The 72,089-nt window shown below is 32.8% G+C and overlaps 8 protein-coding genes across 8 annotated transcripts; 5 read left to right on the top strand and 3 right to left on the bottom strand.

Annotated features, from left to right (window-relative positions):
- Window positions 1-8,962: 8,962 nt before the first annotated feature.
- LOTGIDRAFT_238037 (hypothetical protein) lies at window positions 8,963-25,633 on the top strand (the record flags this gene model as incomplete). Its single annotated transcript, XM_009048770.1, has 13 exons — window positions 8,963-9,160; window positions 12,679-12,851; window positions 15,219-15,255; window positions 15,434-15,612; window positions 16,393-16,470; window positions 17,722-17,879; window positions 18,269-18,306; window positions 19,979-20,093; window positions 22,332-22,487; window positions 24,077-24,215; window positions 24,603-24,725; window positions 25,027-25,273; window positions 25,518-25,633. Exons 1-13 carry the CDS (start codon window positions 9,097-9,099, stop codon window positions 25,631-25,633), a joined length of 1,623 nt encoding a protein of 540 aa, XP_009047018.1. The 5' UTR covers window positions 8,963-9,096.
- Window positions 25,634-27,716: 2,083 nt separating this feature from the next.
- On the bottom strand, window positions 27,717-33,195 carry LOTGIDRAFT_138628 (hypothetical protein; the record flags this gene model as incomplete). The annotated part of the gene is made up of 14 exons (XM_009048769.1): window positions 27,717-27,966; window positions 28,502-28,600; window positions 28,922-29,046; window positions 29,362-29,433; window positions 29,697-29,773; window positions 29,979-30,061; window positions 30,334-30,419; window positions 30,702-30,795; window positions 31,127-31,283; window positions 31,669-31,747; window positions 32,049-32,163; window positions 32,459-32,521; window positions 32,669-32,754; window positions 33,148-33,195. Coding segments are annotated over 14 exons (1,434 nt in total), but the record flags the coding sequence as incomplete, so codon positions are not given.
- Window positions 33,196-37,262: 4,067 nt separating this feature from the next.
- LOTGIDRAFT_238035 (hypothetical protein) lies at window positions 37,263-40,447 on the top strand. The gene is made up of 6 exons (XM_009048768.1): window positions 37,263-37,307; window positions 37,737-37,867; window positions 38,130-38,213; window positions 38,837-38,886; window positions 39,188-39,586; window positions 39,889-40,447. The coding sequence occupies exons 2-6, from the start codon at window positions 37,745-37,747 to the stop codon at window positions 40,025-40,027; spliced, it is 795 nt and encodes a 264-aa protein (XP_009047016.1). The 5' UTR covers window positions 37,263-37,307; window positions 37,737-37,744; the 3' UTR covers window positions 40,028-40,447.
- An 814-nt stretch (window positions 40,448-41,261) lies between these two features.
- On the top strand, window positions 41,262-44,024 carry LOTGIDRAFT_172187 (hypothetical protein; the record flags this gene model as incomplete). The annotated part of the gene is made up of 6 exons (XM_009048767.1): window positions 41,262-41,450; window positions 42,101-42,154; window positions 42,429-42,674; window positions 43,042-43,161; window positions 43,590-43,676; window positions 44,019-44,024. 6 exons carry the CDS (start codon window positions 41,262-41,264, stop codon window positions 44,022-44,024), a joined length of 702 nt encoding a protein of 233 aa, XP_009047015.1.
- Window positions 44,025-47,803: 3,779 nt separating this feature from the next.
- Window positions 47,804-50,753, top strand: LOTGIDRAFT_172186 (hypothetical protein; the record flags this gene model as incomplete). Its single annotated transcript, XM_009048766.1, has 8 exons — window positions 47,804-47,882; window positions 48,104-48,246; window positions 48,513-48,609; window positions 48,927-49,007; window positions 49,255-49,374; window positions 49,789-49,853; window positions 50,128-50,218; window positions 50,620-50,753. The coding sequence occupies 8 exons, from the start codon at window positions 47,804-47,806 to the stop codon at window positions 50,751-50,753; spliced, it is 810 nt and encodes a 269-aa protein (XP_009047014.1).
- Window positions 50,754-52,478: 1,725 nt separating this feature from the next.
- Window positions 52,479-58,450, bottom strand: LOTGIDRAFT_138642 (hypothetical protein; the record flags this gene model as incomplete). Its single annotated transcript, XM_009048765.1, has 11 exons — window positions 52,479-52,679; window positions 53,017-53,127; window positions 54,769-54,929; window positions 55,095-55,263; window positions 56,256-56,384; window positions 56,736-56,858; window positions 57,092-57,199; window positions 57,405-57,560; window positions 57,741-57,853; window positions 57,990-58,089; window positions 58,313-58,450. Coding segments are annotated over 11 exons (1,509 nt in total), but the record flags the coding sequence as incomplete, so codon positions are not given.
- Window positions 58,451-60,921: 2,471 nt separating this feature from the next.
- LOTGIDRAFT_199842 (hypothetical protein) lies at window positions 60,922-64,486 on the top strand. Its single transcript, XM_009048764.1, has 6 exons — window positions 60,922-60,974; window positions 61,717-61,801; window positions 62,056-62,128; window positions 62,411-62,490; window positions 62,827-62,936; window positions 63,657-64,486. Exons 1-6 carry the CDS (start codon window positions 60,938-60,940, stop codon window positions 63,770-63,772), a joined length of 501 nt encoding a protein of 166 aa, XP_009047012.1. The 5' UTR covers window positions 60,922-60,937; the 3' UTR covers window positions 63,773-64,486.
- LOTGIDRAFT_238030 (hypothetical protein) lies at window positions 63,283-67,580 on the bottom strand (the record flags this gene model as incomplete). The annotated part of the gene is made up of 4 exons (XM_009048763.1): window positions 63,283-63,313; window positions 64,711-65,045; window positions 65,213-65,271; window positions 67,430-67,580. The coding sequence occupies 4 exons, from the start codon at window positions 67,578-67,580 to the stop codon at window positions 63,283-63,285; spliced, it is 576 nt and encodes a 191-aa protein (XP_009047011.1).
- Between the last annotated feature and the right edge of the window lie 4,509 nt (window positions 67,581-72,089).

Below are 72,089 nucleotides of genomic sequence, written 5' to 3'. Positions count from 1 at the left end.
CCATGTTGTAGCGTAAATCTAAAGTCTAATGAAAGTTAGTGTAATGAACTAATAGTTTAGTCTACCATGGATAACTACTATTATCTATATACAATATTACACCAATTCAATTTCAAATCCCTTTGATCTTGGACATCAACATTCCAAATATTTCACTGAAAATCAAAGAGAATGCAAATGGTACTGGTGTGCTTTGTTTAGTTATTACAAATCAATCTCAATCTCCAGATGCTGGTTATGCGTCTAGTGTTATAGGTAAATTATCTTTTGTGTGAACAACCCCAAGAGTTTCTGCCTTCAAAGCCAATATATATTTCGGAAAAGTCTCAGAGCTGTTCTGACTAATACCCCAGAGCTTTGCTTACTAATACACCTGAACTTTGCTTACTAATACACCTGAACTTTGCTTACTAATACACCGGGGCTGTGCTTACCAATACACCTGAGCTGTGCTTACCAATACACCTGAGCTGTGCCTAGCAATACACCTGAACTGTGCCTACCAATACATCTGAACTGTGCCTACCAATACACCTGAACTGTGCCTACTAATACACCTGGGCTGTGCCTACCAATACACCTGAGCTGTGCCTACTAATACACCTTAACTGTGCCTACTAATACACCTGAACTGTGCCTACTAATACACCTGAACAGTGCCTACTAATCCTATGATTTTGGTTATCAAGATGTACCAAAGAACGTACCTTTCAAATGTTCTTAGTGTACCAGAAATATACTTGAAATGACAGAAAAATCATGGTATTACTTCAGATTGTCTAGGGTTATTTTCTGCAACAGGTAAAGGTATCTTATACCTAAAAGACGATTCCTTTTGTTGTCGGTACTGATAAAACTATAGTTACATCATAGTTCAAAGAGTGTAGACCTCGTATTCTAGCTATCTTGAATCCAGTTAAAAGGTAAAATGTCACAACTTGTGCCAAGAGAGAGTTTGAAAACATCGCACCTGTAAATTGAAGTAGTTATCTCGTGTTTCATATTGTAATTTAACTTTCAATTACGAATGCTACCAGATTTCCAGACACTGCTAACATACCAGACATTGTTCTTGTCAAATTATCTCCCTTTGACATAATAACCTTCATAAAAATGTGCAAGATAGACATATTATAAACATAAATTAATCATACAGATAGGCAGGTATCAAACACTAATGACTAATTGTCATTTATGCATTGGGAATAATCTCTTTAATTTAACCACTACCCCTACCCACTTGTGAATAGGGCAGCTGGTTACACGTTTAGACATGGCTACAAAGTGTGGAGAAGGATTCTATGATTCTATTCTATTCTTGAACCGACGGCTTGTATTTTTACTTTTAGAGAAACTAAAAACAACGGTAAGGAGGAAATGACGAATTATGCATTAGTAAACCTTTAGATCAAGGAACGTAGTGGGGTAGTATACGTCTTGAAGGTGGAAGGTATATGAATGATGGTCTGAAAAGGTGCTGAAAAGGATTATTAGAAGAAAATAATATCAAAATGCTACCATAGATGTATTTCACTGTCTTTTACAACTTAAGAAGTTTATGTAGTTACCTGAACCTCCGGGATCGTAACTAGTGTCTTTTTTCTATGGGGCTAATAGTGACCACTTTTACTGTAGACATCCAATAATCAATATATTAAGCCGATATCATTTTTGTATTTTTAATTTTCTAAACAAAATATATTGTTTGTCAAATTCTGCATGAGGCATTTGCCTCATTTTCCTTGATGTAGTAACGGCTCTGACCTTACATAAATAATCATTACTTTTAGTTAATTGGTAGCCTCGATAACACTGGTCTCAAGTTAGAAGTCGAGTGAGTGAGGAAAGCCGATGAAAGTCCGATTGAAAGAGACTATTAAATTAGTCCACTTAATTAAAAAGGTTTGAGATAGTACAGACTCATTGTAAATTCGATGACAACTCAGTATTTTATTTGATAATATGCCAAATGTTCTGAACACAATCTGTTCTCACCGATAAAAGAAGCCATGTTGAATTTGGTGCGAGACTGTTACCAGGAAGCTGTGCTGCTGATTACCAGTTGGTAGCGGACATCAGTAAGTGGCAGCAAATGATATATTCTGCATTCATTACATAAATCCACTGGAAGTCTTAATAATCACTGCACAGGAATTAATTCAACATCGAGAAAGTCGTACTTAAAGTAATATCTAAGTAACAAAGTTTGTACATGGATGACTTACACGGTACTCCTTATAGTATTAAATACAGATATTTAATTCCTGTACGGTATAAGAATACCTTTAAATATATGTTAACTCCAACCTCTTCTGCAGGAAACATTTTATATTATTATGTCTAAAGCAAGGAGAACTATGTCTTATCAGCTCTCAACGGAAGGTGTCTGGAAATTACACACCAGACATGTACCAGATAGAACATGTATACTTGAAATAATTAAACTTTATTCAATAAAATGGTTTGTTTGGGTTACCTACATCGAAACTTCGTCTTAATCTAAAGCATGTTTTGGCTTTTTGTACTTATCAATCTTAAACTATATGTGAGACTAGTATTGGCTTGATTCAACTTGGTCATATTTTCTGACGATTATTCTTCAATTGATACAGCTTGGCATTGTTTTTCTGATGATTATTCATCAATTAATACAGCTTGGATTCGTTTTCTAACGACATTTTTCAATTGATACAGCTTGGTCTTGTTTTCTGACGATGTTCTTCAATTGATACAGCTTGGTCTCGTTTTCTGACGATGTTCTTTAATTGATACAGCTTGGTCTCGTTTTCTGACGATGTTCTTCAACTGATACAGCTTGGCCTCGTTGTCTGACGATGTTCTTCAACTGATACAGCTTGGCCTTGTTTTCTGACGATGTTCTTCAACTGATACAGCTTGGCCTTGTTTTCTGACGATGTTCTTCAACTGATACAGCTTGGTCTCGTTTTCTGACGATGTTCTTCAACTGATACAGCTTGGTCTTGTTTTCTGACGATATTCTTCAGTTGATACAGCTTGGTCTCGTTTTCTGACGATGTTCTTCAACTGATGTTACTGATACAGCTTGGCCTTGTTTTCTGACGATATTCTTCAATTGGCTTTAGGAATATAGTGTCCATTTCATGAAGTGCTGTCATTGTCACCTGTGATACTTGGCTTGGAACAAACAGTCCATGTCCAAAGTAAAGGACCTTCGACCTGATTAATGAGAGAATGTCAAATCATTACATGGATCAGCTGTCGGGAAAAAAAATGCGGCTGGTTACTTTCGATTGACAAGGGTATATACACTGTCAAGACAAATGATAGGACAATCACACTATCAAACAAACATTTTCATAGTCATCAAATAAGTCATATATTGTATAAGGAAGCAATTATGAACAAACATGAAATTCAAAAGGATGTCAGTAGGGCTTATTTAGTGGGTCAGTTCCATTGACATATTTTTATATGATCGATTATCACTTATATTGGTGACCAATATTCAATATTAATAGGTGCTTTAATCAGTAAAACATAAAACAACAGTTGTATCTACTTCAAAATACATACACGATAAAAACATCAAATAAACCGAGTCAATAACCTCCTCTTCATTATGTCCAATATCATAAAATATGTGTTATTTCTTTGTAGTTGTAGGTTTGGAGTTAATATTACTGGTTCTTAGTGATTTGAATGACAGAACGAAACAGCGAAGTTGATTTATAGATATCATAATTTATAGTATATTATCTCTACAACTGTTAATATATACAACGCCCTCTATCATCTGATAAAAATTGAACTATTTTTAAAAAAAATCGACACATTTTTATGAATGAAATGCTTTTAAACTGACATTTATAAAAGTACATTTAATGATTTATTATACAACTTTTGAACGTTGAAACACATCTATATGTTGTCTGGCATTCTGACCAAAATAGACTACTCAAGTTCAAGTTTTGAAAATCAATTGCATGTTATTCAGTTGTAAATTAATCTATTTCATTCAACTGGCTAAAATAATATTACAACAAGAGTACTTTCAGTAAACCTTGCATGAGTGCATGAAAACGACATAATCATTTGTTCATTACTACATGCGAGATCAATGGTGACTCGCTGCCATCGTGTTACATTCTGCTTACGAGTTGGATACGACTCTCTTGATGTTTGTCTAGTTTGTAAGATAAAGACATATCTCATGGGCATATATATACACCTTTCAATAACAGATCACTTACTTTAAATATCTGAAAATAGTTGTATAAAGTCATTCAGGAAAGGTTTGTAAAGTCTGTTTTCATTGGTCACTACAAGTTTGACGAAGAATGAGTTTAAAATCGACACAAAGGGTGATTGTGTTTCTTAGATTTGGGACATCGATGGGGAAGTCTCAGATTTGATCGCCAGGAAAATAAACATTGAAAACACAATGTTATGATTAACATAAATTTAAGTCAAGAGACCCAAAGTCTGGTCTGTGGTTAGAGGAATGATTAATATTCTGTGATACTTCATAATATCATAAAGCCCCAGTGAGAAGGGGAGCGTAGTGGTCGGGCTATGACTAAGATGATTATCATAATGTGCGGAAGTGGTATTCTGGTTTGAGTATTATACTCTGTTAAGACTATCCCTGATTCATTTTCTTCAAAGCAACATTTATATTGATATGATGTACTTAATGATAAGATCATAAAAACTACAATTTATACAACTTTGGAAAACTTCAAAAGCTCCACATTCGTTATTTTAGGGTAAAAACATTGTCAACAAGCCCTCTTAATCTAAAAAGCATATCCTATAGACTTCTTGGTCTTGTAAAATTTTGAGCTGTATTTGATCTTTGTCTCTGGGCTTTATTTGATCTAATATTGACCTTTTTCTTTGAGCTCTATTTGGTCTTGTATTGACCTTTTTCTCTGAGCTCTATTTGGTCTTGTATTGACCTTTTTCTCTGAGCTCTATTTGGTCTTGTATTGACCTTTTTCTCTGAGCTCTATTTGGTCTTGTATTGACCTTTTTCTCTGAGCTCTGTTAGCTCTTGTATTTTACATCAGTGCTCTTTTGATTCTTGCATTGGTTTTAATAGAATTCTAAATGTTTGAATACTTGTTACATCTTATCATTCAAATAATTTCATAAGACAACTTTTCAGTTGGTATTTTCTGTAGTATCGAGTGAGACTCGGTAAGGTTGAACTCTAATTGCACGCAGTAATTATGTATGAAAGATGAGCTTATATCGGGTACAAGTGTATTAATCAGGAATGTTGCATGGTTTATATCATTATTCAATAAAAAAAATATAATCTCCAGGAATTTAGGTCAACAAACAAACATTCAAACTAAAAACATGTTTTGAGTCAAGGCAAATAAAAGAACAGTAATATTTTAATTATATCGAACCGGATATACGTCTCATATAATGGCGGATCCTTAACACGGTTACTACTGGATGCTCAGTGCTTTAAAATCAGTACTGAACCTCTACTGTAGTAAATAAATGGATATATACTAATAAATTTACTTTAAATTGTTGAAAAAGGATACATTTAGAATGCTTTTTTGCCCTATCCATGTCTGTAAATGCACAACACGGCAGAATCATGAACTTAGATTTGAAGATCCGCCTCATTTTGGAGGTACAGACGTTTGTAGATTAATTGATGTAATTGAAAAGAATTACTACACTAATTGATGTATTCTCAAGGTCAAGCTTACGTCAATTTACTTTTCTTTAAAAAAAAGTACTTAGAAACAAAATTACACTGATTTACTTCAATTTGTAAATCCGAAATGTGTTTCATAATTAACTTTGATATAAAGTTAGTTGCAATTATCTCTTTCCTTATACCTTTGTTGCGAGTCCTACCAAACTTTCAAACTAGGATACTCAGCGTGGCACTCATTACCCTATGTCGGTTGGTACTTTCCACTATCCTTCCACACTATCTTTCGTTTGAACACATTGTGGTACCCGCTTTATTATATTTGTTGGTACTTACTCATCGTGGTACAGTACTTATTTTCTTAAAACGATACTTACCATGGTATTCACTCTTTTAAGTGCCTTATCCAGAAACCTTACCCAGGTACTTAACTTACTGTCTTTCCCAGGTACTCACCTTACTCTTTTACCCAGATACCTTACCCAGGTACTTACATAACTGTCTTACCCAGAAACACTACTTACTTACTGCTTTATCCAGGTATACATCTGTATAGCTATCAGAGGTTGTACTGGGTTACCAAAATATCTGTCTCTATTAGAGCCTCTGATAGCTACTTGGACAGATGTCTTGCTGGTGAAGAGGCCCTGTAAAATGGGGACTTTCCGCATCTCCGCCGGTGTAGGAGTTTTAAATCTATTTTAGATATCTCGGATCTGCAAAACCCAGATATAATTGGAGAGATGAATATTTTTGTAGTTCATCATTTTCTCCCTTATGTCACGTCTCTGGTTCCACTAAAGTTTTTTCTACAACCTTCGTAAGTAAAGGTAATTTAATATTATGTTTAACATATATTATATATTTAACAGGGTATATTTATTCCAATTGAGGCTGGAATAAAGTCAGACTATCTTACCCAGATACCTTACCCAAATACTCGCCTTACTGTCTTACCTACCTGTCTTACCTACCTATAATACAATACTTTTTCGATTATAAATTTGAAACTGGGGGTTGGGCAAAGCCGGGGCCAGCTTCATTTCTCTTCTCGCGAAAAGCAACTGTAACTTTCATACGCCATTCATCCCCCCTCAAGTACTTTCGAAAATCAGCATTCGCACCTTACTAATTTCCCTTCTCTTACTTTTTGTTATTAGGGCTGGGGGTAGTATTTCTTTCTTTCATTAGGAATATTCAAGAAGTTCGTGATAAATAATGTTGGAAACAAAATGCGCACCACACAAAATGTCTGATCCTGTTGAAACATGGTTTTGTGCAGTTGTATAGAATTGTGTTACATGTTACAAATCACGATTTCTTCATAAACCTGAATCAATCTGATAGCTATAAGATATTACCATTCACACTATCTCATCCGGTCTGAATTACCAAGGTCTGGGGTTCGAAATGAGGTCGGTGTGTTAGATTTGTCACTCTGGCTGATTTGTGCTAACTTGATGAAAGCAGGCCATTTCGTTTTCTGGCGTGTAGGTACTGTGATAATAAAATCGAACTGAGCACTTTTCGAAAATTACCCGTGTGGTCCACTTGTGATTGCTTCCCACAAAATGCTATCTTTAAGCATGCTTGGTGATGATCTAGCTGTGACGTGATCAATATATGACATTTTAATTTCTGTTAGGCGAGTGTGTAGTTTGATAATAAGACCAACCTGAGTGCTTCATTTTACCTGTATGGTCCACTCAGTGCTATCAATCCTTTAAGCATGCTTGTTGATGATCTGGCATTGACGTGTCGAGTTTAAACTCCAAAACCCCTTCATTTACATCGGACTTAAATTTATTTCATACGTGTCTTACAAGATGTAGACATAATAGCACGGATGGCAAAACAACCTCCAAGACAGAAGAGCTCAACACCTTGTTGAAACAGCAAAGTATTGCATTATCTACGTTAACATGTTAATGATGCATATTAAAACAGGTATGTTACATTCTACACCTGAAATCGTTGAAATATTTCACTGGGGTTGATTAATTCATGCAGGCATTTGGAAGTTATCTTGATTAAAACCAGATCAAATATCTAATTGGAAATAGACTGGAACGTATGTTGATAAAGTAGTGAAAATGAAGGAGTAGACTCGGACATGATGTTATGAGAATTGTGGGGGAGGGGTATTAATTTATGTAGATTGACCATAAAATATTTATGCAAATTGTCCAAGATCACGAAGTGAGATGGTGTAAAGAGAATAAACGATATCAAAGTGAAAGTTATTTGGAATGTTTGACTTTGAGACCCTACTTTGCAGTTTTAGACGACAATTAATTTCATATTCAAAGAACTTAGACTATCAGCGTACCTTACTTAAATCCGTGACACAATCCAATACTATGTCATAGGTCAGGTGAAGTTAATCAAAAAATTCCAAAGAAACTCATAACTGAAACCCTTTAGTCCCCGACGCTAGATCATTGTCACTTAAATGATGAGTAACTTCCTGTAGGAGCATTATAGAGAATTAAATCGTATATAATGACAAGAACAGTGGGTTAACACACTTTGGAAGTGGATATTTAGCGTCCTTGGATAAAGATGGCCCGTAAATAATTATAAGGGAGGTGTCTATTAGTTGTCATTGCATTTGAAAAAAGGGGCAATGTATTTTCTCACCCACGAAGAATGTAGAATTCTCCCTTAGTAGTAACAAGTTATTTCCTCAGTTTATATTAAATATATATCGTCTCAGATATCAAACAGTTTAATTACTCCTAGTTAAACTCAGGTCAATCTAGGTGCATCAATGACTAAAAGTAACAAAAGTACCTGCTTCCGATGCACCTGCATCATCTTGTACGTACAATGCAGCTTCTAGTGAGTGATTCAAGCAGAACCAATTGCACCCGATGACCGCCTAACTCGCTAAATAACATTAAAAATGAATAACTGTCTGTGAAAAGTCTATACCCACTTGTTTGAAAGTTTATAGGTTAAAAGTGTATTACGCGAGTAGAAATGAATATTTCTAACTTTCTTTCCAATTCGTTCCATCTGAAGAACCGTAGTAAATGAAACTGCACCTCGTGTTTCTACGTCATCGACGATTCTTTTTACCTACTGGTCGCTTATCGCAAGTCCATCCCACTGACCCCCCATAGCGACCAAAATCAGAACTTGTCGAGATTTGGCACCTCCTTTTCCTGAAACCTGTCAATAAAAATGATAGTTAATTGACAAAAAAATCCATCTAAAATCCGTTTTCATGCATGCAATAAGTATAGTGTTATTTGTATAGTATAGTCAAGTACTGTGAGTGTATTAGTAATATAGAAATAGGTTAGGGACAGGAGAGGTATAAATTGTGTGGGGCTATCGTTTTCTTTCAATATGTGTGTTTGAAAGTAAGAGTAAAAGTCTAGAAGAGATAAAAGAGTATTTGATAACGTGTATATATATAAAGAGTAACAATGGGGAGTCTATTGTACCTGTGTATTATTTCTATCATTCCAATTACTAGTCACATAGCACATGGTAAGTTAAAATTTTTCAATTTAATTTCAAAAAAATTATTTTCAGTTCTCTAATGCATTGAGTCTTGATATCATTGACATTTTTAAAATTCAGCATTGATATGTAGGCCTATTGGATATTGACCTTTTTATAGAGAAGGCCTAACACGTGTTACAGCCGAGTCTAGGCAGATGGACGTTAAGCGTTAAGGCAATTGACGCTTGGGACTTTTGTAACGTTCTCGCACTCGCAGTCGCAGTGACAATTCATAAGTTTAATACATAATAAATTCTGCTTAATATGTTAATTCTGATATTTTCTCATACCATTGTTGATTGAAAAATAAACAGAAGGTTGAGAAACATGATTTTAAAACAAGAATTAGTCGTGTAAACGGAAGGCTGAATTTAGATTTACTCACAGACGTTTGAACTTTGATTTTAGTTCTTTGATAAATATGACATAATTGGGTATAATATTTGACTAGGGTTATAATTTGACAGTTGGTTGTTTATTCAGCAGGGAGGGAGGTCTGTCACTTGACCCACAGCTTATTTTAATCAACGTGTCTGTAACCTATAACCTTTAACTCCTCCACAAAATCGTGTGATTTCTTAATGGACCATTGATATTGACCACATTGTGAGATATTGGTCAGATTGGACCATAATGAACCAAAGTGGACCATGTTGGAACCATTGGACACGTTGGTCAAGTAAATGAGTACAATATAATAGTAGGGATAATACTGTCGTGACATTGTGACCTTGTAGACTGTATCCGTATTGAATTAAACAGTAATCAACAGTAGATAGACCACCCTTGTTTCTGGTACACCAGATTGCTGTTTGATTACCAACTATATCCGTCCTTCCGCTAAACATACTCTAATAGTTACAATTAAACCTTATATTGGATTTGATTGGAATGCGTTATGGTCGTCTTTGGTGTTGTTGAAACGATTGCATTGAATACAGAGCATGCGAAACTGGCTAGCTTGTATTGTGCACAAGATACGATGCACAAAAGCAGATTGCTGTGGTCAGAATGACTATATATATGTTTTCTTTCAGTTGACTTTATCGGAAATGTTAGGTGATTTGAACTATATACCAACATGGCTTTGGTGGTAAATTTATTATAGCCCTTGGTACCCTGATTGCCAATGTGTCTTTCCCACCATGTTATTAATCACACTATTTTAGCTTTGTAAGCATATTTCCTACAATCATTTTTACTAAATGCAAGAATTAAACGATAAGCGACATCTGTGCCATTTTTGAAAGAAAGAAATTGAGTAATAGTTGAGTAGTTGATGAAAGAAGTAATCTACACCTAGTCGATTAGGCATTATATAGACAGATAAGCACCATTCTGGTAGTGTTTTTCTGTGAGTTGTAGGTGGCAGTTAGCAATGAAAATATTCATTTCATATCGTCTAAATATCATGGGGTTGATACATTAGGTTATAAACATGAAGGTTCGAAACAGCTCTAAAGATCTTGGATTAGATATATAAGGTTATTCACACGTCGTTAATATAACAACTCAAAACTCTCAATACATAACATTCGTCCAAAAAAGGTCAATTACCATATGGATTGATCCTTACTAACATGACATTGAGAGCAGTTCCCTTACGTATTAAATCAGGTGGTTATGATGGTGACGGTGTATTGTATATATACATCTTACTTCAGATATCTGTAGATACATTGCAAATTTGTTTAAAACTAAAATACCATTTGAAACTACAAGAGCAATTAGCTTAATTCGTTATTTGTTAGTTGTTTTAATAACCAATTCATTGTATAAAAGTCATTGACCAGAGAAAACTAAAAGAAAATGCACCGAAATAAGAATTGTCCTGTCAAAATATATCGCCTGAGGTTCCACCCTATTTTTTAAGATAAAAACGTCCTTGTAAAGAACTGAACTAAATTACATTATTAAAAAGTCACGTCACTAAAACACGAAGTCTGGAAATCAGGTCATGAGACTTCCTACTCCCATTCATATTGTTGGTTGAATGAAAGTGGCATGTCAGTTCCTTTCTTAGAACTACAGGAACTATAGCAGAGTATGTTGACATAAATCAACGCAGGGGAACACTACACACAAAGTTTCCTGCTAGACAGCCACGGAGGTACAAATTAGTCAGGTTCAAACATGACTCACAATAAAGATACGTTACAGAACGTTAAGAGATAAATTGCAAGTTTAGTGTACATGTACTTTCCAAGCAGTTAAGCCTTTATTACGGATACAAAGCCCGCGGCCAGTCAGAGTTGAATATGTCAGAATTAAAGATACAAAGCTTACAGTTAGTCAGAATTAAAGATACAAGAATTTCGGTTAGTATAGAATTAAAGAAACAAAGCTTTCATGTAGCCAAATTTAAAGTTACAAAGCTTTCAATCAGTTAGAATTAAAGATACAAAACTTGAAGTCGCTCGGAGTTATAACGAAACAAAGCTTTCTGTTGAAATTAAAGATAGAAAGCTTGCAATCAGTCCCAACAAAGGATACTAGATTTAAGTAAGTCAAAATTAACGATACAAGGCCTTCGGTTGGTCAGAGTTGAATGTACAACAAAGCTTTCAGTTAGTCAGAATTAAAGATACAAAGATTTCAGTCAGCCGGAATGAAAAATACAAAGCTTTCAGTCAGTCAGGAGTAAACGTACAAAGCTTTCAGTTTGTCAGATTTAAAGATACAAAGCTTTCAGTCAGTCAGAATTAAAGATACAAGGCTTTCAATCTTTAAAAATACAAAGCTTTCAATCAGTCTGAATTAAAAATACAAGGCTTTCAGTCATGCATAATTAAAGATACAAGATTTTCAGTCAGACAGATTTAAAGATACAAAGCTTTCAGTTAGTCAGAATTAAAGATACAAAGATTTCAGTCAGCCGGAATGAAAAATACAAAGCTTTCAGTCAGTCAGGAGTAAACGTACAAAGCTTTCAGTTTGTCAGATTTAAAGATACAAAGCTTTCAGTCAGTCAGAATTAAAGATACAAGGCTTTCAATCTTTAAAAATACAAAGCTTTCAATCAGTCTGAATTAAAAATACAAGGCTTTCAGTCATGCATAATTAAAGATACAAGATTTTCAGTCAGACAGATTTAAAGATACAAAGCTTTCAGTTAGTCAGAATTAAACAAAGCTTTCAATCAGTCAGAATTTAAAAGTAAAAGGCTTTAGTTAGTCAGAATTAAAGATAAAAGGTAGAATTAAAGAAACAAAGCCTTTATTCAGTCAGAATTAAAGATAAAACTTTCAGTTAGTCAAAAGGTTTATCATGATAAGACACAAATGCAAAAAAGACCGCTTTTAAAAAGTTGTGTTTGGTGGTATTTCATTACAGTTTTCTCACTTTGATCTTGATGTACTTTTTTAATTTTTCTCGAAATACCCAGTCTCTTTACGGAAAACATTATACTAAGTTGTAAATGGGGCATGAAGCTAGCGTGTTTTGCTTTTTTGATTGACTCAATGTAATTACCTAATCTTTGTGTCTGTATCTTTATTTTGCAGCAAGAAGACATATACGAGAAGATTCTATAGTGAACATATATAGTGATAAACCCTCCGATTATTTACGCTTTGATATCTTATATCCAGATGATCTCAATTCAACTTCACAAGTTTATCTTAATGATCTCAAACCAGATTTATCCTATAATTATCACCAATTACAGTCAGAACTGGTCAGTGAAGTATTTATCTTTATTTAACAGTATTTAAGTTACAATTCTCAACTATATCATATGTGATGCTGAAGTGAAACATCACGCAATTGTCTTGTACCAGTCTAAAATAGCCTCCAATTAGGGTCAGTCAATATTTCTTTCTCTGGAGCAATTTCATTCATGAATTATATTTTAGGTATGGCGACTCCCTTCACAAGGGGAAATACGTTGACAAGCCAGCAACATACAAGCCTTGAGTGTTATTGAAGGCAAAGCATACACTGTCTCGATAGCGACCCCCACAACAGTAAATATTTTGTTCAATTGTTCATATAAAATTTTAAGTATACTGGGATTACGACATCCGGTGGTGTCGATATTGCAGCTTGGATTAATTTGAATGAAATGACGACTTAAGTGCTATTGCTCTGCTCTTTATGGGCTAAAGAAAAGAGAAACCTATGATTCATAAAGGTTGTTTAAGATTGCCTTGAAGCTTTGAAGCTTATTATTTGAAACATGGGAGGTAAATTTTCAATAATTTATTTCTGTGTAGGTTGTAGAATTCATTTCTGGTAATTGGTCTGTTTCTATATCATGTGATCAGTATCAGTAAATCGATACAATAAGTGGTGTCAATAATCTTCCAGGAATAGTATGACCTCTGTGAAACACCCCCATCTTTCGTTTTAAGTTATATTGTGTGATGCCGACCAATCAAAGCATTGCCACAAGGAACTGACGGAATCCATCTAAAGCCTGATTACTAATCAAAAATGTGATACAAAAATTATCCTAATCTAAAAATTCCCTAATAAACTCAAATCCTAATTCTCAAGTTACAGCCATGAAGGCCCAGATAACAGCATTTCAAAATACATGTCAAAGTTGTTGGCAACAGCAAATGTGAGGTAGAGTAGCTCATATTTCGGTGGCAAGTGCATTTTATCGACAGGTATTTATTTGATGCCATAACATACTGACTGTTAGCATGTCTATAACCGCCTCCAGGTATTAGAGATTCACCACCAAGGTAGAGAATAAATAGCGAGCTGTCTTGTACAGTATGTTTAGTTCCCAGATTGAATTACTGTAGTCATATATTATATAATAAAATTTCTGACATTATAGTAAATATTCTTCAGACTTTACCTAATTACAGAAACGTTAAAATTGTAAATTGCTGACTTTGCGCAATACCAGTTGGAGAGATAAACCATGTAAAATTCACGTGTAAATGGTATCGAGTTTATTTCAAACCATTACCGGCAATACATTTCGGATGCTGCCTAAAAACAAATTAACAAATAAATCTGGCTACAATCCCTAGAATCTCAATACATTGTCGGTTTTCTGAAATGGTTAATCCTTATTATTCTGTGACGAATATCACTAGGTTCATAATTGTTTTGCATGATATACATAAATCGGTTCAACGTTATGTGCATTATACAATATTCTCAGATGTCCTTGAAATTAAATCTCAGGGTCATTGGTACACTCTGCTTAAAAATGAATGTAAAAGTATTTAATATAAAACATGTTGTAGAAAAACCTTTAAATGCCACCCCGTCTGAGTTGATGCATTAAATGCTCTTTTTCATAAAATAATAACTAAATAAGCTACACATTGTCTATTTAGGCCTACAATTCACTTGATTCCACATTGAATATGCTTCTTTATTCGATCTTACATAGTTCGTAATCTCATCATAATGGATTGGACCTTTATCAGTGGTCTACACAATATTTATGGCAATAGGTAGTAAATGTTTCAACCTGCACTATGTTTTATAGAACCCGGAACCACTCTAACATCTTTATTATCATTAGAAATGTAGTACAGAGAATAAAAAATCTCATTAACTGAAAATTTATTGAGTAAAACACTGAAACTTAAGACATTACATTCTAGTAGATATAGTAAGATTGGTTCTGACAGTTCCGTCTGCTCATGACGTCATACCAGCATGATGAACGTTACTATTGAAATTACCCGCCCTGTTTGAGTCTAGGCTAATGACAGGCGTTCTTACATTTTCAGTATGACCCACTCTGGATTTTTTTATAAATGTGACTCTTTTGCGGTTTAACTCCCTGGAATTTCTGGTTGGTTCGATAAGGGAATCGGCTTAAAGCAAGAATTTAATGATAGCAGAATCTTGTTGGTCATATTGACATTTACCCCACTATCAGAAAGTTGATCCAAGTACCTGTTGCTATGTGGATATAAGGCCAGGAATCCCCTTACCTATCAAGAGTATCCGTGTTTTTATGAAACATATTTGTGGAACATCTGATATTAGAGGTAGTGGGGGCTGTTCTATTTTATTTTATATTTTTCGGTATTCTTTAAGATTATCAATGTTTTATTTCTGTTCACAGGAAAATGAAGCTGAAAAAAAAAAGTTCAACAAAGATGGTAGGTCTTGTTTGAATTAATCATCTGCTGATCATGAATCGTCTGGTCAAATCGGTTGGAAATTGAATTGCACAATCCCCTGCACGGTATATTGATTATAATCACATTTTGGACACTATCACAAGCAGAACAGCCAGATAGGTCATCGTTGACCTACATTTCTCTGTTCATCTTTCAGTCGAATCAGCAACTCATTATATAACTAAAAGAGCAGTACGGAGCAGGATTGATGGTAAAGTAGAAGTTTTGGTAGTTATAGATAACTCTATCTATAGATATTATATGAAGAAGAGTAGAAATAAGGAAAGAGTTGCTTTAGCTAGGATCAGACGCTACTATGGGATGGTGTTCGCAATGGTAAGAACAGATTCTTATTCCTTAATTTCGAAGTAGCAAAGATATTACCTTTGTAGACTGTTTTTTTTTCGGAATTTCTAACACTAAGAAGTTTTACTGAAATGTATTTTGAGCCTGTTTCCCTTCCATTCAAACTTTCCTACGATTAAGATATTATTAAAAATCTGTTTAAATACTTAGTTGAAAGTTTACACTGAAAAAATAGAATTCGAAAATGATGATGATTCTCAATGCCTTGAGCAGTTATTTGGCAGGAAACTTTATATATATTCCTTCGATGATGACTATAATGACAACCCTCAGGCATGGGGAAGTTTCATTTTGCACATTTCTGCAATTTTGTATATATCATTGTCCGTTAAATTGATCTCCTTTACTTTATTTTGATATCTCACCATTCTTCTCCTTGACTTGAATTACCCTCAATTGTCTGTCAGTGACGTAATACAAGTATTTTAGAATCACAGCAGGTGTTTCTGCCTACTTCCACGATTAAAGCCACTTTACACAGGATTTTGAAGCATTTTGTTGATGATTTTCTAAAATCCTTTCTAAATTCATTTTTTTAACTGAAGTTTGAAAAATGCCTTTACCAGTTCACTGATGCCATTACTTATACTTTAACATACATTTTCAATAATTTGCATAGCAGGATACATTGTTGATGGTGTGGTATAAAACTTCTAGTTCTACAATAATATTATTGGATGACTCTTGAAGAATGTGAGTTTAAGTATCAATGTCTATAAATACCAAATCAGTTTATTTTGATATTTGCAGGTGGACCAAAGATTTCAAACAATCAAAGATGATGAAATGTCGATTACTGTTAAAATCTCAGGATTTCATATCGCTAAGGTGCGTTTCTTTTTATGTAGTGTTTATTACCCATGCTGTTCTTGTATTTTTTCATTCTGAAATGCACGACTGCCACAGACAGAAACCTGCCCTCGGCGTAATATATGGAATTTGAAATTGACATAGAGATATAGCCATACGACAGGAAACAAATCTTAGTCTTAGGGGGTTGTGTTTTTCATTGATAGATTTCAAAAAATGATTGTTCACATTTCGCTACGTATTTGTCAATTGCTCAATCCAGTTTTCAATGATAACGACACTATGTCAGATTGACTAAATTCCTTTAAGACCTGTAACATAGACCACGGAGTTACAAGTTCTTATTTCATAAAAAATCACACAAATTTCATTTACGCTATGTTTGACTATATTCCGAATCTTGCTTCAGCACATATTATTCACTTTCTGATATGTAAGCTTCTATATTTTAATCTCTTAATTCCACCCTGAAAACTCGTATTAAAGATATAGTAAGAAACGATGGAGTGAAATGATAATAATTGTATTAAAAGGTGCTTTATTGAAGATAAGACTGATGAGTGATATACTAGGAGAACTTCCTACTAAATTAAGATAGTAAAATTCCCGACGGTAGAACATGATAAGAAAACTATGTCGAAATGTCTGGTGCCCTGGCTGTCTGGGATGACCTTAAGGGTAGCAAATGGGTGTAGGCTTAGGAATCGGTCATCCAGCAATAGGTCATCTATAGATTAACCACAATGTTGCCTTATTACGATCTGAAATATATTTTGATGAGAAGCATTGATATAGTTTTTGATCTCGTTTCTATTTCAATATATAGTTCTACGAAACTGTCGCTTGCAGAACTGTGCTTGACTCTGAGTTTTGTGGTCAGAATTACATAGACTTAAGAAAGCACTTCTACCCTTAAACCACTTTCTGACCACAGACTGTATTTCCATGTGTATATTTCTGACCTCAGGACACACCAATTGCTCTTTAGATCTGGTAATTTCGTCTGACATATTCTGACAAACAACCAGGTGTAACTAACCGTATGAAGTGACAATTTATTAGAATGGAAGACTCGAGTTCACGGTGGTGTTCTTTAATCTAATTTCCAGTTTGAAAGGTCGATGGCTCTAGCCTATGATAACCACCAATCATAATCAAGTGGTTTTTTGAGAATTTCTGGCAATCACGCACTCAATACCTTAGTACTAAGAATGTGTAAAGATCGTTGAACTTTCGTCCGTAATAATACCTCCTTATGTCTTTATCTAGTCTCGTCTTGAATCTGCCTGGTTAGAATATGTGGTCGAGTGGGGTAAAGGTCGTACAGAAGCTAAAGTGGATGCCAACACCGCTCTGAAAAGGTTTCAGAAATGGTTGCGGATTCAAGATACTATACCAAAGCATGACCACGCAATGGTTTTCACAAGGTAACTAAATTATCCAATAACAAACGTATTTAATACGAATATTTTTGCATTAGTGTACCATCCTTGTTGCCTTACTTGTTGCAAAATGCACGCGCAAATTGACCTTCGATTTATATACATGTGCTTTCATTTCCAAATACAAGAAGGTAAACAAAACCTTAAGACGCGGTGAGTGTTAAAACCACATAAAGCCTGTAGTCTGCACATTCTGATGTCTTTATGACACAGGGCTCTGTTATGTCACGATGCCTTCTGATGACTATGTCAAACGATGATGACTCAGTACATGTCTATGTAAATGTAATTTACGCGTAATAAGAAATATAATTCACCTAATTAAGACATGATTTAAGATGATAAGCTCCAGTACTATAACTTATTATTTTCAGATATCTACTAGTTACAAGAGGTACTGTCGAAGTTGGTGGTAAGTACTTCTATTTGTTTGAACAAGTACTGAGTATTATTGGGTGAATTGGCACTCGACCTTATTCAGGGCGTAAATCGTACGCCAGACATCTGACATCATATTCGTGAAGTCAGGTGCCGTGTCCAATCCACACCTCCATATTCGTCATAAATTTCCCGAAAAAGATATATCAGTTTTCGTATTAAGACACGATTTCCCTTAGATTTGTACTTTTCTGCACCTTCCGAATATCTGGTCCATTGTGGTCCATATCTCAATGTGTTTGTTTCCCAAGTTGATCAACGTATTACGCGTGGTTGCTTCAGAAGATCGCCGATATTTACCACGAACGGTAATTCATTAATAATTGTAAATTGTAAACCTACTGTATTTATACATGAATTATTTAAAAAAAATGTACTTTATGTTTTGGAACATTGTCAGATGTATTAATTAAAAAAAGAAACATCTTGTTCGCCTACACGTGATTATTCTCTTGTTACTCATTAGGTTTCTTTACACATAAAGGGATCTCGTTGTCTAATTATTGTATTGGCTACAATTCAGCTGTTTGTTTTACAATTGCTCATTCTTACGATTAATAGGATACACCAGCTCCATATAATTTTGCGTCAAGCAGTCTGTAGATTTGATAAGAGTAAAACTTATAAATTTGAAACTTATGTTACAAAATCATGGTCTTGAAGATGTACTTTTGGCATCGGAAAGTCTTTTAAACTTGTTCAACTGAACTCCACACATCCGGATTATGGTTTATAATATTTTCTTTAAAACAAACGTACCTGTAATCATGTTTGGATGTTTTGACAAATTTATTTTTAGAAATAAAAATTACACAAGGTCTATTCTAGTAAAACAATACTCAAAGTCAACAACCCATATATCTGAACTTGGTTTAATTTTCATGACAAACTGTCGGAAGTACAGTAAGCTTACACTAGAAATATCATTACATGACTAACAATACAAACTTGTTAATGTAGATCTAATATATGTCAATGTTTTAAAACACAGTTATCTTTCCTTGTATCGTGACCACAAATTTCCAATAAATTCCTCTATTGTATTCAACCGGAAGTCACGCAAGAGTACATGCAGATTGAAAGAAAATTTAGAATTTTTAACAGGAAATGAAATATTATGATATTTTGTATCTGTATTATGATTGTCGTTTGATACCATGTTCCTGTCTCATGAATAGCATGAATGTTGCTGCTGACCGACTATCACTAGCGGGTCCGCAGCCAATGGTCGTTTATAAGAATTTTGTTCAGTCGGGTAGTGCCTTGGCTCCCTGTAGATATCATAAGTCTACATAAGTCAAACTGAAGTTGTCATAATCCGAAGTTGTGTTTGCGCTGATGGTCAAACGCTCCGAAACGCTCAACTACTCAGAACAAGTCACTCCCGGTTACCATTTTTAAAAGCTGGCAACTTTAAGCTGAGGTTCAAAAGAGGTTTTATATCTTAGTATGGGTATTGGGGATACTCTTGATGTCTTTAGTTTCCTTTAAACCAAATGGAAACGTCGTAATCTTGTTTTGTTGTGCAATTAGAATCCTCATGTGCAATTATGTTGAAATACGATCTAATTGTTCTGCAAATTTGAACATTCAAAGAACATTCAAATAGCATTGAGATATTCTGAAAACCTTTGATTTCATTTCAGGTATGGCCTTCGTAGATTCAATCTGTCAAACAAAAGAAGGAAGCAGTTCATCCATCGTGGTAGATATGGGTGATTTCCAATGTGTTAAAGTGGCTACTCATGAATTAGGTCATAGGTAAGTGATCTGTCTGGCATCTACAAATAGACACAAACCCTAAAAATAGCTGATAGTCAACACGTTTTCATCAAATTTTACTTTTATTTTATTCCTTCCTTCACATCTGGTGACCTTTTTAACAAGATGTTGTAATGAATAATGGTATAAAGTTAGCTAATATCCGTCCATCTTAAGTTCGTCGCGTCATGATCCCCACCTGTTCAGTGGTTCTCAACAAGTTGTTTCTCTTCTAGTTGAGCAATTCATTTTTCAAGATATAGGACAGTGTTCTAAGAATTGCAGATTAAATAATGTAGTATAACTTTCATATGAACCACAGAGTTTTGGTGGGCTGTGGAATCAAAACAGGCAAGGTAATGCAGGCAAGATAATGTGATATCACTATAGTTCGTTACTGCAGCAATGCATCTGCTTTGTGTGTCGCAGGAACTGTATTGCCAAGATTTATTCCAAGACTAGGCTCAAAATTTTCTGATTCCCTGTATATTGAAATGAAATATACCTTTGGTAACTTTAAAATTCACTTGATGGAACTGATGATTTTGTTTCAAGTTGACCTACATGTACTATCATCAGGTACCACACCCAATATTCTAACCTTGAGATAATTACCCTGATAATTATAATGTTCTTAACTAACCTATTTACCTCCCTGTCTGCCGACTTTCAACTTTTAAATTGAATTAAATACAAATTATAATGTAAACGAAAGAGCAATGAACTTTGTTAAACCTTGCAAGATATTTAATTAGTTATCTTTCTGCGTTGTGACTTTACATAGACCTCCAAGGTCGGAGGAACGGAACGGGGCGTTCGTAATGACTATATATTACAAATTCGCAATCGTATGATCCATTGTGATCATCTAGAAAGTTATCCTAGAAAACCGTCTTCTTTCCACCAAGATTTAGAACCATTGTTTGATCGACGGTTTATTAGACTAATAATGTGCAAGAACTTTAATGTTGCTGAAATTGTATGGTTGAATTGATACAGATCTATACTACCGCAGTAAGCAATGGCCAAATTTAATGGCTAATTCGACAGAAGAATGTCAGTAACTGTCCAAACTCAGACTTTGACAACTTGGAGTAAAATGCAGTTTTTGTTTGAAAGATAGGTTATGGGAACTGAATTATGATATGAGAATGAAATAAATTGAAGACAAATTTCAATATGTTAGATATTAGATTAAATATCTCCTCAGGGTATCATTTCAACTCTCATATTGGTGTACTTAAAATAACTTAAATATTATCATAATAGGCTTAATATTCACCATCTTGCCTTCTTTAAAAACCTACAATTTTACTCTTTTCATCTCTGTTACCAACGTGGTCAACCGAGTGCACTGTTCTCAGAATCAGATCGTCTTTAATTCGTCCTTTAAAACAGACACACACCAGTCGAGTTAATGTCAAATATCAAAGAGATCTTGTTGACGATTGTGTTTCTGTTGTTTTGACTTGAAATAAAATCATGTGGAACCTTTTACAACAAATATACAACAGTTTAAAGTCTGTCACAAGCGGATTTCAAGTTAAATACTTCGGGACTGATATTAATTGACAAAGGTGCATAGAGCAAGATGTTTCATTTGGTATTCATTGGACACCCGAATCAATCTTAATTCAAGACAAATGATTTTCAAACATACCATCTCCTGCGATTTGAAAATGTCGAATTTTGAGAAAATTGTGTAACGTCTGCAGTCTGGCTGGAATAAATTCTGTAAAGGAATATTCTCACGTTTTTGAGATATGCTCACTTAGTTTAAGTTTGAATGTTTGGTAACTTTCTGATAGTCAGATTTAGAAATAGATTGAACTGGCTCTCTGTCTGTCTTATCATTACATAACTTATAGATCTTACATATTACACATGTACAATTCCATGTTGAAACTATTTCCGTGTTATAGTTTATATATTTACAATATTCTGAGAGAAAAGATCTGTGTTAAAAAAAATTGAACTTTACCTGATTGATTTAGTTTAATGATAACGAGTATTCTGATCTTTATATAAACCGTGTGGTATTTTACCACTGACATATATCTTGCATAATTTTCAGATCTTAGTCAGTATTTCTTGTATTTAGACAACAAAAAAAACAACAGAGAAATCGGTAAACGTTTTTTATGCTGACTATTGAAAGGAAGGATAACGATATCATGGTCACCATACTTCAATACCGATCATATCGAGTACTAATGTTTATTGTATTGTATATTCCAGTCTTGGAGCTGGTCATGATGGCGATGGTAAAAGTGCTGATTGTCCTCCAGATCATAATTATGTCATGGCACCACAAAACTCTAATCTGAAATCCACTTTGAAAAATGCCTTCTTGTTTTCACCTTGTTCTATCAGACAGATAAAAGCTCTTATCAGGTAAGCCATCCTTTCTTTTTTTATGAAGGGACGAAAACGGTGAACTCATGTATACACCAAAATAAAATATATACTCTACCAAAACGTAGAGTGGCGTCAGGAAGATCAAATGTAACAGAACAAGTAGATTCAGATTTACTGGAAAAGTTACCAATGTATCAATCATTGACTAATGCTTCTCGTAGCAGAAACCTCTTTCTCGGCATAAACCCTCTTACCATGAGCATGAAAACGAAACTAAATATGCTGATTTTGTGAAACATCTGTGTCTCCTTTCCTTGAATATTTGCCCTATACTTTAAACATATGATCACCAGACAACATAGTGATAGCCATCATGTACTAGAGTACAAACTGATTAAGTAAATTACACTGTACTTTTGTCTTCAAAGAGTACAGGTTGCAGTATAATTACAATTAGAACACTTAAAACAAACATCCCTGGGTCTCGACATTCTTTAACAAAAGATAGGGAATATATCATGAACTCCTCCCTCAGGTAATTACGTGATTAGACGAGGGTAACCGCTGAGTTTTGCTCTAGAATGATAATTCTAATAGTTCAATCTTCCATAGTTTCATTTTTAGTCACTAGGTCATGGCCTCCATATGAAATATCATCAACACGTGTGAAATATTATCTGATGGAGAAATGAAATGAAATAAATATTCAGCACTACATTTCTGATGTTTGGTGTCAATATATATCCAGAGGCCTTGAGCAGATATTTTCCTACCTCTAGTTGTCAGTGATCATGACATACGTGTACTTTAGCATCCTACGACAATAATTATAACATTTATGACACATCCAGTGCTTTGAGAAAACGTAACCATAAACAGTCTAATCGATCTAAGACAGCCCATGCTCTAAGTATCGGTGGTCCGTGAGAACGCCTGCAGTATCCATAACCTAGGACAAAGGTTGCAGCATCTCAGATCTTTGAGAAGCATTCATGACCTTGGACACCGCTTGTAGCATCCATTACCTGGGACGAACTTGCAGCATCCATGACCTCTGACACCGCTTGCAGCATCCATGATCTGGAAGACGCTTGCAGCATCCATGATCTGGAAGACGCTTGCAGCATCCATGACCTGGGACAGCGCTTGAAGCATCCATGACCTTGGACAGCGCTTGAAGTATCCATGACCTGGGACAGCGCTTGAAGTATCCGTGACCTGGGAGACGCTTGAAGCATCCGTGATCTGGAAGATGCTTGATGCACTCATGACCTGGGAGACGCTTGCAGCATCCATGATCTGGAAAACGCTTGGAGCATCCATGACCTGGGACAATCCTTGCAACATCCATGACCTGGGACAACGCTTGCAACACAAGGCAGTATCTAAGAGTTGCAGAACCAGAACAGTTCTTGTAATATCTGCGAATATCTTCCTTTCACCGCATAGAATATACATATATAAGTTTAAAGCTTTTTCGCATAGTTATTTAAAGTTTTTAAGATAGAATTTGCAACCCATATCTCACTTCTAACTTAGTAAATCAGACCACAGTGGATGTGGTAGCATTTAAGGACTATACTTGAAGCATTGAATATATTATGAAGATATGTTTATTTCTATAGATCGGAGAAAGGTAAATGTGTACAAGATATACCTGTTATTCATTACCAATATAATCTAGCTCGGCGACCACCAGGCCAGATCTACAATGCTGGTAACCAATGTAAACTTATCTTTGGACCAAAGTCTGGATTCTGTTCGGTAAGTTTTTGGTTAATTATTAGAAATATAAATACATGGTTCCTGTAAGTCATTATATTGTCTGGTACCAATAAATGGTTGGGATGTTATATTGTTACAGCATCAATAAATGACTGGTCTGCTATCTACGTTGATTTGTTTACTTCAACCTCTGGCGTTTCTAAACGATCTTCTACATGACCAGAGTTTCCAAACTACTTTTCAAAAATTCGGTTGGATAATCAAATTGGCATATATCATTTTAAAGGATAACCACCCATCCATTCGGCTCTTTGTACAAGTGGCGTTACGAGGATGGGGGAGTATTTTATATCAGAGTTCTTAAATGCCTTGTGCGTTTGCAAACCACCACCCCCGCCCTGATTTTAATAATGTTTTATATTACAGAAAGGTAAAATGAGATCATCTATGTGTGGACAACTATGGTGTAAAGATCCTGTTAACAATAGAACCTGTAGAACACATTCCTATCTCACAGCTTTACCAGGAACTAAATGTGCTGGTGGAAAGGTATGGTTATAAAATTTCTAGCTACCACTAACGTTCAGAACTCCTGCACCTTCTCGCGTTAGTGCAGATCTTCAGTCAAAGAATACATTCGTTATTCCTTTCGCGACAAAAATCTTGCCAAGTATGAAAAGGGAACTGTTGCCGAGGCTTTGGTGAGCACTGAATTTGCATTTTGTCCAAGACTGGTTCATAGCCACACCTCAAACTACTCCAGCATATAGAAGAGTGGAACTTAAATAATTTCCGACCGGATATTTATTTTTGTCTGAAACCAGATATATTTAGTCAATATCTTCTTTAGGTCTGTCATCTTGGAGAATGCCTACGAGATCCTAACAGTGTGATACCTTTTACACCACTCTCGTCCAACAGTATTCAAATAGACAAAGCATCAGCAACTCGACATGCTCAGAAAGTCAACCATCGTCTGAGCAGACTGAATAAACCTAGAGGTAGAATGGCTCGTCCTAGAAACCGAGGGTTCCGTTACAGAGCTAGAATACGATCTAGAACCAGATCAAGAGCAAGGGCATATCGGCGAAAACCAGGTAAGTAAGGGACACTGCCAAGCTACCACTATGTGCAGAACTTAATATATTTTTAAGTTTGGTAGCATTCTGATAATTTGAGGGAAGGATCCGCTTGGTAAGGGGCACTTGTCCAAGATTTTGTTAATATAATTTAAGCTCGAAGAAGTCGTATATTTGTGAAGTGCATAAAGCGACAGGACATAATTTTACCTACGTCTCGGTTGGTACTCAATTTTAATAAGTACATGATCTCTTGTTTTAGCTCATTGTGAAGATAAGAATCTAGGTTATTGTAAAGGACTGTTGAAAATAAATCCTAGAGCTTGTCGAAGAAAACAGTTACGGGAGTATTGTTGTAGTACGTGTTATAGTCGGTGAACTGTTGGAGCTGTTGGAATAACTTTCATGATCTGAAAGCTAATGTTTTCTGGACATACAGCTGTAAGGTTAAACTTATCATTCAAGTTTGGTTGGTGACCAAATTGAACCATGTATGATTTTATACAACCTATGAAGTAAAGACTGGCGAATTTAACGTCAGATAGGGAAAATGTGCAATTTATACATTATTAGTGCCAAAATATTATCATCAGACATCACAGTGAATTCAGCATAATATAACTTCAGTTAATCACTGCCATTTTAATATTACAAATATGAGTCTCTATTTTATAGTCATTATAGTATTTGATCTATTCAATAACAGAAAAAATAAATGAAGTTTACCGCGACCCCGAAAAAAACAACTTATTCTCAAGATAAACTATTAATGATGTTCTCAGGTGGTTAACTCTTTGCAAACAAAATGAACAGAATGCACATAAGATTAAGTACCATATATTAATAACTTCATTAAAAATATTACAGAAACATTCCATTTTGCTGTAAATAACTTTTTTTAAATATAATTTTGTCTTTGTTCAACCCCCAAAATATAAAAATAACGAAATTTGATTGAACAAGTTAAGAAGAAACTTTTTGGGCCACCCACCTATCCAGTTTTCCATGTTATACTTTATTTGTCTCACAGAAATTTATTCTGTGCAATAAATGGTTAGTGCAAATCCAAAATAGATTAAAGAATGAATTTTATATTTATGAAATTGAAATGTTGTTTATGGGTGTTTTTGTGACAATAGTTGTTTATTATTATAGTTGTTTATAATTTCTCAGTATTATTTATTTTATTGTTCTATTTATTATTGTATTATAATGAATCATTATAGTATTATTGTATTATAATGTATCTTTATAGTATTATTTTATAATTCTGAATCTGTCATTTATTGTATTGTATTTTAAATTTTAATATATTACAATGGTATAGTCAAATTACAATTGATATGTAAATCTTTGATATTATTATTAGATATTATATTATATATTATAATATTACATGATTTATTTCAATCATATGGTGAATCTGTGGCTTTAAAGCCTAGAAATTCAAATGATTATCCCATGCGAAATCAACAAGTAGAGACCCCTTTTCAATAATAATTTGTATTTGCCACTGATATTAACAACCTTTATTGTATAGTAAGTAATGTGTGTAGTTGTTTTTGAATTGTAAATATTGTAAACCTTTGTATTGTAAATTGTTGTTATAAGGATGTAAATCACTGGTTATGCTATATACTGTACGAGAAGAAAATCAAATAAAAATCTGGTCAATGTTTCTCAAAAACGTTTGTATGTATGTTTGTGATAAATATAATATTTAGCATAAAAACTGTCACACAAGAGAAAATTTTGAAGCTTACCATTTGTACCCTACATATTTTTAAAAATGGTGTAATTTGTAATTTTGATTTAGGTTTTCTGTGAGGAAGAAATCATTTTCAATCACTGCCATTTCTGTTTTTTTTTTTTGGAATACAGTATAGTCAGTGGTAACACTTGTTTAATAATAATAAATTAGATATTGTACATGTTTTGCTTGTAGTTATTATTTTTATTCAAATTTTATTTTCATTTGTATTCTAAAACTATCTATAAATGTGTTTTTTGTAATAAATTTTCAACAAAAACAAATTGTCTTCAACAAACAACCATTCATATAACCATGAACCATAAACCATAAAACCCTTACATCAAACATATTATTTTATGTCATTCGGTGTGACACTTCTTCCCAACTGAAAAACAAGTTTTCCTCAAACTCTGGTTTATTTTGTAGAGTCTACAATATACAATGAATTTTTGAAGAACTAATTGTTGAATTTTAACAACAAGCACTGGTCATATATCATTCAATCACAAAGATGATACTGAACATAATTTAAAATTTTAAATACAAGTACATGTTGCTGTTTTTTTTCCGTAGATACACAAGATATTTTTGTCAGATTCACATGACATCTTGATTTTTCTGGAATGGAACAGTTCATTGTAGCTTCTGGAAATTGTAAAGTTTCAGGGCGTTACACCATTAAAAAAAGGCTTGAACTTTTACTAACTATCAGCTGTTTTCACCAGTAACAAACATATGAACTGATTTTTCTGAGTTGATCATAACTGATGCTCTTTCTGTCCCAATAGTTTCAGCTAGTTTCTGAACATCATATTTACAATATAATACACTACAAGTTAATTCTACATTATCCATATTACGTTTTGGATCTTTTAACATGTTACAGAGTTCACTATAATAATGGGCATAATGTGGTAGTTCGTAAAACACTATATGATGTATTCCTCTTACACGATACCTAAAACAGAGAACAATTTCATTGTTATATTAACAAGTGGTTGCCTATACATTATCACTATATCAAGGGCAGTCACCTATCTGTGTCAAATCATACCAAAATCTAATGATATTGTTGATTTAAACAAACACACATTATTTAATAAAATTCTCACATAAACTGTTCATCAGAAGATCATCAAATTCAAAATTGTCTAAGATCTCATCAATATAATGCTCAAACATATTGACAATGCTTATGATACTTAATGCTGAATGGACAATGAAAATTTATATCAAGAATCTGTTAAATAGAGGATTGTGATCCTCAAAAATAAGCTGCCAAGCTAGTCTGGTCAATAGTGTCAAATAAACAGCCCTGAAACACAATCCAAAATTAGTTCTTGAAAATTAGATGTGTTTTCATGTTTGAGGATTACATTCATTTGTAAATACAAGATTTGATATGATTGGACATCACTGGACAATACACATCAAGTATATCACTATACCATATAGCCAAAAACCAAAAGAAAAGGGTTCTGTTTGATTATTACCTTCTATAGAAATGTAATCGTTCTGTGTACAACATGAAAGGTACTTTACCAACAAAAAATAACCATCTATATTTAGATAACTTGTCTTCTTTTACATATCTATTATAGAATAAAATAATGAGAACTGTACATCTACAATAATTTAATATTTTCACTGTTAAAATAGTTCTCAATAGTTCTACAGCCATATATATTTTTGAAGAAAAAACATTTTTTTTAGTTTTTTACATGCATGTATTAACAAAATGGACACATCACAAAAACTAAAAAAATCTACATTTTATCCTTACGATTTTAACAAGTAAAGAAGCACAACATCAACATCAAAGTCAGGTGATGTCTGATGATAAATAGCTCTATACAACCAAGTCTGTCCAACGTGCCTGTATCTCACATGACAAAGATAAAGCATTAACTTACTCATTCATTTGTACAAAATTCATTTCTTCTTTAACAAAGTAATTTCTAATTCTGACAAAATCAAAATATGATGGTATAAAAACCATGGTGTGTTTCTTCATGTGATCTTGTATATTGGGTAATATCTATAATAATATAGAGAAAACAGTTAAAGGGATAGTAAGACGGTTCCACTAAAAGTAAGCGTTATATAGAAACATCAGAAAGGCCATTAGATATTATTGGCAACTTTTTGCCTTTAAGCTGATAGGGAAATACTAGTTAATAAGAAACTTTTCTGCATTTCATCATGTGAAATAGCTGGAAATTTCTTCTAATGCATACCATCTTAATGATCATGCAGATTTTTAGCATTCCATTGAAATCATGGAATACAGGTTGTACTGGGATTATCATTTTCATAAGTAACGTTTTATCAAAATATATTATATATGAATTACCTTTTTCACAAAGAAATTAAATCTATCATCACAAACTTGACTAAAATTATTACAGTTAAAACGATGAAAAGTCTGAAATAGTAAAATACAAAACATGATAAATATGAAATGTCTAACACAATAGATACAATAATATCTGTGACATCATTTATATAGTTATCATAACTAATATATGCCTATTGGGATCAGATTGAAAACCATGCGTTTTTGACAATTATAGAAAATTTCCTAAGAAATTCCAGTCCAAAACTACTGATGAGCAAGTAAAAAGACTGTGGATTTATTCTTCATTTATGGCTTCATATTGGACTGAGATTATATAAATATATATAAACCTGAGGTAATTGTGTTACTATATGACATATACTACCATTACTTGGTTTACGTTGTATCTGTATTTTACCACTATAATCTTATTATAGTTAAGGTCTAATCTTTTCTACTATAAATATATACATTCAAGAAAAATTGCATCCAAGCATTTCATTTTAGTATAATTCTATTTAACCCAAAAAAGAAAGAGTAAAATTTTTTGAATTGAATACACACCTAATGTTTTCCTCTGATGAAAACAAGTGTAAATTGTTTTGTAATGTAATGTTTGTTATTAAGGATACTATGTGAATTCTTATTGAATAAAGCTGTTATTTCTGGAGAAGATATCGAACTAAATACAGCAGTTTGTCTGTAATATTGACTCCTATAATATACAATTATACATTTATATACATGACACAAATACAAATTTCCACTGTTAAAATAGTGCTCAAAATTTGCAAACATCAGTATGGACACAGAATGAAATAGGTTAGAAAATTGGGAGAAAATCGCGCTGATTGTTTACAAAAAAACATGTATCATTCTAATCATCTATGGTATTTTCATCCCTGATGTCCCTGATCTGTATTCCTGATTTTCAATTGCTATTAAGAATTTGATTTGAACTTGAAACAAGTATATAGTAACTCTCACCATCCTTCTAATGTCCACATTCTAACTCTAGAAAAATCTACACCATGTCCATCTTTAGGTTGTTGATGCATTTTCTTCATAATTTGCTAAAATAAATTGTAATAATTGTAACATTAATATCAGGACACCATCAGTATATCACATACTTAAAAATCTTCAGTAAGTTTTTAATGTTTTAATCTTCTTCTCCATCAAGACATATCCCTTTTAATTCTAGTTAAGGAATTTTTACAATGTTAACAGAGATTTATATTACACACATTACAATTTGAAGAGTACTCTAAGGAACGCTATGTGGTGTTTTGGGTCTGTTAGTACATAATAATACAATTAAGCAACAAGTTTTGATATATATGAATAATACATACCATAACATGATCCCAATTCTGCATGAGGAAGACATCAGCTTGATCAACTATTAATAATTCTATTGATGATAGAAAATCACTGTCTCCTTTCTCACTATAATAAATAATATAATATCTTTTACAGCTGTCTCTTTAACACGTCTGCTACTGCTACATATTTCTATTGTGTTTCACTATAGCTGATCATGATTTCACAAGATTTTCAAAACATCCAATCAAATTGCTTTTACATAGTCAATTTTACGGTTTGTTTTGTAAATTTGAACATATGCAGGAAAATCATATGGGATGGGCACACTTGTTTCAAAAAGTTAACTTGGACAAAGTGAACCCCATTTATTTATTGATAAGGGGTAGTTCTTTGAATGATTATGTGACAGAGTTTTGAAGACAACTTGTGTGACTTGTTAAATGATTGTACCTACCCCTCTGTACCAATAATCGTCCTCAATCCCAGTGGTGAAGCAATAATTAAATCTGACATATAGAAATGGGAGTAGAGTTTTATCACAGATTTACAAATTTGTACACCAAATCTAAAATGATCATCTATATTACCAGCAAATAATGCATCAAAATCCTCTGAAAATACATAGAAATATAATGAATCGTCAGTGATTTATAGTTAATAGTTAACCAATTACAAAATAACAGATTTACCAACATCCCATCTTAAGCTGCCACCCCATGTTTCAGATAAAAAATCCTCATCAGGAGAAGACAGCAAAGTAATTGAACTCCAAGATATCATCAAAAAGAAATAATCAACATGGATATTTCATGTGCTTCCTCAGCCTTATTTTATATTAAGATACTTCCAGTTTTACTTTTAGATTCTAAAATCATAGATAATTTGTTTGCTTTCTTGAATAAAACTTTTAGCAAATTCAGGAGTGGCATTAAAAATAATACAATGCAACACACATTATAGTTTTATCTTACAAGAGATATAGGCAATATAACTTACCTGGTTTAACTTTCTTTTTATCTTCCTCATCTTCTTCATGATATTCCTGAACAAATCTCTTTCTATTCATCATTTTAGCCTACAATAGTAATATTACACTTGCAAAAAAATTTACAGCAAAGTTAAAATGAAACGAAATGAAATGATTGGAGTTTTACGTCCTACCTTTCTGCAAGTAAACTAGAAGGTTGACATTATGTTAAGCTTGGTTCTGCCTCAGACTTTTTTACTATTAAGGTTAAATTCAAAGTTTAAAAATTTTCTTTTTGTTTTAGCATCTCTAAGTTCTTTACTCATTTGAAAGAGAAGTGGTGAATCATTTAGTTTAAAACTGGCAATCAAAGATTTCTGAGAAAAGAATAACAGTAAAAAATACTCACTTTTTTGCCAGTAGTGATTAAACTAATGAGTATATTGACTATTTTATAAGCTGATTCTCTAAATGGTACTAATATTAAAACTTTGGGTCGTGTTAATCCTTGATCACGATAATCTCTGTAACATAATCAAACCACAAATTATAAGTTAACGTCATAAAAAACACTAGGATCTGGAGAAGATTTATAGCACATTTTACATTTTACGATGCTGTTATTAACTAAAAATCTAAATAGGGTAAAGACCTATAAATACTCAAAGCTACGTCATAAAAAAATTGTCAAAAATTTAAAATGGATCATGATTGCTAAAAAACTGTCGAGAAACTTTACTCAATTTGAATTTGAAAGATAGCTCCTGTTTTATTTTATATGTATATATTTCAATTTGATACCAGAATATGATAACTTACTCATCAGTAGATGATTTCTGATCTTTTATCTTAGTATTGTTACCAATGACTTGATTTCGGGATCTGAAAATTAATATAAAATTATGACAAACTTTCAATTAAGTGTGTAAGACCATGAGTTGTTTCAACAACAACTCTTCCTGTCAAAGTTCCACACTTTCTGTGGTCATGAATTTGTGTGAATAAACAATACAGATATTTAGATCTTACTTGACTATATGATTTATCAGATGTAAACAATAGGCCAGTCTTATTTCTTCTTGGTTATGGTGGCTTCGTTCACTATAGTATACATCCTGTAATAGACAAAATTGGGAGTTATAAATGTACCCTTCTGCAGAAGCAATGGCCTGGGCAAAAAATCTATTTTGGAGGCAAAAATAAAATAGTAAAAAGTAGTAAAATCATAAACAGGAAAGTAAGATTAAATATATAAAACTGGTTCATCTTAATTCTTTTGCCATCTCTATAAAATACAGTGATGGAAAGGGTCCTAATTAAAATAAAGGGATTTACATCCTACTTGTCTACATCTAACTGCACTCAAGAGACCTGGAAAATGTCTATGTTGATGGATGAAATGCAATTTACGATTTTAGACTTTGAAACCAAATTTTTTTTCAAAATTTTTAATATATTTTATAAGATATCATATCAACCAATGAGAAAGATGATAACAAAAGTCTTACCTGATAATTATTGAGAATGTTGAAAAGTCCTTGTTGTAAGGGGGATAACTCTTCTGTAAAATAAAAGTAAATGTCAAAAATTTAATAAATGGACACACTGGATTAGTAGAGAAGTATTGGAAGTAAAATTGAATACAGAAACCAGTGATTACCTGTATGTATATTACATAATGTCGAATTAGTCTCTGATATTTTCTTCTGTAACTTTTCTTGTATCTGATAGGTAGAAAATAAAGCACTATTTTATGGTAAATCAGTTAGCCATTTCTATATTTGATAGAAGTCTGCATACAACTTACAAGTACTTCATTTCTACACACACTTAACAGTTTGAATCAACTCAAAAGAGAAGAGTAAATGCAACTTTCAAACGCAGATAAGAAGGCTCTAATTCTGACAGTGAGCTATGAACACTATGACTGATAATGTTTGCTAAACAATTGCCATTTCTCAGACTAAGGTACAATTTATACAATAGGGATCAAACGGATGATGAATATACCAGTTTAAAGTGATTTCTACTTAATAAATACAACATAAACACTTACATGTAATTTAGTCAAATGTGTATCTTTATAATCTGTGATAGGTAATATACTTTTATCTATATAACTTATCTGTGCCTTTCCTAATCCAGGTACCTAAAAAAGAAGGAAACACATATAATAAAATTTCCAAAACAACCTTTCTTTGAATGGGCGCATGTCTACATGAGAGATTGACTTTATATGAAAACAACAAAAGAAAGAAATTTTCTGTATCTGAATTTGGACACATGATATACTTAATGCAGACCAATTATGGATCATCCTATATAACTTGATCTAAATTCTGAGATTTAAGTCTTATTATCATTTTGGTATCAACTTAGTAACGTCTTGATCCATCAAGGCTTTAAGATGTGTCTCAACTGACATCTAGCCTTTGATTCAACACAATTTTCCTATCACTGAAATTTGATTTGTCACAGCTTTAGGTAATCTTTTATATTATCAAAAATAATAGGAGTTGGAAATGATTTCCAATAAAAGAAAGAATATTAAGTAGGATTCAAAAAACTCACTTTGATATTTTCTTTACTCCATTTTTCTTTATTCTTTATTTCATTGATTATTTTTTCATCCACATCTTTTTCAAAATGAACAGAAAAAGGATCTGAAAAGATAAATCTATATGATTAAGAGACGTTGTTTAAGTCAAGAGAAAGAAAAAAAAACCAGCTGGTCCAAGACTAGAATCAATGACAACCATTTGTTCAAACTTTGTATTTTGTGCTAGAGTTTTCCTATATTTACATGTATTAAGATGTTTTTATGAATTTGTACACATCTAAATGTCAAAAATGTTTGTCTTATGTGTGTATCTATGGGATTTGGCCTTTATACTGAAGACTTCTGAGAATCAGCACCAATTCACTGTAATATATATAGCAAAACTCAGCCTACCTGTATCTTGAACAGTGAAATTATCTTTATCATCATTTTCTTCTAAAACTTCCTTATCATCTATCTCTACATCCTTGATTTCTAGAATACAATAAATAACATCAAAATCAAATAATCCAATAAATGATTGATTACATTACAGCTGGATAGACTGGATATACGAGTGAATATGACTTGGTCACCAAACTTTCACATGCCAATCCAGATTGGAGCCCACAGGTGCCAACTGATTGACCAAACAAATGATGTCATGTAGTAAACCAACGCTCTAACTGACTGTGCTGTAGAACGTGCAAGTGTTTTGATCACAAATTTTCTTAGCAATATTTGGTGTTGTTCTCCACCACTTTACTTCATTCAAAAACATTCTGCTAGATCTGACAAAAATGGGAAGACATAAATTTTTCCCTGCATTATACAACTAATAAATTAATTTCTTTCATATAAATTACAGAGAGAGTACCTGGAAATTCTTCTTCATCTTCAATTTCTTCTTCGTTATCTGAAATTTCCTCATTAATACCCTGTTCCTCTATTCCATCTTCATTATTATCATCATCTCCATTTTCTATGCTATCCTCATCATTTTCAAAGTCATCTCCATCATCTTCAAGGTCATCTTCTTCAGCTACAGAAATGTCATCGTCCGCGGAATTCTCTTTAGGTTCAGCATCCTCATCATTTATATCAGATCCTTCCTCTTCACTGTCCATTTCCTCCTCATCTTCTGAGGATGCTAAAAGATAACAATGAAGATAAACTGATCAATATCTATGCAAATCATGATTTTGACAAACAGACAATTGTATTTAAGAGGAGGAGCCTATTTGGAAACTCAAGGGATGAAAAATCAGGCTTAGCCTGATCTTTTTTAAGGTTTTCTACAGTTAGAGAGAAAGATTGTTCTGTATAGATTCAAAAATTGTTTGGAACCATGACTTGAACTCAGTATTTCATGTATTAATGAGAGGTTTCATCTGACAATATTTCTACAAGTTTGAATCATGAATAAATACAGGTAAGTAAATGTAACAAAAGAAAAATGATTTGAACAACCAGGAAAAAGGTTAAGGGTAATGATTATTACATTATTATCGTGTTGAATTATTTCCATATAAGGATTAATCATATTAAAGTGTTAAAATATGAACTAGTTTACTAAATGAATTAACTAGTGACATATTAACAATCATACATGTAACAGCTCTAATCTACACAGAAGCCAATAAACAAATTCTAAGACAAAGCCAGATGGCACTAATTTATTCAAGTGTTAATTACTAAATCCAATTAGTAAACACAAACTAACACTTAATGATCAAATTGAACACAGGGGTATTTGGTCAAGTTCCTGGATAATTCTTCTCTAACTACAATGTTTTCTGAATTGAATTTTGCCAATCATTTTCGTATGAATTGAAATAGCAATTACAAAATACTACTGAGAGTCTTAGATTGTCTTTAGATTGATAAAAAAATTAACCACTGGAAATGTTATTATTTGTAAACAAGATTTTACAGACAGGAATTTTCAGTCCGAAAAGTAGGTGATTTTCACATGAATTTTCTGGGAGGAAAAACAATGAAGCAAAATACCACGAAATCATACTAAGACAAATGGTATATAATAGAAAATTTAATTTAAATATTTATGAAATGAGAGAAAAATTTCAATTCAAAGCTCGATGTAGTCAGAGAGTTGTCTATGTTCTTAAAGAATCTAAAATCATACAAATCATGTATATTATTGAAAACATTTTCTAATATAGGATTACAGTTTACCACATATAAAAATACATAACCAAAAGACACTTACATTTATATACAAGAGAATTGCCTTCTTTTTCCCCAAAAGTTGAAAGAAGTTCCTGGAATGGATGTTGACTTTCTGTATCCTCTTCTCCTTCACTCTCTGATGATTCTGCCATTTTTTCCTGTAATGTAAATTCTCCATTTAAAGAAAAATACAAAAACAACATAAATGTCTTTCAGGATTCAAAAGAAAGTTATGTCAATTAATATTCCAAATTCATTAACAAGCTTGTAGATTGGATCCTCAGACGAATTGAAAACTCTCTAAATGATGAAAATTCATCTCAGGCCATCTGAAACTGTTTGCTTCTGACTTGCCCCAAGACCCCTTTTACCCCTTTGAGGCTCAGAGTTGGAGACTCCCATTTTTGGTCTCCCTCACTATCACATGCATTTTCTAGATACACCCCTGCCTAACTTAAACTCAAAATGTCCACTATGGACTATACTATCAACCTCTCTTTCCTTGACATCTTTAATCTCAGTATAATGTTCATTTCCATCATCCCTGAAAATATAGAAGATCTTTTTGTATACAAATTGAAAGTAGACATAAAAATTGTAGTCAGCAGATAACAAATGGAAAATCAATCATATTACAGATTTTGATATTCACCTTGCCTCTGATGGGTGAAGCTCTCCGTATTCCTTCAAATGCTGTTTTTGTTTAAATGATAGGGCATGGAGATTGCGTTTTTTCCTTGGTTTCTTATGTACACGACCATGCTTTTCTTTGGGCGCCATGTTTCTTTTTAGCTCACAAATACTGAAAGTACCCGTAACTGATTGGTTCGTTGTCTAATCTATTATTAGATTGCCCATTCATCGCAAGTCTTATTTAAATCAGCTTCATTAGACCGACGCCATTCTTTTCTTCAGAGCGGTCACATTACAGTTTTAAGTGTAAGTTTGTAAGAAATAATAGGTGAAATTTCGATATTTTCTTGTAATTTCATGCTTGTAATATATTATGTTATTGGAGAACAGTAAGATAGGGTTTTGGGAATGATTGCAGGGTTTGAACACGACTTTTGGTTTTGATATTTTCCTTTGTCTGGAGGCGAAGCGGAGTAGTCAGTGTTAGTGTTGTGGCTTAAATCTAAAGGTTTCACCTTTATTATAACTTAAGTCTATTCTCTTTCCAGTTTTTATTCTGTATAATAAGTTACATATGTATGTAAGTTTGCACTACTGTAGTCTGAGAGTCCCATCTCACGAACTCAAGTCATGTCTATAATGCTTATTGCAGTCGGCCTAGTACCTTTAAGGCTTTGACAAATCTGAAAGAATTTTATTTCAAAGACTTGTAACTATGAAACTTTCCATTTTCAGGTTTCATCATGACATTCAAGATATTTATTGGTAATTTAAGCCATGAGGCGCAGGAGTCTGATTTAAGACCTGCCTTTGAAAAGTATGGAGCTGTAGCTGAGTGTGCAGTTTTATCAAGCTATGGATTTGTGGTATGTATGTGATTAGGGTGTTAACAAGTTACTAATTGAAAGTTTAAACAGCTTTTTTGCTGATGACTCTCACAGTTTTCTTATATTCAACAGTTTTTTTTCTTTTCTCAAGTGAAGGAAAATCTTACTTTATCATTTGCAATTTGAATTACCCTGAAATCATGATTTTATTTATCTTTTTCTTTAGACAATATAGGACTTTATGTTTTTAATGTACCGTAAATATGAATGATATGCATACATGTGTTTTTGTGTATTTCAGCACATGGAAAATGAAGATGAAGCCCAGGCAGCTATTGAAGGGTTAAATGGTTATGATATTTGTGGGTTAAGAATAAGAGTTGAGGTATGCTTAATTTAACACAACAGGTTAAGGATGAAAAGGCTATACTAACTAAACTGTCTGAACAACGAGCATGCATGTAACGGATAAACCAGGAGCATAGATTTTAATATAATGTATGCATGTGTACACATCTGAGAAGCCTTAGTATACTGGTGCTGTCAAATATTTTTCACCAGCGTTTACTTCTAATCACATTACACAGTGAATTCCTATCAATTTTCATTTTTTTTTATCGACACTCTGATTATTATGATTTTTACCTAAATGCAAATATGAACTTTCGACATGAAAATTGGAGTTAAAAAAGTTCATTGAAATGTTCTTGGTCACGAAAGTATGGATCCGTCCGTTTTAGTTCACTTTTGCTTATATCTACTAATGATATTTTACATGTAACCCACATCCATCCGCCTTTGTTTAATTGAATAGTTTTTATCGCAGTGCGACAACAATGCCAAAGAAGATCGGAAGCGAGAAAGCGTCGGAGAAAGAACAGATATCACTTACAGGCGTTATTTCTTGCAGTTATATATCCAGTTATTTTTCTTTTGCGTTCCTGCAGTATTATTACCTGCGTTCTTGATTTAAGCTTATTTACTATTTAAACTCTTATCTTTGCGCAGATGTCACATGGAAAAAAGGGAGATGGACCGAGACGAGGCGGCCGTGGAGGGTAAGGATAGAATATTGAATCTAGAAGCGTACCGATTCATACCGAACGATATGCGATTTCAAAATTTACTGCATGCTTTTCCTACCGTTTGTTAATTGTTAATTGTAAGCGTTTGACGTATAAATCCTTGCGACCTATTATTGTTTAACTTACCATACCGTAGATATGCTAACCTTGCGTTGAGATTTTGAATTCGGCAAATTCATGTACTGAGAGTTAGTGTTTAATGCGATGTTGTGCGTTTTATGTGAAGACATATGGTGTAAGTCATTTTGTTAATATTTATTTCTCATTTTTTCAGGAGAGGCGGAAGAGGTAGTTCTCGTGGTGGAGGACGTGGTAGGGATGGTCCTAGAGGGGGAGGTGGACGACCTTCACCTTATGACAGGTACCCACCCCCATCGTCTTCCTACTATGATAGGTATGATCCCTACTCGAGGTATCCATACCCTGAACGAGATTATTATCGACCTCTACCCCCAGTAGAACGATATCGAATGCCACCTAGTGATAGATATGCTGCTCCACGTGATCGCTATGCTGCTGAGAGACCTCCACCAGACCGTTATGCAGCTGCTTATGAAAGAGAAAGATTGCCTGCAAGGGATGCCAGATCTGCATATCCAGCTTATGATCGAGGTGTTGAACGAGATGCTTATTATGGTAGAGAAAGAGGTGCAGCCGCTGATTACTATGGACAGTGAGTAAAATGTAACTAAGTCTTTTATATTATTGCATCATTTCATTCCTCAATAACTTTGATTAACTGACTTCTTTGATATTCCAGTTCCAACTAGTTGAGCTGCATTATAGGTTGTTTTTAGAGGAAAGATATTATGGTGTAAGACTATTATCTTGCTTTCTTAATCATCTGTACTTCATCGATAGAAAATGAATTCATTTTAGCCCACCACTTAGTATCTTTGGTTTGATCTGTTAACATGTAATTTTTTAATTCTTTCATATACATGTATTGGATTGATTTGTGTATTTATCTTTCAGTGAAGCGGAACGTTCAGCTGCCCCAGTTAGTAATGGATATAGTTATCGTGGAGAGGCAAGGGGTGGTTATGCTGAAGATAGTTACAGAGCACCAGGAAACAGTCAGTCTTCATTACAAACACAACCAATTTACTTCTAACGTAGCTATTGTCATACTGTTGTTCTATATTGTTTTTTTAATTGATGTTATAACACATGACATTGAAATGTATTTTCTTTTGTACTGAATATCGAATTGATTGGTTATTAGAATTAGAATTTGCTATTGATGTAAAATTTAGTATCATTTGTTATCCAGTGCTTGAGAAATATATCTTATCTTCCCCATACTTAATATTTGCTTTAAGTGCCAAGTATTCTTCGGTGTGTTTTTTATCATTTGTAAATATTTCATTTTAGTCCCAATAATTTTTACTCCTTTTAAAGAACAAAATCATGTACTTGAACCCTAAGTTTAAAAAATTCAAGGGAAGTAACCTTTCCAAAGTTATTCAAAAATGTAGTCATTAAACTGTTGTGCAAATTGTTGTATAGATTTAATAAAAATCTTCAATATTTCTGTGTTGATATATTTAGTTCCTATCATGCTTCAGCAGGTAAATGATTTCTGGTTGATGATGGAATTTTCATGAATCAGCACTAACTGATAATTGCATATAGATTTGCTCACACGTATTTACTTAGAGCATGTCCATGACATATTGTCATTTCAAGCAGAGGTCTATAATCATCAACAGACATTAATACTCAGTGCTAGGATATTATGCTAGTATTAAAGCCTGACACACTGGTTGAACATCCTAAGGGTTTTGATGGCATTAATTTATTTGGACATGACAAAACATACTTTTTTGAATTTATCTTGGATTTGGAGCTACAGATCCTCCACACATTAGCAGAGAAGAGACATTACATGGACATCTTTTGATGGAACATGCTGGATAGTATTAATTCCGAGTTAGTCATTAACCACCGCGTGAAGTGCTGCGTCTCCTGACCTGTTGAGTCTAATAATTCAAAATTGACCCTGTAAATGACAATTTGCGACACGGATCTTATGACCCTATCTACAACAGTTTCTGATTGTTGAGTGGCCGTCAAAATTTAGATAGGGTCAAAGTTTTTTTTTATACTAATTAGCAGCATACATGCTGCAATATTTCATTTTCAACCTCAAAGTACTCACGAGTAAAAAAACATTTACTGTTCCTTTAAACAGTCATGATGAACTTGACTACAAAGAGACTGGGTAATCAATATCGAATTAACCAACACAAGGCGGCGCTACGAATTCTATAGTTATCACATGACATCATGTTGATAAATAAATAAAGGAAACAAGGAAATATTACTATTCTATGAAATTTTCGAAGATGAAGCTTATCATATTACTTGGGCTTTTGCCCGCTGTGTTTTGTACCGGAGCACCGACTGAACAAAAGAATCCAGAAACGATTCCAGAAATTGTGGATGCTGCTAACTTTGCAGTTACTTCACTGAACGGTTTGATGGATTCTGATCCACAAATGAGCAAACTGAAGATAGTCTCTGCTAAAACTCAGGTAAATATTTAAAAAATGATAATAAGCCTAAAACAAAATAAGGTTCTTTGCAGAAGAAGTAGACATTGATACAAAGACTTATTTTGAAGTTTGGCACAAAGTGACAAAGTTAAGACTAAAAGCTTTGGGAGGCATAAAATTTCAATAAAATCATTGATATTGTGACAGATTAGTAGGCCTGTTAAGTAGGCTATACATATCTCAGGCCTACATATTGTCATTTCTATATTTTTCGTTGACCTGACATGGATGTGTTTACAAGATTATATTCTAATAGTAAAAATCTAGTTATTTTTACTCCAGGGAAATATTAATTCAAACAATTTTTTATATTATTTGGAGCTGAAATGGCTTCACAGGCTAGTGGCTTTCACATTCAAGAGAGCAGTTCAGACAGAAATAGGTCAATAATATAGGTCGAAATGTCGCTTGTCAGAAGGTTGTATCAAAGAACTATACAGTTCTATGGTTGTATGGACAAGGCATATAGTTCCCAAGATAATTAAGTTCTGTGTATCATTTACTTGATAAAGAAAAACGAAACAGGTATGATCACTCCTATTGCATACATCATTACATTGGTTGTTTATTTAGGTGCAGAAAAGCAGTCCTAAATGAAACACTCTGTTAGATTGATCTTTTTGTTTCAGGTTGTAGCTGGTTATAACTATTTTCTCAAATTAAGAGTTCAGTATGGTTCAGAGGTAAATATTCTTCTCTTTACAGTTTTTGTATGGTACATTAACAATACCTAATGTTAAAGTCTATATAATACAAACTGATAGAAGTTAAGTCTTAAGAATATAAGGAATTAATTCTACTTTATCATTCTTAAAAAAGCCGCCTTTATATATCTTTATATTTGAAGGCTTTCCTATTTCTTGTATTCAGATTGAAGACTCAAGGAACTTATAGATCGCTCTTAGTGATCTTAAACTTGTTACATGCTGTTAATGTAATGAGAAATTATGTTTTCAGGTGAAAGAATGTGAAGTAGTAGTATGGGTTAAAGCCTGGTTAAATATGAGAAAAGTAACATCTCAGACTTGTATTGATATGAGTGGTGATGAACCAGCAGAGCCTACTGTATTAGGTGGTGTTGTATCAGTCAATGTTGATAAAGAAAGTAAAACAGCTATCTCATTTGGTATTGAACAGTTTAATTCTAGATCTAACAATCTGTTTAGATCTCTACCATTAAAAATTACGAATTTGAAGAAACAGGTTTGCAGACTTTTTAGTACTGTCTTTTGATTTTGAATGCCTTAATTTCATGCTAGATCAAAATTGACTATATACAGTTTGCAAATGTTAAATGTTCACTGATGAATATAGGATATTGGAAAAGGCTGCATCTCAATCAACTGTAGGTGATTGTATAATTGTTTGATGGGACTTAAGGGTTTAATTTAGCTGTATTTTGATAAATAAACTGAGGTTTATATGCTACAGGCTGTTGATAATCCCTTAACTGATGGAAATAATAGGTCTACTGTCCTGATGTCAATCATCTTAATTTGTTACATCTCAATGACAAGAATTAAACAAAATATTGTAAAAAAATGTAATTTAAACATTTTATGTTTTGTAGCTTGTTGCTGGTAACCTGTATACATTTGATGCTACAATACAATCCAGTTCTTGTAGAAATACCCCTGATAATGCCAAGAAAGGTTTAGATGAGTGTCCAGCTAGTAATGATGCTACTTCTGTAAGTCTGTGAACATTTTTCAAAAGTCTTGAATTTCACAACCCTTTTAGAGTATCATGGCTTCAATTTTATAACTGAGTTATAGGTATGTTCTCTTGAATATGATAAGCATATGTTTAATTGAAAAGCTTTCCATCATTTATGCCTCTAAGCACACTCCTTTAAACAAACAAATGTAGACATGAGAATAAGAATGCAGACTGAAAACTATTGAAATCATAAAACTTTATTTCAAAAAAATACCCTACCATAAAATGGGTCTGGTTCAGTGAGAACACTTAATTTGCTCACAGGTATTAGTCCTTATTTAAGATACTGTACAAATGTGAGTTATAATGTTGTAACTTTAACATGTAGTGAGCTCTTGTTACTATATTTTGTTTTCCTGATGATATCAGTCTAAAAATTTGACTTTTGTTTTATTGTAGAAGCAGAAGTGCTCATTTAAAGTTTTATACCAAGCTTGGGTTGATGCTGATAAACAATGGACTTTAACTGACTTTAGTTGTAAAAAGGTAAGAAACTATGAATTGGACTAATCTTCGTAAAATAATAATTGAATACTAATTTAGTTGTTAATTTTTAATTTAAGTATTTTTTTTTAGTTCAAATTGATACATGGCAAGATCTTGATATTTATTTTTTTTTGGCATGTAAATAAGTTCTCATTTTCTCCTTAATTTGTTGTACTTTGGTGTAGCACATTCTTTATTAAATAACTGTATGGTTCTATCTTTACCTTTTTTTTCTTTGAGTATTTTTTTGCCATTCCTATTAACATTTTTGCTATGAGCTTTAATTTCTGTTCCTGGCTCTTGAATTTTTTTCTTATGTTGCATGTTTCTTTTGTTTTTTAGGCTTAAAACTTTTACTAACAAAGAATGCTGAAGCAGATAACCAACTTACATATTAATTACTTACTTAATTACATTAATATAATACCAGATTACATACTTTTCCTCAAACATAACCTAACTCTTAGTATCAAAGCCATCAATTACAAATATTTAAATTATTAGCTATTTTTGTCAGTTAATTTGTATATTTTTTTTTAATTGTATTGTTTTCAATATGAAATCTTATGTTTGGGGAAAATTGATCCTAAGTTTTGTAACCACTACTTAATTCTTATTAACACTGAAATTTCAATTTTGCTTTAAACTTGTCTCCTTATTAGAAGTGCTAAATCTCTTTATTTTATCAAATTTTGTGTGTTCAGAATTTTTTATATTCAATATATTTTTAGTTTCTTTGAAATATACTTTTATTTCTAGTATTGTTTATTTGATATCAGAATTCCTTTTTCATAGACAGAAAAGTGCAAAATGAACAAAACTCAGCCAAAAATATTTCCTTCTTTTTGCCTGTGCACATTAAGGAGTTGCATTTTCCCTGAGGAAAATTTTTGTTCATTAAATCTTCTCTAATGCCAAGGAGGTGAAAACTGTTGTCAGTGTTGCATGGAAGAACATACTGAGGTGTGTGAAGAAAGATATATTATATATTTATACAAAGATACACGTCCACTAGGCCCAGCACCCAATTTAACAAATCAAGACTGAATATGCCTTTGTTTCCCCATTTATGTCCTTAATCTTGAATATGAAATACTGTTTGATATCCTCACTATTTGGGTGGCTCTGCTGGCCCACTGTCGCTTACAAATGCATATTTGCATTTACACATCCCTAAAAGTTACAGAAGGCTAAGAATGGGTCATAAAAATGTTTCGTAGCACTCTTAGTTTGTGGTTCCTAAATATATATAAATTCTTAGACGTATTTGTATATCATAGGCTGCTTATAATATCTTTGCGATAGCTACATCTTAAAAGTTTTAGTGGAATTGGAAGACCAACATCTGACTGAAAACTAGAATGAAACAAATCTATATCATCAGTGTCCTCAACAAAAAACAAAAATTCTAAAAAAGCTCTTTACAATCCCTTTAACCTCTTCTCAAAACTAAGACATGCATGACTTTCTAAGATAAATATACATTACATAAGCAGAAGTTAATTGACATGGAAATCCCCATTCATCATTGAATTGAATTTCATCTCATTATGTATCATCATAACTCAGTATTTAACATGCACACAAATTGTCTTCTCAGTTACATGCGATTGATAAATTTTCTCTATGAATTTGGTCAAGTGAGGAGTAAGTTGGTTTCCCTCCAAGATATTTCGTATAGATGATAATATTTCTTTGATATATATTTATTACACACAAAATAGGGGTCAATGAAAAGACTATCCTAGATAGAAGTCATCTTTTTCATATTATTTTTAAACTTTTGAGCTCAAGTCCAAAACCCCTTTGATAAGATCTAATACAATACACAATCTCTATCTTCATTTGGATTTGTCAACTCTGCAACCCTTTCAGACAGTCAATATAACTAAAGTTATTAAACTCTTCTCTGTTGTTGGGTATTAACCATTATGATTATGTATCTGAAGAGAAAAAAAAGTTTGATTTCTATTCATGAACCTAAGGAATGATCTAAGAATTGACCCTTAAAAAAGAAGTAAATCAAGGCCAAAAGGATAAATATATTTATTTAGTTATATTTATCTAAGGAATAACCTCCTTAGATAAACCAGATTAAAGATTATCATTTAATCTTTCAATATATCCTCTTCCACTTCAAATTTATCTATAAGATTATGTTTGAGGTTGACAGGTAGCAAGCCCTAGTCAGGATGTAGGAAGAGTTGATTTTGATGCATTGTTTAATTTGAATGAAGAAGTTATAAATTAATTTAAGAGATTGTAAAGAAGTTTTCTAGATTTTTTATGTGTATCAGGGACACTGATGGCATTAATTTGCACCATTCCAGTTTCCAGTCAGAAATTTGTTCTTGCAATTCCCATAAAAATAAGTTTTTGGTGAAGACACTAGTCATGAAATATGCTTGTATCGCATAAAAGGAGGTTTTAGTGATGTCATCAAACACTTAGAAAAACCTTTTAACAGTCCCTTAAAATAACTTATGTATTATTCTTTACATCATGAACCTTTCTTTATAATGAAACTGTGTTAGATTACTTGAAATGGATATGCATACCCCTTGTTATAAGTAGGTCATAACACTGCAAATATTTAAGACATATAGGAAAGTATAATGAAATCAGTTGACAGTCTTTATCCTAGGGCTATACAAACAGGTTATCTCATGTTTTGCATGACTGCATGTAGTTATAACTTTATGTGGATTCAATTTAACTTATAAAAGTTTACTTGATTTAGAAATCATATGAAATCATAAAAGAAAAATCCAATTCAATTGATTTTGTTATTGTTTTTTCAAACAAATTTTGTTAATAACAAAGTTTGTAGCTATTTTAAAGTATTAAATTTAAACAATATGATTAAACCTAATATAATTGTTTATAGTGGTTAGTGGAGGTCTTAAGTACTTGAATATTAAAATGACTAATATCCTGTGATAGTGTAGTAACATTTGTTCTGAATATCTGTATCACTCAGCTGATAGGGCACCAACCTACTTGGTCAATCAGCTGATAATCTTGTTGTTGAGGAAAAAAGAGGTCAAAGGGGTCAAAAACCTAAAACATTAAAGTGATCTAGTTGTCTAAAAAATTGTTATAAAGCAAAAGTTATATATCTTAAAAATCTCTTGTGGGTTTTGATATCCTAATGCAAAATCTAGCCATTGACACTTAATGGCATTTATTGACATTCTTATTTGCAACATTGATAATATCTGCAGTTTCCTTGTATTTCATTCAATTTACGGAGAAATAATATGAATGTTATGTCAAATATGCCCAGAATTATATTAAACTTAATATCTCTAATATTCAGATGATAATCTAGATATTTTCTGGGAAAATTTCTTTCCTTCTAAATTATCAGATTAGGTATAATATATTTTACATTAATTCTGATAACCTTGTTTACTGCTCATTTTACAAAAAACAAAACAAGTCGATTTATTGGGACAGTAGCCAAATTGTTCTGATCTAAATACAGCACAAATCTTCTTAGAGAATGGAGACACCTAACCTGTTAACAATGTCCATTTGTTGTTATCTCTACCTAAAAAAAAATCTAATAAATAAAGTTTATAGAGTTCACTTGAAAGTTATTTGGTTTGTGAGTTGGGGTCAATAGATTTGGGCTGTCAGACATCAAAATGTACATAAACATATTCAATTATATATTGCTTATAGCTGGACAAATATGACACTATCTGTTCCTAGAATGGATATAAGAATGGGATATCAGCATGATTAGGGCCAGACATAAAATATCACATTTTATGGGAGTTGCTCTGATCCATTTTTGGATCGCTTCTTCTTATTATAGTTTTGGGAAATCTGAATCATTAATGAATCCATCAAGCCTCATACTAAAAATTTTCTTCTATGGTTTTTCTATATTTTCTCATAGTATACATTTTAAGTCAATAATAGACAAACCCTAATTAGCAGCATAATTTTTAAAGAGGGTTTTCTTATTTCAGCATAGAGCAGCTAAAGTAGCCATATTAGGTGGAGATGGCCATGATTTATGTCACAGTACCCATTTTGAGAATTTCAAAAGTAATTTTAAGAAGAGCTATGATACGACTGAAGAAGAATTAAAGAGATTCAAGATATTTTGTGAAAATATGAAGAAAGCCAGAAAATTACAAGATGTTGAGAAGGGAACAGCCAAATATGGTCCAACTATTTTTGCTGATTTGACAGGTATCTGATTAAACCTTTAATTAAACTTGTTTTGATAACCAATATCATCTTTGCTAGATGTACCACCACCTAAAGAATAAGCAGGAATAAGAGTTTCAGTGTCTGTAATGAAAGATTATATGTTGCAAAATGATAGCTTGAAGCAATTTGCCAGATTCCTGAAAGGGAAATAATTGGAGATATCTGATTGTCTGAACAATGACCTAATTTTTATATTACAGAGGATGAATTCGGAGTGAGATTAAATTCTAAACCCTGGGATTTAAGTATCAGACCTAAAGATAATGCAGTTATTCCTCAAGATCCTGCACCTAAAGCTTGGGACTGGAGAGATCATGGTGTTGTCACTCCAGTTAAAAATCAGGTCAGTTACACTTGGAAATTATTTGTTCACCTTAAGTTTATCTTAGTGCCAGAGGGATGTACAGTCATGATCTTGAATTTTAAATGATGGTTTTGATAATTACATTTTAGTGGATAAAACTTATTTCCCTTTGAATATTGTATAAATATCTGTAATGTAAATGTATTTTTTTGTTTTGAGTTAAAATAAAATTGAGGTTGTCCTGTAGGCAGGAATGTGTGTTTTTGATACATGAGGTCCTGAATAAAAATGTTTTTTATTAATAGGGAAGTTGTGGATCTTGTTGGGCGTTCTCTACAACTGGTAATGTAGAGGGACAATGGGCTATTAAAAAACAGAAATTAGTCTCACTATCAGAACAAGGTCAGTTGAAATTTACAATAAACACATCTTTGTAATCCATGGTATCATATATGTATTGAGGGATTTCTATATTTGAAGAATGGAAAGAATTTTTTATTGGAGAAGGGTGATATACACAAGCCTCCTTCCAATTCAATAAAACCTTGTTTATACACAAAAAGGCTTGTCTTACTAATTGACAATTGATAGTTACTTTCTCGACCATTACCATTGTCCATCATCTGTTGCTCCCTGTTGAAAAAATTTACCAGATGATGAGGATCACTATTTTGTTCCTTTAAATTATTTCTTTACATTTTTTTTGTTTCTTCTTCTAGAACTAGTTGATTGTGATAAAGTAGATCAAGGCTGTAATGGTGGCCTCCCTTCACAGGCTTATGATGCTATCATGAAACTGGGTAGGTATTGAGACTGGTTGTAAACGTAGCAAACAGTGTAACAGTATGACAATCTATTCAAAACATATAATTTGTCTATCGTGCAAATTGCTTAGATCATGAGATATCTTGGAAGTTATCTAAGCTTGGAAATTTCCTTTGTAAAAGTTGAAATATCAACAAGTATCAAAACATAAGATCTAATGGAGACCAAACTCTTGACATGGACATAAATATCAAATTTTGAAATTTTTCTTCTGTAAAACAGGTGGTTTAGAAACAGAGAAAGAATATGGTTATAAGGGATATGATGAGAAATGTTTCTTCAAGAAATCTGATGTTGCTGCTAAAATCAATGGTTCTGTGAAGATTTCAGAAAATGAAGATGGTTTGTCTGTTAATATATAGCTGTGACTTGAGAAAAAATAGTTCAATTTCATAACAAAACATGAACACATGTAGTCCACTTATTTGTGGATTCTGTTTAAGTTATGATGAAATCCTTGTAGTATTTTTTCTATTTCTTTCTAAAACTATAGTTGCCCTTATTTATGTTTTGAATTTTAATATGCACCAAGAACAATGTCTTAGTCTGACTAAAGCTGACACAATCATTCAAACTTTGTGAAGGAATTCTTGAAAAGACAAAATATCAGTTCCCAGTAGCTTACTTTGTGTCTAGTTCATTGTTCATTCATACAAAATTGTTGGAAAACTTTGTTGACGATATTCTTTTTGGTATATCAATTTCCCGTTAAGTTTTTCTACTGAATATTATAACTGATTAATATTTTATATATAGATATGGCAGCATGGTTAGCTAAGAATGGTCCTATTTCTATTGGTATTAATGCCTTTGCTATGCAGGTTAGTACAAGATTACCGTTAATTAAGACTTTTTTTTAGATGTCAGTTTTCATTTATTCTCCTTAATTATTACATGAATATCTACACTAAACATTTTACAATATTTCTTCATTCAATCTGCTGATATAGTCTTCCTAGACCAGCAAACACTAGATTTGCACTCGAGTACCTGGGTATTTGCCGTAGTAGTACTGTATAGCTGCTTATTCAAACATTTTTGATGATTAAGTAGTATAATTAAAAGGCTATAACACGTTATTTTGATTATTCCTAGTTTTACATGGGAGGTATAGCTCATCCATGGAAGATATTCTGTAACCCTAAAAAACTAGATCATGGTGTGTTGATAGTTGGTTATGGTGTTGGTAAGTCTCTTTGTCCTTTATTTTCTTTGAAAGGATCTCTCAGGCACAGATATTATTAGGGCTATATATGAGATACATGTAATGCCAACTTATCAACTTGAATATTAGGCTAAGGAAAGCCAGTTATTGAAATCATGTTTTCTTTTGTGGTATTGAAATTTACCATACCTGGGCACTTTATATATAATTTTGCGCATTTAATTTCCTCACAAGGAAATATTTCATTCACAATCATGACAAGCCTTTACACAAAACATTATAATTATGTAATCGTTTTTCTCATTTACTTTACAATGTAACATTTCATTTCTTTCAAAGTTAATTTATTAAAGAAATATGCGTTGTATTAAAGTGTCATTCCAAGAAACACAGATTTAATCATATATCTCATTACATTTCAGAAGGCAGTAAACCCTATTGGATAATCAAGAACAGTTGGGGAGAAAGTTGGGGTGAGAAGGGATATTATTTGTTGTATAGAGGAGGTGGTGTTTGTGGTGTTAACACAATGTGTACCTCCGCTACAGTTCCTTAATTAACATATTTAATAACTTCATGCCTTCAAAATGTGATATACAAGTTGTAAATATTGATGATTTTTTTTTTATAGTTTGATCATTTATAATTGAAATTACTGCTCATCAGGCCCCAGTTTTTTTAATTTATTTTTATTTGAATCATCTAATCTTTTTTCAAATTATTTTTTCGTCAGCCCCCCACCTTATTTGTATTATTTTGCTGTAGAAATTTGTTTTGCTCATTACCCCAAAAAGAATCTCTATTAAACATCTGTACTATATATAACAAGTTTGATAATAAAAATATATTCATAGTTGTCATTCAATCATTTAAAAACTTGATTAGGGGATTAATAAAAGTAGTAATGCAATTATGCTCTCTATAGAGCTAGTTATGGGTCATTGGGAATATTTCACAATTGCAAGCTAATATACTCAGTTTCATTAACCAAGCTGACCTAAGCTTCAAAATGGTCAGCTCACCGAGGTTACACTTCACTTCATTATGCCAATATCAGGCCACTGTTTCCAAAAAGGTTACATTAGATTTGTGTATTGTGTAACATAAGTCAAGGTAGTCCAGTTTTGTGTGGAGATTTGACTATTTCTCCAAAGGCTCAATTCCATGCTAATAGTTGAAATAATAAAAGGGAAATCACTCCACTTTGTCACAAATTAAAACTAATTGAGCTCTTATGCGATATCCAGTACCAAAAATGTTTGATGTTGAACAAGCAGTAACAGCACATTTAACTTGGCATTGCAGAGAGAAAAGTGTTGGATGAATTCTATTGCATCCTTCCAACATTCAGTGATTTTAGGGTATGTCAACACAGTGCCTGTCTAAATAAAAACACAAATCTAGGTACTGTTAGAATCTTATTACCAACAACAGTTACTCATTAATTTTAAACAAACAGCACAATATATATTATATAACAAAAAAACATATTCCTTTAAAAAATTCTAATTCTGTAATGAACTTCACCACTTAATTGTAGGTCTAAAATAAGGGCAAGGACCCGTAAGATCATTTACAAAATGGACAAGACAAAACACAATGTAAAATATTAATGAAAATATCTACTGTGGGCCAGTATTAAATACATTTTGTAACTTAAATCTTAATAATAATATTGATATATATATAATAATAACCATATTATATTCTTGTAAAGGTTCCTGTACCTAAGTTATGTCTACAACCTATTTTAAACAGAAAAAAAATCACATCATTGCCCATAGAAAAGAATAATTTGATATACTGGCCCACGAGCTACCAATAAGGGATATTAACAATTACGTATTAAAAATAGTACTAAAATAGTGCTGCAAATTGATTGAGAATGAAGCTATGAGTAAATGAGGATATACAATGATCTAGAATGATTTAATATTATCATATAATACAACACTGGTTTCAATTGTTAATTTGTTCTATCTTGTACCTAGCTTACTAACATTTACATCTTTTGTTTGTTACTGTAATTACAATCATAAAAGATGGCCTTTTTTCTTGAAAACATTCCTTAGGTTTATACATTTATAGTATTTCAGATTGACATTGAAATTAAAGAGAAACCTTTTCTTGAACATGTGGTTTAGTTCATAGAATATAACACCTAGCAAGTTCCTCTGTTTATATGATGAGTTGAAATAGAACAGAAAAGTTGTATAATATGATAACATTAATATGAATATGAATGAATCATAAAAACAAATGATATCAATATTAGTAATGTTTATTTGGACTGTCCACTGCTGCCTCCAGTACCACTAGAATTGTTGGTGTTATTGTATTGTCCATACCATTGACTATAGTCTGGTACACTACTAGTACTACTTCCAGAGCCTTGATAACCTTGCCAATAATTCTGATTGCCCCATCCTGATCCCCAGCCCTGGTTATATCCTCCTGATCCTGACTGATTGTAACCTCCCCACTGAAATATAAAATCAATAATTTAGACATACCGTAAATTCTAAAATTCTATAATTACTGATAAAACTTGACTGTTTTCATCCAGTAATTTCTCAACTGAGCAATGTTGATATTCTGTAAAAATAGGCCCATGCTGCTGTCATGGCTAAATTTCCCTCAGACACAGATTCAGCCTATCCAAGTCCAATTTAAGGCATACAGGTCAATAAAAACTCAAAACTCTGGAATTTAGTCCATTTACTTTCACTTCAAATTGATCATCAATGGAATTACTTTGTTATTTACTTATAGTAGCTGAGATAATAAAATACATATAAAAAAATATTTGAAATACTTACACCACCACCATAGCCTTGTCCCCATCCTTGGTTGCCCCAGCCCTGGTTTCCCCAGCCCTGGTTTCCCCAACCCTGATTTTTACCCCAATTGCTGCCTGAATAACCAGAGTTCTGAAAATAAAACCAATCAATAGTAAAGTAACTGTTCATGTGATCTAGATTTGAATTGATCTTAGGAAAAAAACTCCTTTTATTTAATGTGATTTCAAGACAAAACTTAGTTAAGTCAACAACTGTTTCATAATGCTGAACCTAGTCAGTTCTCCCCTTTACCTGATAGTTAATAAGAACATAATTTATTTTATACTTACTCTGTCATATTTTCCACCACTACTTCTATTTCTATCATAGCGATCATTTCTATAACCACCTATAGTGCAGGAAATTTCTCAATTAGAAATATGGATCTCTGTCAATGCGACACATTAGACACACTTTCAGTGATCAAAATTTTTACGTAAGTTATAGACATTTTGACATTCTTTCAATTTTAGTAATAATAATAAAGTGATGTAGATAACAATAATGATCTCGCTTCTTTTGAAAGATTTTTGCTTATTCCTACATAAGAAAGTCATCTACATTTCAAAAGTCTTTAAACCATCTAAGTTTTTTTTATATTTTATATTGCATACATTGCAGCACAACAAGATCTATCAGCTATTCTCAAGCTGTGAAATATGAAAGCATCTCACCTCCTCCGTAACCTGAGTTATAACCACCATATCCTCCACTATGTCTATCATAACCTTTAGATCTATAATCTCTATATCCACCACTATTACGATTATAACGATCATTACGATAGTCTCGATTATCTCGACCTATAGAGGTAATATAACAAGCTTATTATCTATTTCTTTACTCAATATAATTAATATACATAATTATAATCTTTTGTTTATTTCTGCAAGTTTGATAAGAAAATAATTCTCCTTGAACAGTTACAAAGAATAGAGTATTTCAAGGTCTATGATATTTTTCAATGTATTCTATAGTCTACTCGATGCTCAATGAATAGCATAGTTGACATCTTTAATCTTGTGACACATTTTGCCATCTATACTTACAGAGCTGAAACAAAACTTTATTAGTAAAATATTCAAATATTGTTCTTATATTCATAAGTCCTCAACTAATTTTAATAAAAATTATTGTGAAAATAAGATAACATTGTGTATACTTGCTTACTTTCTCTGTAGAAATAAATCCATAGTTTTCACTTGATAATGAGGTAAATTTAAGGTTTTAATCAGGTTACATATATAATAATCATGATATTTTTTTCATTAATTTCAATAACAAAGTGTGAAATAAAGACTCATGAACCAAACCAGACAAGTTTATTGAACAGTGGTCATTTCTGTTAAGATTCTATGCTTGGACTTGATTACATTGCACCCATTCCTTTTTGTTTTGCTTTAAATGTTGTATTAGGTTAAATTCTTTAACTGAAGTAATGATAAGGAGATTAAACCATCTTTAATCTATTAATCTGTCTTGTATGATTTCCTTTTAGCGACACATAATGCTCATAGTGCTCCAACCATTTACATTTTGCATGAAAGTTAAAAGTAACATTGGAATAATGTTCACATATGAGCTTAGACATAATTATCAGTTATTTCAATCGACTGTTTTAAGAAAATAGATTTTGTCCTGGGGAGACATAGAATATGGGTCTTGTCCAGTTTGGTTCAATCTGTAAGCTTATATTCAATATTGAGTTAAGATAACAAGTCTTGAAGCCACCATACCTGACCATCTATCACTTCCTCTCCAGCGCCGTTCAGGATTAGCTGCTAGTCCTTCCTTACGGTACACTTCAGTTAGTTTCTCTGCCTCTTCTTTATTCAAGTCTACAAACTCTACTGCATCAAACAGTTGACCTTCTTCAGGCAGAGTGAAATTAGCTGAAATTCAGATATAATATGATAAAATATCTAGACATGAATGGTCTCTGAAATCACTCAAATAGATGAAGATTCCAGACACCCAATATAAAAGCCCTAATGATTAGATTAACTACAAGAATAAAGAGGAAACAGAACCCTCAGGTTACTGGCTACTTGCCCTACCTTTCATATCAAGAACTGCTTTTTCAGGTATATCTTTTCCTTCCTCTTTTTCTCTTTGGGCAATACGGCTTTTAAAATCCTCATCCGATGGCAATATTACTACAGCTTTACGTTGAAATCCTTCAAATGGTTGCATTTTACGCCTTCTGGCAGAGCCATACACATTTGTCTAACATATCAACAAAGAAGATTTTTATTAATTGGCCTTCAAGGCATATAAATTAATTCTTTAAATCTGCAACATACTTCAATAATATTACATTAACATCTTCATTTTATCCTAGCACTTACCTTTTTAAAGGAAAATTTCAAGTTGTGATCTAACATTCATTTTGATTTTTAACAATATTCGTTTTAGAAGTCAATTACAAGTTCAATATCGATTGCATATTTCAAGATGATATTTTCTATATTATCAATGTCCTATTGTCCTTCCTAGTAAATCTACTCTCTATTCTATATGACTCAAATATACATGTACATGTATCACACATTTGAATGATGGACAAAATAATATTTAATAATGTACAAATACTCCATATCTATATTACAACTGATTTACTTCCTACTTTCAATTTGCTCATATAATTTAAATTTCTAAGCTTCATTCCTCCATATATAATTATTTCATGTTATTGCTGCCACTAAGATCTGTGTAACCATTTTATTTAGCCAAGCATTTACTTTTCCCATCCATATTTTGTATTAAATATTACATACTCAATAACACCATTTAAAGAATAGAGAGCAAATTCACCAAAAAGGACCATGATCACAAACTCATCTGTTACTGATATTCAAATTATTTACATATAAAACAAACTTTAAAATTTTCATTAACAAACGTCTTCAATACATTACATTTGACTGAAACATCACCTGGATGATCAGTTTGTTGATATTATTTCGTTAAGATTCTCTCGTGAATGGTCAACATACCTGGTTTAATCTTGATATCATCATGGATGCTAGCACTAACATAGAATCTTACCTTTCCTATACTTACCTTCTTAGTTTCCTGACTCAGTTTACTTACCTCTACCAGGTCTTCCTTATAGTTGAATTCTTTGAAGTTTTCTGATCTCATATATATGTTACTTTAACCGAGTATGGATATAATTAAAAAGCAAGAAACATGCACTACAAGACAAAGATCTTTACCTGATCTAGAATATAATTGCGTTTTTTACGAGCAGCTATTTCAATAGCTCTATTTAAACATTTGGTAGCCATATCAATCAATACGTCCCATCTTCCTGTATAGTTGCGTTTTCTCGGTAACCCCATTACCTAAAAGAAACCATATCATTCTTAAGCCAAACAGCTTTAAAGCTTTGTAGATTCATTTTTCTTAGTCAGCATTGCATTTACCAGATCACTTGCATGAACCCCTTTTCTGTTAAGTTTACATTGTGTTCACTGATTTCATCATTAATTATGGATAAGATAAATTCAATAACAAAATATTTTCAAATTGTTAATATGGTGCTCAATATTTCAATTGTCTAGTAATATAGAATTATGACAACCAAACCTGAGTAACAACATGATTCAGGTTCTGTTGTAACATTTTTTTATGATAAATTCAATATTCCCTCATATCACTATATGTTATTTAAGACTGATAACACTAATACACACCTTCATTTTATCAATTACATTATTAGTACCGAGCATGTTGAATTTTTTATCTGGATTAGATTCAGCATGTTTAGTTGCCCAGGTTGTTTTTCCAGCACCTGGTAATCCTACCATCATTATCATCTACAATACAATACAACCATCATGTACACTTAATCATTATTAAACAAGGCATAACTCACATTATTCATCTTTATAACTGATACATGCTTTAACAGTCTAAATGCAATAATCAAACTATTCACTAATATACTAATAATCTGGCTTTAAATTTTCATGATAAATATTTCACCTCAGTTAAAAGCACATCAAATAATTTGATTCCTAAAAAAGCAATTTAGAAGGTTTGCTTTTACCTCACAATCTTCTTTTTTAGCAGGTGGTACAGCTCCTCGAACTCTTTCTTCTTGTGGTACAGCTTCCACAAACATATATCCTTCTTTTAATGGAAAGAATGGTTCTTCCTGAAAAATCAATTCATAGTCTCAATAAATATGTCTTTCTTGTGATTCACCTATTTCAATTCCAAGGTAAGACTAGGTGGGGACAATATTGGTCAATTAAGAGTTTGGGGATATTCCAAAGTGGTTTTTATTTAACACGATTTTTATGACTATCAACAAATACCCCTAGTAGTAAATGAATAAAAAAAAATAGTATCAATATTACCCTCTTTCCAAAGTTGCACTCATACTCTGTATTTTTAGTAAGAATATGTGGATATATAGCTTTTTCTTCTAATGTAGCCTTTTCTATTTCATAACAAGTACCAAGGTCCTCTCCATTTTTAGAATAAGAAATAATAGCTGGCTCACTCTCCAAATCCTGTAATAGAATTGATAACAATAAAACAAATGATTTGAAGGGATAAAAGTATAAATGGATAACTTTTTTGAAATTGGGTACATAAATTTATTTTTCGTCAATAATCTGATCATATTTAACAATATTCCTCTCTGTCTTTCCTCCAATTTATCAAAATGGTAATAAAAGAATAATCCTTACTAAATAAGCTGTAATAACATCTCCTTGAGTGAATGTCTGACCATAATCTATAAATTCACAATTTGTTGAAGCTTTGCCTGTACCTCCAAAACCATATGAAAATGGCTCTTCACCTGTAACAAATAGTATAAAGATGCAAAAGCTACACTTTATTTCAACGATTTCCAACTCTCCATGTGTTTATTCCAAGTCAATATATCACAAAATGTAGCTTAAGACTGGAAACATGATAAAATTATCAATCCTCACCTAATTGTAGAGAGGTACTATCTGTAGACCAACCAACACGTAAAACATGGGGATTACTTTCTTCTGATGGTAGATGATCAACATTCAAATTTTCCAACAGCTGAAATTTACAAAGAATTTTTATTTTAAGATATTTATTAGCGAAATATTACATTGGCCAAAACAAAATGTCTCTGCATATTGCAGAAAAAACTTATTCCTCTGCATGTGCCAGTCTAGTTCAACATGAGTTGCAAAATGTTCTGTATATCTACATTTGGCTTTGGGATACTTATAGCTTTTTTTTTGATAGCTTTATTGATAAACATACAGAAAATACTTACTTTCACTTCATATGCCACTTTCCCAGTTTTGATACCAAACATCGCTCTGGCTCCAGCCCACATAAAAGCAAATCCTTCCACAGACAATGGCTGAGCTTTAATACCATTAGCATCAACTCTTAGATTCAAGTCACAATTATCTGGAAAAAAAATAGTGGAATTAAAAGGATTGCACCAAAGACATATTACATTGAGTTCTCGCTATCTAAATGTTGAACTGGAATTATTCAGACATAAGTGTAAAGTGAATAGGCTAGATATCGTCTGGTGATCTTCTAAATGGTAGCTTTCGACGATAAGCTATTTTAAGGTCTATTTCTTTTACTTACATCGGTCTATCATGATATCAGTTCCAGTTTCCCACGCCTCATCATCCATTTCAACCTTTCTTCTGGGTGGACTGGGTCTACAAATTCAAATCAGATAAAAGTATGAGGAAAAGTTTAAATAGTCTACTCTAGAAAGACAGCTGTACCAAAACTCAAAATTCTTAAAACAACTTAAAATCGAACATCAATTACCAAAAAGTCAGTTTAAATGCTTTTAGTAATAGGCTTATTGTTACATATTTTCATAATACATATTCTGCATCGATCTAAATTTTCAAAATATTAAAAACATGGAGAATGCTCACCTCCTTTCTCTATCTCTGGATCTTGAACGTCTTTTATCACCAGATCTTGACCTATGTCGATCTCGAGAAGAAGATCGTTTTCTCTTTCTATTACGATCAGATTTCTCATCTAAAAAAAATAAACAGAGAAATTTGATATAAACTGAATTTAGTTATTTATGAAGCTTATTATTCTTGAGTAACTAATGACTCCTTTGAACTTGTGACTTGCTCTTTCAGTCAAAATCAACAGAAGCAACCTTTACCTGTATCATCTGTGGCTTCATCGATAGTCTGATATTCTTCCCCTTCTTGAGGCCCAGAAACTTGTTCACTATTATCTCCATTTTGTGCTGTATCATCTTGCATAGGTTCTTCAGTGCGCTAAAAAAACAAAGATCAAAGCTAATTAACCTGCAGCCTCAGGCCAACCAATATCATGAGGGTCAATCAAAGTTGACCATAAAATGTGATTTGTTCTCAATAAGTAAAAAAATAAATCAGCATACCACTATGGTCATAATCCCACAATTATCTATCCAATATTGAGTTATAACATTATGTTAAAATAATTACCGTAGATTCTTCTGTCTGTTGAGTTGGTTCTGAAGCTGTTTCAGCAGGTTGATTGGCAACTTCAGGTACAGGTTCCTGTACAGGCTCAGAAACTGGTTCTGGCTCCTGCACAGCCTCGGGAACTGGTTCTGGTTGTTGAACTGGCACAGGAACTTGTTCTGGAGTAGGTTCTTCAACTGGTGTTGGTTCAGGTTCAGAAACAGCCTCTTGAATTGGTTCTGGTGTGGGCTCTGGTTCAACAACAGGTTCTGGTGCTCTAGGTGCTTCACTAAAACTCTGATCTTCCTCAGTTGTTGTGTCTAATTCCCCAACAGATACATCTTCGTCTTCTAAAATATCAGAATAAAAATAATCAAGTTAGGTCTTCAAATATAAATCTTCATAAATATGAGCAATGAATATTCATTCAGTTAGAAGACAAAGTATGAATCATTGCCATTGATTTGGCCTTGGGTGGAGTAAATTTTCTAAATATATCTTACAGAATAACAGTAGACCTTATAATTCTATTTTATTTTGTTTTTAATATTGATGTTTCAGCGATCATTTCATAACTGCAGGCATCCATTATCAGATAGGATGCTATGTATAAAACCTGTAACATTCCTCCACCAAAACAATAACATGACCTACATTCAACGACTGACCCACTTTTTCTAAATTCCAAAATACAACCGCATGATCAACACAAAAACTGATTTCCTGAAAGACCCTGCTAAACTTTAAAGGAATGTGCAGACTTTAAATATTTGTGAAAACCTTCAAATCCCCTTAAAAACAATTACTCACCAACACCTTTTTCAGCGTTCAAGGCTTCGATCAGCCGTTTAGCAAGAACTGCTTTTACTCCTTTCGTTTCAAGTCCTCTTGATTTCAGCTCCTCTCGCAATTCAGCAACTTTCAACTTAGTAGGATCTATTTCACTCATTTTGAAAATTTAGTTACCCTAAAAACAATGTCTGATGCATGGAATGATGCTAAAATATTGAAATTTTGTTTACTATCTCTTTTGTTCCTAGTATTTCCCGGTTCAAAATGGCCGTCTGGAGGACGCACATGCGTGGCTTTTGTAGTTTACTGAAATAGTTCCGTAAGAGAAAACGAATTTCTTTCTAATATACTTTGCGCTTGATCAGCTATTTTCATTTAAAGGGATGTCACTTATACCTTATTATAATAAAATGTTCTCTGGTTTTCATCCTTTTGGCATAGAATTCGATTATAGTCTACAACGTTACTTTACTATTAAGTGGGTCATATTTCGTTTTCTATTATGTTCTTTATCAATACTTTTTTTAAAAAGTCACATCTTTACATTGTCCAGTACTACAGTGTACACATGAAATTATGCATACAAAAAGGACTGGACAATAAAGCATCAAATTTTTTTGGTTCATTTGAGACACGCCCATCGTAGCAACGTTATTGTGTACATCATGGCTGCCTCGACGGACGAAGCAAAGGAAAATGCAGGTAGTATATTGTTTTTTTTTCTGTTTTACCAATAAATGTCTTTTGAATGAAAAAATTATAGAGATGTAAAACATCTCTCCTGTTCCGTCTCGGCTCTCGCTATTGGAACATTTGTATGAGACTAAATAGGCTAGGCTAATAAATAATAGACAAACAAAACAAAATCTGAACCTTATCATATGCTAGGCCTTCTGTTTTAGAGTAATTTGTTGCTCTCAATCATTCTAGTCTCTGAATAAGTGTAATATTTAATTGAATTGAATTTTGGCAATCATTTCCTTATTATTATGAATTTAAAATTATATCAATTACAAAATACTACTGACACTGATACTAAGAGTCTTACATTGTCTTTGGGTTGATGAAAATGTCAACCACTTGAAAATTTATTATTTGTAATCATGATTTTACGGAGGAGAATTTTCAGTCTGAAATGTCACTTTCACATGAATTTTTTGGGAGGAAAGTGTGTTATTTCAAATGTAAAATCACTGAACCTTTTATTTCTATGGACCCAGAGACGTAGCCTACTAAGACAAATAAGACAAATGGAAAAAAACAGATATGAATTAAATAGGCATAAAATCCAATCCAATCTCTAATTTCCCCATTTTTTTTTTACCAATCAAAGGCCTACCTTAGTCTCATAAACAGGAATTTTTTTAGCTAAGCCAATCAGTAGGCTGTAGGGCCTACCAACCATAATAATTGAGGCTAAATATTATTTCATTTTATTTTGTAGATTCCTTATTCAATGAAATTCAAAGAAAAGTCACAGAAGCTTTTGATATTTTTGACCATGAATCCAATAAAACAGTGGATGAGAGGTTAGAACAATAATAACTTGTTTCAAAAGACTTCACATAAATTTATCAGACAGCAAAAATAAAAATGCTGGACTGTGTTGTAAAGAAACATATTGTGTCCAACCAACAGCAAAATTCTATGGAGTTTAGATATTTCAATTAATATAATCAGATCTTTAGATATTTTGCAACAAAAGTGTGTATATCATGGTTGTCTTCGAAATACATGATTAAGCTTTGAAAACCATAATAATTTATTGAAAATATTCTTTCAGAGAAATAGGAACAATAGTCAGATCATTAGGATGTTGTCCAACAGAAGGTGAATTACAAGATATGTTACATGAGGTTTGTAAATTCTTACTCTGTTAAAAATAGATTACAATTATGGTTCTTTTAATTTCCATTGTAATTTCACAAGTTTTCTGATTGCAATAGAATTGATAAATTTCAACCTACATTTTCATATTGCATAATAAATTTTGTAAATGTTTGTAAAATTTTAAATTTGAATTCGATTTATTTCATGTATTCCAAATTATCTCCCTTTAGTGTGTCAAGGGAGGTAAGTTGTTCACTCTTATGTCCTTGCCTGTGTAACTCTAAAAGTCAATTTGAATATTGTTACAGATTGAAGAAGAAGAAAACACAGGTTATATAAGATTTGAGAGGTTTCTACCCTTGATGACTAAAGTTTTAATGGAAAGAAGGTGAGTATTAAATAATCCTTTTTGTCACATTTGAGAGGTAAAACCAGTGGCACTGAAATAGCTCAGTTGATAGCAAGTAGGATTGTCTCGTCTGTAAGCGGATTAGGTGCCTTGGATTCGACTCCTACTCAAGGTAAGAAAATTTCTGATGCCATGCCACTGCCAGTGATTCCGAGAGTCAGGATAGTGAATACCAAGCCATTAGGTATGTGAAATTTCCAGGATGACTGATCATCATGCTCATTATGGTTTACAACAAACTTAGTACATAATGATTAGAGAGCATTTCCTCTTGATGTATTTTTTTTCTAATTTGCTCTACTCTTCCTAATCTAGATATAAGCCTGTACCAGAAGATATTATGCTCAAGGCTTTCCAAGTATTAGATGCTGAAAGTAAAGGTTATTTAACAAAAGAGGAATTAGAAAAATATATGACAGAAGAAGGTAATCTTTGTTGTGAAATCGTTTTATTTTTTCATTAAAGAGATCCATCTAATTAGGCCAATCAGGAACTTCTTAACAATGTCAAGCTATTACGAATTGCATCATATACCTTAGTTGCAAAAGCCACCTTTCCTCTGTCACAAAGATTTCTAAATTTACCACTTCGATTGGATTATACATAAGTGTATACAGTCAATTACAGAAAGCATCTAAACCATAAGCCATAATGTTTATAGTCTTTATGTTGAGAATTCTAGTTGGCTGTATTCACTAGCAAACAATTCAATCCAATCACTGCATTGAGCCTTATGAAGTCAAAGTATAATGCACAGTTTGTAATAGCTTCTTATTGTGAAGATGAATCAGGATGTAAAACCCTGTTTTATTTATTGCATTAAACAGTCATGAAATCATTAGAGATAGAATCCAAATTAACTGTAGATATTTGATGATATCTTTATTCATAAATAAGATACATTATACATTGTTACAAAACTTATTCATATTATTACAAAAGATAAAATACAGATCAGCTTTTGCATAGTGCTGTGCTCAGCAGTTGTCATATTTCAAAAATAATTATTAATGTTTAACTTTGGTATGCCTCTTCAGCACCTTTCACTCTGCAGACTGCTGTCACAATCCCTTTGGAAGCAAATGCTGTGGTAAGATTACATGTATGATTTAGTTCAATCCATATTTACATTTTAAATATTTCAGGTGAACCATTTACACAAGATGAATTAGAAGAAATGTTATCTTCAGCTATAGACCCTGATAAAGGAACTATTTTATATAAAGATTATGTATCAGAATTAACTGTTGAGGAGCAGTGATAAACTCCAGGTTTTTATCAATTTTTAATACGACTCTAAATCATTGTGTGGCATCAGATGGTTTAAATTGACTTGTACATTTACAACATATTTTAAGGAAACATTTGGATAGATTGGACCTTCAATAAGCCACTAAATGAGCAAAGATCCACTGATTTAGGATATCAATGTAAAGATCACAGATGTTGGCGGAATTTCAGTCTTTATTTAGAAGTTCTTTCAAATTTATTGTATATAAACTCATAAATTATATTTATTAAACCATAAATTGAGAATGTAATTATAAAATATAATAAAATAAAAATGAGATTTGGTTGAGTATAGTAGGAATCATTGGTCCCAGTTTAGGTTATTTTAGACTCAAGGTGGACTAAGTCTGTAACATTGTATAGGTATCTTCTCAGTGGCGGCGCCATTGGGGGTATTTTAACCAAGCTTAGAAAAATAATTTTAAACTTTTTGATCCAAAATCAGAGTGAGAGGGCACCAATTAAATTCAATTTTTCGAAAATTTTCTAAAGAGAACTTTATCAGAGGCTCCATGAGATGCTCGTGCTTCCAAAGAATTGTTGCATTTTAATATCAGCCTCGACAGTTTTCCCCTTATTGAGTGTCTCAGGAGGTTTGTGCCGTTACTATATGTTTACCTTTATATGAATAAATGATATTGGTTCTTTTCTACTGGTAACATTTCAATAATAAACATTTTCCTGTTGCCCTCTCTTCTACCAAGTATAAGCTTAAGCACCTTTAATGTGCTAAGGGAGATAACTTGTCAAAAATGCATAGTTGATGACTCGGTGGTCATTTGGCCTTGTTGTGGAAGAACTGAACAAACAATCTATATAAGGGAACAGAATGTCTTTTTAAAATGATTTGATCTACACTTTACACTCCCCTCACTCGATCTGTCTCCAGCACTACCAATAGCAGCATACACTGCCGTTTCAAACACATCTTTAAGTCCATCTTGAGTCAGTGCTGAACACTCGACATACGAATGAGCACCTATTTCACTGGCCAGTTCCAATCCTTCCTGAAACTTAATTGGTGATCGTTTCTCAGTTTCTAATTGTTTGATCTCTTGATAACTCAATCTTAGATCTGATTTGGTTCCAACTAACACAATAGGTACGCCGGGAGTATGGTGTCGCACTTCGGGGATCCATTTCTCTTTCACATTTTCAAAAGATGTTGGGTTCATTACGGAGAAGCACACAACAAATACATCAGTATCTGGATATGCGAGAACACGCAGTCTATCAAATTCTTCCTGGAATATTGAAGGAAAAAATTTAACATCGAAAATTTCTCCTAAAAGTTAAAAATGCGTATGCATGTGAAACGAATCACGATCATGAAAATCTCATGCCTTCAACATCGTATCAAAAGTCGTAAAATGAAATATAAAATACAATTTTGATGTATAATTGAACGCACCTGTCCCGCCGTATCAAATAAACCCAATACCATACTCTGATCATCTACTGTTAACGTCACTGAAATATACAATATATGATATGATAACAACAACCGAGAAGAGTATGTAGATCCGGTGTCCTTTCTTTTGAAAATGTTACTTTAAATGCAACTATATAGCGCAATCGAGTTATAACTATTCCTAAGAAATGAAACAAGCGCATTTCCCCTAAAAGTGCACATCTCGTATTTTAAGTCATCTTATCTTGAATGATGAGATTTTCTTTCTTGGCGAGTGTCTGGAATTGTCAATAAGTTACTCGAGAATAAAGTTTTTCACCCGACAGACACCTTTGCACTGTTTGAATAAATGTTAATCGTGTAACACAAGGTTTGCGTTAATCTTTGAAGTGTCGTGCAAGTTTGGTTAAGTTAACCTGTTGATGTTCAGAAATAGACATTCTTTGTTATTTTCTTACATTTATCTTTTTCAACATCTATTTTAATGTACAGTTACCCTGTTGCAGATGTAGTGAAATGAGGTTATAATCATGACCTAGGTTATTATAGAATGATTAGATAAAGTTATATGTTATAAAAAAAAAGTAAATAGAAATTGATTAATGTAGAGCCTGGACGACCTCCGATCTTTTAAAAAAAACTTTACTCGGAAAAGATACGACTACGAAACAATCTTCAGATTTTCTTTTTTCGAAAAGTCGTCGAAATAAAATATTGGAATCAATTGTGGCCCATGCCTATTCGTGAATGCCTACTTGAGAGTATAAATGGAAATTTGTATAAGGCCTACTGAAGGGGTCCTTCAAAATAAAATTCAATCCGTTTAATCAAGAGTGTTATCTAGACGAGACAATTTCATTGGTTTAATTGCCATCCCTGCGCGTTTTACGTCACATTGGCGGGAATTTTTCAGTAAAACGCATTTTGATTTGGTAATCCAATCACGTGCACACCTTACGTCTGTAAGTATCAGATATTTAGATGGGCAGTGTCTTCAGCACGTTACAACGCCGATTCGTTCTCAAGTAAGAATCGTAAGTATGATTTACTCAATATTAGGCTACAGTTTCTTAGTAAACCTAGTCAATGCTAGGCTACTTGTTTGCGTAAGCTCAATCATGTCAACCTGACCAGAGAACTTACTTACGTTGATCTAGGCCCACAGTTTGATTCCGAACGCAAAGGCTTTAACGACGTGGCATTTGTCCTATTCTGCCAGTTTGAGGCCGGTAATTCGCATTCAACTTGTGCACCCTTATAATTTTGAACAAATTGAATTGATGTATTAGCTTCAGCATAATTCTAAATAGTTAATGAGAAAATAGGTATGCATATTCTTCGAGCTGGGTTTAATGATCATGTTGTATTAAAGTAAAATGTAGCTCTTTATCGGATGGCATTAATCAAAAATTGAAGATCAACACGAATTTGACTCACGAGGGTAAAATATGCATCTCCGATGTCGCATTTCACACAGTAGACCTACCCTGTAATCAGGTCTATGGAAACGTGTGTAAGGATTGGGAAGTGTCTATTGAAAGAAGCTAAACGAACATTTAATGAACACTACCAATATTTGATTCTCCTTTTAAACTAGATTATTTACTTGTCAAAGAAGACGCCAGGAATGTTTAAGATAAACTATGAGTATGAGAAATGAAATTGCATGAACTTTTCTTCGATAACACACTATTACCATCTAGCTTTTAGTGTATTTTTAGGAATTTATAGTAGGCCTATAAATTGGTGTGAGTGCAAATTTAAAATGTAAATTTTACGTGTCTTAAGATGAACCAAAGGCGATGTTTGGAATAATGGAATTGGTACAGATTCAACAAATTATTCAGAAATGTGAACTCGAGACTTTCGATAGAATACAGTTAACTATAACACGGCCATATTTCAAGTCTGCCTCCTTTAAACTTTCTTGTTAAGAGTATAGATCTAGGGCTACATGTCAATGAATTAAAAATGGCACGTGTTTAAAAATAATCTATGCAGCTAATTAAATTGTAGAGAAGCGTAGTAAAAGGCCATATGTGCAATGTTAAGCAACTCTTATAAATCAAACGAATGCATAAATTATATTAACGGGTTTCTTTGTTTGCGGAAAACACCACTTACATAGAGAATTATATTACAAAGAAAAGAGAAAATTACTCTCTAGCTAATAGAAAGTATTCAATTTCTAATTTAAATTTAGAACGTTTTACTTACCAGCATAATTTTCAAATACAGTTGGTACATGAACAGTAGGGAATTTATCAGTAGTATAACTGACTAGTAAACACGTTTTCCCCACCTCCCCATCCCCTACAACAACACATTTCACATAGTCCCGAGGGTTGGCGAATTCACAATCCGTCATCCCGCGGGTTTCGTTTCCACTCAACGTTTGATGCTACAAGATTCAACACAATCTCACACGTTTTAAGTTTTAAAGCAAGTGTTGAAAATCCACTTGAAATGTCATTTTGCTTCTAGAAATAGATCAGAAATATGTCACAGGCGTCTTATTCTTCACAATATGACGTCACTGCCATTGACAAGGAATATCTCGATACAGTGCCGGCGTGTCACTTTACAGTTGTCTCTTGAATACAGGAATATCGATTGATACCAAATTCTACACAATGGACTGGAAACACTGACTGAAGTTTGGAATTGATCGAGTTATAATTTACTACAGTTTTATGATATAACAGTCTGTAATGCTAATCAATGTTCTCGCTTTATTTCCTGTTTGTATCATACAATATGATGCCTTGTTTGGTGAATAAATGGTTGACTGGCTGTCTATGATATAATGAAAGACATCAAAGAGAAAATCTCTATTCCGCCATCGTACTTCTGTCTTTTATCAAGAAAAATCAATAATACACATTCATTGTCTTACTGCAGTCTGCCTCTTGTACTACACAACTCATATCCTGTCAAAATTTCAACCCAGTTCACAGCATGTTGAATTTTTCAAAACCACTTTAAAATCTCACCAATTTGAAGAATTTTCTCAAAACACAAACTGTTTATATTCGGAATTTAATCAAATTTGTTCATGGATTTCTTTTCACTGAGAAATTAACAATGTCAACAAACTTATAAAAAATACAACGGTATTAAATATTAAGAAAGCTAATAAACTTTATTCTGACACACAAATAAATATGAACTCGTTACCAACACGAGGATTGGAGTGTGTAAAATTCCGAATTCCGAACTCTCCGAATTGGGTCAGGAAAGACCTCACGAGGATGTTCATTTCTAAGGAAATTTGTCAGAACTATGTAAGCTTTTTTCTTAGTATTTTTATATTGTTGTAGAATATAACACTTCTAATTATCGTCTTTGGAAATCTACAATGTTTTGTTAATTAATTTCCTCTAATGTTAGTAGTTTGGCCTATTTACTAGAGTCCAGGATAGACTTATTAGAAATATAGAAGAAACTCTTTCCGTAAACTTTTCCCAAGGAAAATTATTAAAATAATTACATGAAAGATTGATGAACTTCACAGAGAAACTCCCAATCTTTCGTCTTTTCTCTTCTTCACAAGTATCTGGGCTATACTAATACTTCATTAGAAGATATGAACCATGATAACCGTCTGTCAGAAAAAAAAACAACAGCAATTGCAAGAGTGAATTGAGCATATGGAATGAATTTCAACACTTCACTAAGGTACTTCACATGACTATTGCACATAAGATATATAAAATAATAGCTCGAACCTTTCTCGATTCTTACACTGAAATCTTTAACATTAGCCTTTCATCTTGTGCACATCATCTGTAAAAAGTTCATATGCACACTACATCTCAAGTATTTTCAAAATTATTACATGGTCTGCACGAATTCCTTTCAACTTCGAAACACGAGAAATATTAACGATATGATTGTAAAAGAAATAGACCAAATAACCTTGATATTTTCACGACACTCTGTAAATGACTTCTGTTGAATATGAAAAAACAAGAAACATAAATTGTTATTAGTTGACAAATACTATAACTTTACACATGAATACATGAAATACGTTTGCAACATGTATTCTTTCTACGATACACTGGGTTCAGTACACAATATCACTTTAACAAAGTACACACAGCCATCCCTTCAAACTCATTCACAATTTGTTTTTAGACTGTTTGTCTGATATTTAGTTTGTTACTTGAAACTTTTTAAGTAGACTTTTCAAACTGTTTATTAATTCATTAAGACAAGCCCTGAGTAGTTTGTTAATTTTACTTGACAAAAGGTTCACCTATGAACATTTTACTAACTGCAATTAAAGGTTGTTTCAATTGGGTTTACGTGTTCCAAGGCAACTATTCGTACTGCGATTTAATGGTATAAATTGTATATAAATAAATGTTCAGTAGTGGTCGTTGTCGAGCCTGTGTCCATAAAATATAATTGACTTTTTAACCTGCATCATGTTGTGTTCAGGGTTAGTTTTGTCATGATATTAGTGGTATCAATCATGGTTTTACCATGTGGCATTATGTATTGACATGCTTACCCTAGTTTGCATTACCATAGTATGTATTCTATTTTACCTTTTGTCAGGTTGTGATAGCACGTCATTTGATGGTATCAGCATTCTCATAGTTTGTAATACCTTGGTTAAAGTCCATGTCTCAGTTCGTGACTTGTGTCAACATGCTGGTGGTTTGAATTCCCAGTTTATGGTTTGTGTCAACATGTCCTTAGTTTGTATTTCTAGTTCGTGACTTGTATCAACATGCTGGCGGTTTGAATTCCCACTTGATGGTTTGTTAACATGTTCTTAGTTTGTATTCCCAATTCTTGACTTGTATCAACATGCTGGTAGTTTGAATTCCTAGTCGTGACTTGTATCAACATGCTGGTAGTTTGAATTCCCAGTTGATGGTTTGTGTCAACATGTTCTTAGTTTGTATTCCCAGTTTTTGGCTTTTATCAACATGCTGGTAGTTTGAATTCCTAGTTCGTGGTCTGTATCAACATACTGGTGGTTTGAATTCCCACTTGATGGTTTGTGCCAACATGTCCTTAGTTTGTATACCTAGTTCGTGACTTGTATCAACAGGCTGGTGGTTTGAATTCCCAGTTGATGGTTTGTGTCAACATGTTCTTAGTTTGTATTCCTAGTTCTTGGCTTGTATCACCATGTTGGTGGTTTGAATTCCTAGTTAGTGGTCTATATCAACATGCTGGTGGTTTGTATTCCTAGTTTGTGACTTTTATAAATATGCTGGTGGTTTGTATTCCTAGTTCGTGGTCTGTATTAACATGCTGGTGGTTTGTATTTCTATTTCGTGGTCTGTATTAACATGCTGGTGGTTTGTATTTCCACTTCGTGCTCTGTATCAACGTGCTGGTGGTTTCTAATCCAATTTCGTGGTTTGTATCAACATGCTGATGGTTTGTATTCCTACTTCGTGGCTTTTATCAACACGCTGGTGGTTTGTATTTCCACTTCGTAGCTTGTATCAACATGCTGGTGGTTTGTATTCTCAGTTTATGTCTTGCATCAACATTCTGTTTATAAATAACCTTGATTTTCCTGCCTGCTCTTGGTTTGTATAAACATGACCATTTGTGAATTACAACTTTCTTGATTTGTTCCTTCATGTCGCTTATTTGTATTAGTACATGTATGTATACCCAACTTTTTGCTATGTCAGTATGCTTTTTTGTCTTCATATTTGCTTCAAGATTACTTTTATTTGTGTCCATCTGTGCAGTGCATTCTACTTCAATTCTCCTCGTGCTCGTATTTTTATACGCCCGTCCACAATTGCTCGTAAACACTCTACAAGACACAATACATGACGGATTTTGACAAAACTTGGTATGAGTGTTCATAATCACCCAAGGATGAACCCTATTGAAAATCAGAAGAATCGCGTTCAATTTTTAGCTCGTAACCACTCTAGAAGGGACATTCTTGATGGATTTAAACGAAACTTGGCATGAATGTTCGTAATCTTCAAAGGGTGAACTCTGTTTAAAATCAGAAGAATCGAAAAATATATAGTATGAGTTATTGCCCTTGTTCTTGAAAACGCGTTCAATTTTTAGCTTTTAAACACTCTAGGAGGGACTATTCTTGACGGATTTTGACGACACTTGGCATGAGTGTTATCATCCAAGGATAAACCCTAATGAAAATCAGAAAAATCAAAAAATATTTAGTATGAATTATTGCCCTTGAAAACGGGTTCAATATTTAGCTCGTAATTACTCTAGAAGGCACAATTCTTGATGGATTTTGATGAAACTTGGTGTGAATGTTCGTAATCACCCAAGGATGAACCCTATTTAAAATCAGAAGAATTGAAAAATATTTAGTATGAGTTACTGCCCTTGTTCTTGAAAACGCTTTCAAATTTAGTTCTTAAACACTAAAAGGCATCATTCTTGCTGGATTTTGACAAACTTGGTTTCATTATTCAGTCCTGCGCTGAAGATTGAATATTTTCCTTCTAAAGTTTTCACGAGCTAAAAAATGGAACACGTTTTCAAGAACAAGGGCAATAACTCATTCTCAATATTATTCAGTATTGCCCTAAAGAAAAGTGTAAGACTGAAGGTTGAATATTTCATACTGGTGAGTGTTACTGTACTGCTAAATATTTTTTATTCAAAATCAAAGCTGCAGGTGGGCGTATATTACCTTGCCTGGCAAGCTATCTTGACTGAAATTTTTAGTGAGTATTTTGGTGAATTAAACAGGTGAAGAGTATAATATAATGTTCTAGGCATACCGAAATCTTTTTTTTTTTTTCAAAGCTCTCCTTCAGACAGTATCAATTATATGATAATCGGATTTATTTATTATTTCATTCTTTGTAATCCATTTACCAATAATTCTTGATGCATGATCCATGAATCA

Source organism: Lottia gigantea (assembly GCF_000327385.1).
Source record: "Lottia gigantea unplaced genomic scaffold LOTGIsca_128, whole genome shotgun sequence".
Classification (NCBI taxonomy): Eukaryota; Metazoa; Mollusca; class Gastropoda; family Lottiidae; genus Lottia; species Lottia gigantea.
Note: the sequence above shows the minus strand (reverse complement) of the source record. Positions and strands in the feature narration are given on the sequence as shown.

What these genes read in the sequence shown, in the direction of transcription:
- LOTGIDRAFT_199842 (XM_009048764.1), top strand. Translation starts at nt 60,938, where the DNA reads ATGGCTGCCTCGACGGACGAAGCAAAGGAAAATGCAG. An exon ending in CGAAGCAAAGGAAAATGCAG is followed by an intron (nt 60,975 to 61,716) that starts GTAGTATATTGT and finishes TTTATTTTGTAG; the next exon opens with ATTCCTTATTCAATGAAATT. An exon ending in TACAAGATATGTTACATGAG is followed by an intron (nt 62,129 to 62,410) that starts GTTTGTAAATTC and finishes ATATTGTTACAG; the next exon opens with ATTGAAGAAGAAGAAAACAC.
- LOTGIDRAFT_238035 (XM_009048768.1), top strand. Translation starts at nt 37,745, where the DNA reads ATGACATTCAAGATATTTATTGGTAATTTAAGCCATGAGGCGCAGGAG. An exon ending in TATCAAGCTATGGATTTGTG is followed by an intron (nt 37,868 to 38,129) that starts GTATGTATGTGA and finishes TGTGTATTTCAG; the next exon opens with CACATGGAAAATGAAGATGA. An exon ending in GCCGCTGATTACTATGGACA is followed by an intron (nt 39,587 to 39,888) that starts GTGAGTAAAATG and finishes TTTATCTTTCAG; the next exon opens with TGAAGCGGAACGTTCAGCTG.